The 70,300-nt window shown below is 50.1% G+C and overlaps 3 protein-coding genes across 3 annotated transcripts in view; all 3 read left to right on the plus strand.

Moving 5' to 3' along the window:
* Positions 1-14,454: 14,454 nt before the first annotated feature.
* Positions 14,455-24,964, plus strand: Bpifa3 (BPI fold containing family A member 3). The gene is made up of 6 exons (XM_026402101.2): positions 14,455-14,578; positions 20,517-20,667; positions 22,409-22,516; positions 23,268-23,417; positions 24,348-24,432; positions 24,809-24,964. The coding sequence occupies exons 1-6, from the start codon at positions 14,455-14,457 to the stop codon at positions 24,962-24,964; spliced, it is 774 nt and encodes a 257-aa protein (XP_026257886.2).
* A 5,833-nt stretch (positions 24,965-30,797) lies between these two features.
* Positions 30,798-35,050, plus strand: LOC144255402 (BPI fold-containing family A member 1-like). The gene is made up of 7 exons (XM_077800056.1): positions 30,798-30,957; positions 31,143-31,302; positions 32,430-32,537; positions 32,853-33,002; positions 33,895-33,979; positions 34,569-34,632; positions 35,010-35,050. The coding sequence occupies exons 1-7, from the start codon at positions 30,798-30,800 to the stop codon at positions 35,048-35,050; spliced, it is 768 nt and encodes a 255-aa protein (XP_077656182.1).
* A 34,981-nt stretch (positions 35,051-70,031) lies between these two features.
* Positions 70,032-70,300, plus strand: part of LOC144255461 (BPI fold-containing family A member 1-like) — a 5,240-nt gene continuing 4,971 nt past the window's right edge. Inside the window, exon 1 of the mRNA XM_077800173.1 lies at positions 70,032-70,215. Coding sequence (XP_077656299.1) covers positions 70,032-70,215 — 184 coding nt within the window. The remainder of the gene's footprint in view (positions 70,216-70,300) is intronic.

Genomic DNA, 70,300 nt, shown 5'->3' on the forward strand with positions numbered 1-70,300 from the left:
CCCGCAGGGGGCGCTGAACTTTAAATGAAATAACATGTGAGACAATGGCCGCTCCTGTCCCCGGTGAGTCCCCAGCCAGCGGTGACAGAACAGCAGCCCTGATGACGTGATAGCAGGGGATGAGGCCCGGCAATCCTGGGCTCATGTCGGCCACAGCGACGCAGAGACCTGGGCCCCTGTCCCTGGGGCATTTCAGATTCCACTCGTCAGCGGCCAGTCCCACCCTCCCGGTCCCCACCAGCCTGCCCCTCCGAGCGCCTCTCCCCGGTCAGCTTTGCCCAGGGGACTCTGAAACATCTGATCGTTGTCCCCACCTCCTTTCCTCTCAGGCCACCTCGCGTCCCCATCCTGGGCCTGCCGTCCTGTACAGGAGCTGAGCTCGGACGTCGGCCAGGGCCTGCCTCCCTGTCCCACCCCCTAGTGCTCCTCAAGCAAACCTAAAGTCCCTAGGATTGGCCCAAGGCCTACGCAGTCTGGCCCTGGACACCCCTCTGACCTCTTCTCCTCACTGTCCCCTGAGTCCCTTGCTGTCCCCCGGCTCCAGCCATGTTTTAGGCTCGGCCTGCACCTGCCCCACCTTCCACCTGGCCCTTCCTTCCCTGGCTGTCCACGTGACCTGTACCCCCACTTCATGACTCCACCCAAATGACCCTTCCCTGGCCACCCGTCTAAAGTGCTGCTCTTCCTAATGTCACCCTCCCTCTCCTGACCCCGTGGGCCCTCTGCCCACAGCATCTATGCCTGACAGGGCAGCATGACTCACTGGCCAGTTATTCTCTTCCCTGTCACCCACCCCTCTGCAGCTCGAGGCTCACAGTCACTAGCCCGGGGGTCCCAGCTGAGGGGGCTGGACCAGGGCAGGACACGGTCAGGGAGAAGCTCTCAGGCCAGCGCTTCGTCTCCCTCAGGCCTGGACTCCCTGCGCCAGGAGTGCCTTGCAAAACAGGTCACCTGGTCAAGGGTGAGGGCCACCTTTGCACAAGGGCGGCCGTGGCTCTGTCCAGGACCTGCCTTGGCCCCAGGCGAGGTCCTCCCACACCTGAAGTCCCAGCCTCCCCACGGGGCTGTCTCTTCCCCCAGGACACAGGTCAAAGACACTCGGCTCCTCCAAGTCTCCCTCGAGGTCAGCGCTGCCAGCAACGAGGCCTACCTGAGGGTCCCGCTGTTGTTTACTGTGGTGATCAAGTAAGTGACAGCTGTGGGTCCCCAGCTCCAGTGGCTTGTGCAGGGGGCGTGGGAAGGTGGGAGGCAGGCAGAGCCAGAGGGTGTCCCTGGGAGAGTCTTGGTCCACACCTGCCCTCTCTGGGCCTGGGTCCCCCTCAGACAGCAGACTGGGGACTCCACAGGTCACTTGAGTGCTTGCCACTGGGGACCTTCTGGGGGAGAAGGGCTGGAGAGAGAGATTCAGACTTCACGAGTCCTCTCAGCTCCAATCAAAATCCGCTCTTGACCCCAGCGCCCTTTGGCACCTTTGCCTGGGGTCACCCCGGGGGCCTGTGTGTGGCCCTCAGATATTTAGTCTGCACAGCGTGTTTTCAGAGTCTTCCAGAAGATTCTTTCCAAGCTCAGACGGTCTCTCGGTTTCATAGGATGTCACACCCAGAACTGAGCTTTTCCTTTCTGTCCCCAGAGCCCGAGGCACAGGTGTCAATCATCTGTCCTGCGTGCAGCCCGTCTGACCCAGCTGCACGGCTTGGGAGGAGCTGGGCTTGTTCCCCTTTTAAACGAGAGGATCTCTCCCGGGTGCTCGGGAGGCTCTGAGCAAACCTGGGGCCGCGCGTAGGAACAAAGGGGGGCCTGGTAGGCTCTGGGGTTCTCTCCCCCAGCCTCAGCTCTGCCCTGCCCCCGCCCCCCGCAGCTCGATCACCTTCAACGTGAAGGCGGACATACTGGTCCAGCTCACCCTGGAGAAGGATCTAGAAGACAGATACATACTCGCCTTCCGGGACTGCCGGCTCTTGCCTCAGTTTTTGCAGGTTCAGCCTGAAAACCCGTGAGTCCCACTCTTTCCTTCGGCACCCCAAAACGACGAACCCCAAAGAAGGGGTGGTGACACTGAAAAAATGTCACCAGCCAAGCATCACACTTTAAAATCAGCCTTACATGTATGGGGACATGTGTGTGAGAGACAGAATTTATGACCCTCTGAACTTTTGTTACAAATGTCATTAGTTCATAGATGTGAAAAGAGGTTCATCCAATGGAAATGAAGAAAAAGCAGGTCAACTTGGCTGACCTTGGCTGACCTTGGTTGACCCTTGGTTGACGGTTAAGTTTTCCATCAATTTTTTTTTTTTTTTTTTACTGTTGCTAATAATCCTTGGATATAGGAAGTTTTCCTACCAAACAGAATCATTCCCTATTGTGGGTTGTTGGTGTTATTCAGAAAGCGTAGACAGTTCCACAGTTTTTAAGTAGAAAGGCTTTGCCAAATCACTCGCTGAACCCCTGGCCAGTAACAAGGACCAGAGAGACCCGAGGCCGGCTGGCCCTGGTCGGCTTCACCCCCACAAACACACTCAGTAGAATTATTCTCATCTGCACGGCTTTTCATGGAAAATGACACTGTGGCTCTTGGTTTCCTTCCCTTGACACCACAGAGCAGCTCTCTCACCTTTCCTTCTTAGCCTGTGACAGTTCCTGTACAGAGGAGAAGCTTTCTGAGTCAGCCTCTTCCATCCCGGTGCTGGTTTACTTCTAAATGGATCCTCTCTTTTTGAAACTTTTTTTTTTTTTTTTGCGCCAGGGATTGAACCAGGGGTGCTTACCCCCTGAGCCCCTCTCTGGCCCTTGTTATTATTTTATTTTGAGACAGGGTCTTGCTAAGTTACTGGGGTTGGCCTTCAACTTGCAATCCTCCTGCCTCAGCCACCGGAGCAGCTAGGATTAGAGGCCTGTGTCTCTTAAACCTCTTTAAGGCTGACCTCCACCTCTGAGTCCAGTGGTCATCACCAACCTTTAAGACCTCGTCCTTTACATTCAAGATTCTCTATCTTGATCCGTCTCAGTGGCTCACGATTCAAGAGGAGCCTGGGTGTGAGTGCCCTTGAGAGCCCTGGTGGGGCAGGTGGCCGGCTGCTCTGCCACCTCTGTGGAGAACAAAGATACACCTTGGCCTGAGAATAGGACAGAGTCGTCCCCCGTGAGGACTGGGGACCTGGCTACTGCATCTCCCCCGCTGAGGGAAGATGTCCTGCTCCTTCACACGGGCTGTGGCCATCTGGGCAGCAGAGGAGTCCAGGATGGCCTCAGCTGAGCAGGAGCCGGGGGCAGGGCGAAGGCCAGGGCCGAGGCCAGCTGGGTCCAGGGGCTCAGGAAACCAGGGGCGGCCCCGAGCCACGGGGGGGTCACTGAGTGAAGATGCAGAGAAAGAAGCGCTTGGGCGAAATCCCACCAGCTCCCTCCTCCTCCACGCAGGGTCCCCCAGCTGCCGGAGTTCATCATCAAAGGCATAGAGAGGGGCCTGCGGGTCACAATGACCCACAACCTGGGGGAAGTGGTGAGTGCGCAGAACCCGGAGACCCAGAGGCGGTGGGTGGGTGGGTGGGAAGTGGGACAAGTCCAGGGAAGGAGAGGACAGGGGAGCCTTTAGGAAGCCCCACCCGGCGCTGGCGTGGGCTCCACAGAGGCCTTTAACCCCCACCAAAACTAGCGTCTGCCGGGCCACGTGGCCTACGCCTGTCACCCCAGCAGCTTGGGAGGCTGAGGCAGGAGGATCGAGAGTTCAAAGCCAGCCTCAGTAAAAGTGAGGTGCTAAGCAACTCAGTGAGACCCTGTCTCTAAATAAAATACAAAATAGGGCTGGGGATGGGGCTCAGTGGTCGAGTGCCCCTGAGTTCAATCCCCAGTACCTGATAATAATAATAATAATAATAATAATCAGCATCTGTGTGACCAGAGGTGAGTTGATGAGGTTCCCCAAGACTCAGTGTCCTTATCTGTTCAAAAGCATAAACAATCATCAATGAACACCCGATGCTCATCCACTCACTGTGCTAAGCGTCTTCCATGAATCTTCTTATCTCATACTCTAGGTCATGTTATTATCTCCATTTTTAAATTTAAGGAAAGTTCCAGAAAAGGTCCATGACTTACCCAAGTCATGCAGTTGTCAAATGGCTGAGCTGACATAGGACCCCGTTGCAGTCTGTCCCCCAGCCCTCCTTCCTGTGTGTCCCCTCAGTGGGTTGGCTTAGGAAGCCTTTCCTTGAGGGCCCTGTTCGGGCTGCATTGGCAGAGCCCCCACCGACTCTTGCCCATGACCTTGCCTTTCAGATGTGTCCTGTGATTGACAGAGCTCTGTCTGGCCTGAGTCCGGAGGTGGTGAAGGAAATAATATGTAAGTGCTGAAGGGGGCAAGGGACAGGAGAACTCCAGGAAGGAACTCAGACTTCTTCCTCGCCCTCTTCACTCACCTCATTTGACACCTCTCCCAGACCAAAGATCTCTTCCCTGCTAAGGAAGAATGGTCCCTGACAACAAAGACTCAACCATGGCAGTGCATACCTAGAATCCCAGCAACTGGGGAGGCTGAGGCAGGAGGATGGCAAGCTAGAGACCAGCCTCGGAAACTTAGCAAGACCCTGTGTCAAAATAAAAAGGACTGGAGGTCTTGCTCAGGGGTCAAGTGCCTCTGGGTTCAACCTCCAGTACCAAAAAGCAAACAAACAAAAACCTAAGAAATACAGCTGTCATTTTCTGAGGGAATCCAGTGTACCAAGGCCAGGGTTAAGCACGGCGCCTGCACTCACCATTGATACCCCATTCCTAGCTAAGGGCATGCTTGATTCTACTTTGGTCTCAAAATCCTAGAGAAGCTGAGATATGAATGGAAACTTCTCTGGGGTAGAAGATCTGCCTGATTCCCCCTTGACCCTCCTCCCAAATGCATGCTGTCATATATTTCAGAAAATCAGCCTGGTTTCAGCTCAGACAAAAACTACCTCCTTTCAGTGGTCTCTACCCCAAACACCCAAAATTTCCATGTCTGCCAAAACCCAAAGTGACAAATTTAAGATTGAATCTCAGGAGTCTGAAAACCATTAGAATGAATAGGTTGGAAGAGCTATTCCTGGCTGGGTGCCGTGGGGCACACCTGTAATCCCAGCAGCTCAGGAGGCTGAGGCAGGAGGATTGTGAGCCTCAAAGTTCAAAGCCTCAGCAACTTACCAAGCCCCTAAGTAACTCAGCAAGACTCTGTCTCTTAATAAAATATGCCAAAAGGGCTGAGGGTGTGGTTCAGTGGTTAAGGGCCCCTGGGTTCAATCTCTGGTACCAAAAAAAAAAAAAAAATTTTTTCCCTTGATTCGCTCGATATTCACTAGTCCTGCTGAGTGTTAATGCTGGGGTTTCTGAAGTTCCCTTAAGGGACCCTCCCAGAAAGCAATCTTTCTGGCCTCTGCTCACATGCCTCCATTGACAGGGAGCTCACTACTTCTGATGAAGGAAACCTGGGTGGACTTGGCACTGCCACATCTTGGGTTCCCAGGCTAGCCCAAAGGGAGTGTGAGAGGGCAGCTCAGAAGCTCACCCTCGCTCTTCTGCTGGGCCACCACTTTGGAGAGATGGCCAGGTCAGTGGAGACCCTAGAATGCCAACCTCCTCCACTGTCCCATTCCACGAGATCAGCTTATGAGTGACAGGCTCGTCCGAGATTCATCTGGGAGGAAGTGGTTGTTCCCAACCTGCTGATCAGGAAACCGAAGCCCAGAAAGTTGAAAGCAATTTATCCAAGATGATTCGACTCAGTGAGGAAGCCTGGCCGTGAAAACTAAGTGCTTAGGAAGTGCTTTTCTGTATGCCAGGAACTTGGAGGGTCTTAGATGAGTCCACACAGCTCCGTCAGGTAGGTCTCAGCCCTCTCTGCGGGTGACAGAGGAGGAAACAGAGACAGCGAGAGAGAAAAATATTTGACCCTAGTTTCACGGAAGAAGTTGGCAGAGACAGAGAGAACCCACGTTGTTCAGCCACGGGGCCGGCACTGTTAGCAATTGTGCCTCAAAGCGGGGTTGTCAGTGGGGTCCCCAAAGACGCAGAGACAGAGGCTGAGACAGAGGCTGGGGCGGGAAGCTCTGACTTGTCACTGTCTTGGATGACTCCACCGATGGCCTTTTCCTTTCTGTGTTTTGTGGTGCCCGAGATGGAACTCAGGGCCTCACACATGCTGAGCACCCCTCTACCACGGAGCTACCCCCGAAACCCGGTTAATTGTCTGCTTTGAGGCAGATCTCACAGAGTTGCCCAGGTTGGTGGAGGGGTTGCCCAGCATGGGGAGGCCCCGAGTTCCATCTCCAACACCCCCTGAAAAATCAGAAAGCTGCCTCCATGCCTTTGGCTCATTCCCTACCCTGGCCTGCTCCATTGGACAGAGGAAACGTCTCTGGCCTCTCGGATCCTCTCCCACCTCCACTGGATGAGGTTCTGTTTTTTTATTCTAGATAAAATTGTGCAGCCCAGAGATGATCAAGAGGCCAACGAAATACCCTCGAAGTGAAGGAGCCACATACTACCAATCAGGTGAGAGACCAGAGCATATTTCCATTCCTTAGTGATGACTCTGGGCCTTTTCGTCATTATGTCATTTATTCATTCATAAAATTTTAGTTAAGCATCTACTGTATTCTAGACACTAGAACAGTGTGCTCAGGATACACAGCAAATAGGGTAGACAAGGACTGTGCTCTCCTGGAGTTTGTGTTCTAATCAGGTATACTAACAAGGAGCAAGGAAATAAGTATATAGTCAACTAAATTCCAGAGGGTGGCAGGTATTTTGCAGAAAACAAAGTAGGAAGATATGAGAATGAGTAATGGGGATGGTGGCAGGAAGGGAAGCATCAAAATGATACAGTCATTCTGAAGGCTCTTGGAGGAAAAGGATTTCAGACAAGCCTTGAATGAGAGGCAGGAGTTGTGCCAAGACCCAGGAGAAAAACATCTCAGCAGAAAGTGAAGATGTGCAAAGGCCCTGAGGCAGGAATGAATGAGCTTTCCTTTCCGAAGCAAAGAAAGGAGGCCTAGATGGCTGGACAGTACAGGGAGCTCAGTTATAGGAGGCATGTGTACAAGAGTGGTGCGGGGGACATTCTGTAATGATGCCATTATTCATTTCATTTGTCATGCTTTATTTGCCTTCTGTGCCAAATACCCAGTGCTCAGATGCCACCATCTGAAGTCTCTCAAAAGAAGCACGCCCACCAGTCCCTTCCCTGGGGTATTTTTCTTCACTCGTGGCTGTCGGAGTTTTACAATACTCTTGCTTCTTTTCTCTCTCCTCCATTAGAATGTAGACGTCACGAGGCAGGAATTCTGTCTTGTTCCACATTTGATCTGAGGGGTCAGGATCACATGGCACCTGACCTCAAGAGTCACCAGCCTAAAAGGGGTTAAACCAAGTCAGTGGGGTGCTATGGCTGAGGGTCTAGGTAGGCAGAGAAGCAAGAGCCAGCAGCCATGTCCGGGGACTTCCTGGGGCGTCCCAGACAGAGCAGGATTGGAACTGGGGACTGAAGCATGGTGGAAAGTTTCTTGGTGGCAAGAGGCCTTTGAAGCAGAGGAAACACACAGGAACAGGAAAGGGTCCAGGGCTTCAGAGAGAAGCTGAGGGGCTGGTCTCAGGGGTCATGAGGGATGGAGACCCCGTCCTTTGAGGAGTAAGGATAAGTTCGCAGAGATCTGTACACATGCTCCCTGAGGACAAGGGCACATGTGGCAGACTGAGGCACTAAGAAGGTCCAGTCTATGATGGGCCATAAGAAACTGAATGGTCGGCACCATCATTGAATCCGCATCATTCGGTTGAAGAGCTCAGTTATGGGATTCTCTAAGCCAGGGCTACCAAATTGAAATGTGGCACGAGACACCCGTGTAATTTTGAGTTTTGTAGCCAAGACATTTTTAGGAGGAAAGAAAGAAACAGAAGGTCTGATTTTCAGTCATATTTTAATTTACCCAGTAGATCCACAATATTCTCACGTCCACGTGGAATCGATATAAAATCATTACGAAACAGTTTGCATTCTGCTTTTGTACTAAGCCCAGACGGTGTGCATTTTCTTTGAAGAGCGAGTTTCGGTTTGGACTAGCTGTGCCTGAAGTGCCAGATGCCCCATGTGGCCAGCCACTAGCCAGTGGACAGTCCAGCTCTTATCAAGCCTTCTCACTGCCACTTGCAAAACTTGGAAAGACCTGGAGCACCTCATTTCATCCCCACACTCTCTCGGGCCTCACTTCTCACAGAGGTGGAAATCTGCGACCTCCCTATCACACTCGGCTCACAGGCACATTCGGTTGAGCGTAGAAAGTAGCTTATAAGTGTCAGGGAATTGCCAATATTAAAGTGTCACGAAGAGGGTCAAGGTAGGCAGACCCACCGTAGCTGATGAGCGGCGTGTGGAGTACCCAGGCAGGGCCGCGGGCGGCCGTGTGGCCAATGTGTTTCAGCACCATGGAGAGGGGCGGCCGCACCTGCCGGCGGCCGAGCGCACAGGCTGGGGCGGGGCTCCGGCTGCTGGGCGAGGGTTTGGCGGAGCCTGACGCCGGGACTGTCTCCACCGAACCAGGTCCTGCTTGCTGATCTCCTGGGAATGTCCTCCACCCTCCGCCTGCCACCTGCCTTCGATCACGTCCCCTGAAATTGCGTTACCTCCGCGGGTCCAAAGACCCCCTCCTCAGGGTAGAGAAGCTGCTCCCCCAAATCCCACCAGGGTCACGTGCTGACCCCATGATCTTCCCGCAATAAATGCTTTTGCAGCTCTGACCCGCAGACTGTCCTTCCTGCGCAGTGTGGTGTGGGTGGGGGCCACAGCAGCCGAGGGAGCTGCTCTGATCAGGACCACAAAGTCTGCAAGAGGCCGGTACATCGTCCTGTCTCAGGAGTTGCTGGACATTCTGGGACGCAGTTTCCCAAAAGCTAAGGATCAAGGCTCCCTGCCTCCTCTGGGATGTTTTCTGGACCGATTCTGTGACTTTGGGCAGGTCCATCCTCGGGGCAGTGAGGACTTTGGTGTCACCTCCAAAGTGACCTCCTCAAGAACAATCCACAAAGTAATGCTTTGTGGGAGAAAGCTTATCTCGCTCCTGAACCCCACTAGTCTTCTCCAAAGGTCTCCTTCGTCTGCTGCTCAGGTTTATGTGACCTGGTTTCTTCTCCCAAACTTCTTAAAGCACCTTGCTCTGGGTCAGACACACTTGCTGACGCCCAGGGCCAGGGAGCTGCTCTTCAATGCGCACGCGCCTCAGTTTAGATACCGAGCAGCTTGATGCCCGCTCCACCTGCGGCTCCGCCCCTCACTCTTCACCATCACAGCCTTTTAAAAAGTCCCCAGTTCACACCTGGCACTCACCTATGCACTTCATTATGTCACACCACTCACACCACTTACCCTTTTAGTCTGGTTATGAAGCTTTTGTCTCTTGGTTCCCAAACCCTCTCTGCTGCGGTGCTGGGTCTGGGATTCTGCACACCATTTATCTTTTTCATTCCTCTGAACTTCCAGTCCCCCTGAACACAGCACAGCCATTGATTTGGGAAACCCAGTGGCAGGCGCACATCACCTTGTGGCACTCCTGGTATCCACAAGGACTAGGGTGGCTGCTTCTGGGTGAACTGGAAGTTCTTACAGAACAAGGTGTGAGTCTGAAGTACCAGAGTACTTCTCTAGTGATAATCAAAGAGGCATCTCTTTCTTGAAGTTGCAAGGCTGATCTCCCCGAAAATCAGAACTGAGTTTCATAATCACAACATAAGTTACACCCAAAGCCTCACCAAGTTGCTCTTAAAAAGTTAAGGCATCGATGGGCATAGCACCTCATGCCTGTCATCCCAGCAGCTCGGGAGGCTGAGGCAGGAGGATTGCGAGTTCAAAGCCAGCCTCAACAACTTAGCGAGGCCCTAAGCAACTTAGTGAGACCCTGTCTCAAAATAAAAACTAAAAAGAGGTGGGGTGTAGTTCAGTGGTTAAGTACCCCCGGGTTCAATCCCTGATATCAAATATAAATAAAATAAAAATTAAGGCATTGATGGGGGAGGATATGGGTTCTGAGACTTGGAACAGGAATATCTGGGAGAATTCAAACAAAGCTAAGATCTTGAATCCTCAAGTCACTCTGGGCTTCCATTTGAGATATTAGAAAAGAAAAATGAGGGTCAGAGAGTAGAGGGATGTGCCCAAGCCACACATCAGTAAGAATCAGCAGAATCAATATTCAAACCCGTGTCAGTCCTTGAATAACACTCAGGTCCTCACCGTGGCCCGCGAGGACACATCGGATCTGTCCCCATTCGCAGACCTGAGCCCCCGCCCTGCTGCTCTTCCCCCTTCTCTCTTGCTCTGGGTTCACTGACTTCCGGGTCCTTCCCACCACATTCCAGCCTCAGGCTAGACACCACCTGGGACATCCACAGCCCTTGCCTCCTGTGGCTCTTACAGACCTCCAAGCCTCAGCTTTGAGAGAAGATCCAGGCCAGCCCATCTGGGGGGCCCTGCTCCCACCCTCCAGGCCCCATGTCATTTCTCATTTAGTTCCTCCACCAGACTGGTACTCATCACTCGGCCTCCGTCAAAATCATCTTAGAATTCCTTTGCCCGGCACTGCCCCTGGGCAATGAATGTCCCCCCCTGGTTGGGGAATGTCACTCCCAGAGCCACACAATCCTCCCCCAAGAATAGCCTCTCGATTCCCAGAGGCAGATCCAAATGGAGGAACTTAGCTGCCATGAGAATTTAGGAGCAGGTGAAGCAGGATGAACAATTTTGAGTGACACTTGCCAAAGAAAATTAATAAAAGAAGAGGGACAAGGAGAGAAAGAAAACTCGGTCCCTTGGAGAAAGGAAATGGGCAGCGGAGGAGAAGCCAAGTTGTTTGAAGGAAGAAATTCATAATCGCTCAGGTCGGTGCCATCTTCAGGATGACTGGCGGACATGGACACTTCCTCTCTCCTCCTGGCTGACGCTGAAGGCGGGTGAGGCTCTGAATGGCGGGTCATTGTTAATGACTTGGCCTCCTGTCCTCCCTGAGAGGCTAAGCCAGCGCTCCAGCTCCCACGCTGCTGCTGCCCCCGTGTGGTCGTGGAGGGAGCTGGCGGCTCTGCCAGGTGGATGACTGCAGAGCCCTGGTACCTGCCAGGCTGTCCCAGGGAGTCCTGGGGACCCTCGTAGACCCCACGTAGACTACAAGCGGAAGTGCAGCTGGACAGAGCAGGCTTGCAGGGCCTGAGATGAAGACTAGGAACAATGTGCTCACGCGCCGGGTCTGCTAGTGTCCCCAGCTCCCGTGTCCACAGGAAATGACAACCTGGAGGGTTCTGGGAGGGCAAGAGAAGCTGCCGAGATGCCAGTGGACCTGAGCCTGGCTGCGAGCTTAGGGAGCTGTCCCTGTCCCCTCACTGTGTGGCATGGGGTGAAGTGAGATCCTGCAAAGAGCAGGCTTAGCCCAGGGAATGAGCTCCAGGCAGAAGCGCTGATTCTCCAGCAGCTCAGAAAGGGCCAAGCGGGGCTGAGAATGGAATCAGCACGGCATATAAATAAATGGACAAGATAAGTGTCCACCAAAGTCTAAAAAAAATTTTTTTTAAAGAAAGGGTCAAGCGTCCCCACTCTCCGGGAGTGGTGGCCGGGGCGTCATTCGTCAACATGCTGTCTTTCCCTTGAATCAGCCTGGCCACCCTTCACAGTGACAGCCTGTCATGGGCATGTTGAAGACCACGTGGGTTTGTGAGCCCCGCCCGGGAGGACAGAGGCTCTGCCTGGCCTCTCCCCATGGCCCCAGCATCCGCCGTGCCAGGCATTTAGTGTTGGATGGTCTCAGTGCCTCTTCCTGGTGAGTGAATGAATGACAGCGGGGCCCACCACGGGGGACCATGGCACCTCCACTGCCCATGCCATCTGTGCATTGGAATGTCCTCCTGCCAGGGCCGCTCGCCAGTCATGCTCTCACAGTGACAGTCTTCACAGAGGTGATTTCTTTATTTTTTTTTAATTTTTATTTATTTATTTATTGTTATTGCTACTTTTTTAGGGTGCTAAAGATTGAACCCAGAGGTGCTTAACCACTGAGCCACATCCTCAGCCCTTTTTTGATATCTTATTTAGACCCAGGGTCTCGCTGAGTTGCTTAGGGCCTCGCTAAATTGCTGAGGCTGGCTTTGGACTGGCGATCCTCCTGCCTTAGCCTCCCAGACTGCCAGGCTTACAGCTGTGTGCCACTGTACCCGGCAAGAGGTGCTTCTGTATACATTTTGCAGTTCCTCTGTCCTGGGCACCCTTCACCAGCCACCTTGGGTTCTGGATGAGGAAGCTGAGTTTCAGAGAAGAGGGGACAAAGACAAGGGCAGTCTTAAGAAGGTGACTGGCAGGCACATCCCCCTTCGGCCCCGCCCACCCCCGAGGCCTGCAGGGCCATCCTGTTATCCTGTTATCCTTGGACCCCAAGTCTGCCAAGGGGTGGAGATGGAAGCTGAATTACGTATTTAAGAAGGTTCTTAATGCCATACTCAATACCTGACCCAAGAGTCTAAAGCACATGACTCTCCATGGACCTGGCCCCAAATCCAGGGCTCACCTCCTGAGCGGGACCCTTTTGTCCCCCAACTCTGTCCTCCTTATCATGCACCAAACGCCAAGAGTCCCCACCCTCCAGGTCACTGGGTCATGAGACTCTGTGGCTCCAAGAAGCACAGCCAGCCCTGGGCTAAGGTATGCTAAGGGTCAGGGACAACAGATTTGTCCCTCTGGTGCCCGCCTACTCTGTTCCTATTTTCTTGACAAAAAAATAACAAAATTCTTACCAGTTGCACAAGACCAGGAAGGTTAGGAAAGGACACTTGAAGTAACTGATATTCTACAAACATCCCCAAGCGGAGCATGAACTTCGAGAAAGGGGGGCCTCGCAGAGCAGAAAGCCGACACCCCCAGCTGCGGTTCCCAGCGCATCTCTTACGACACCAGAGCTCACTGCCCAGGAACGCAGCCAAGACCTCTGGGGAACTTTCAAAGGAGACATTGTCATCTGCTACCTGAGTGGGACCCTCCATATCCCCCACAATGTCCCAGGGTTGGGTGGAAAGCAGAGGGTCAGTGACAAAGGCCTTTGTCTCAGCACCTCCGTCATGGGATTGTGGGGCCCTGGTCCCCAGGCCTGCTGTGGAGTGAGCAGATGACAGGAAGGGGGGGGCACAGGGGTCCTGCCGGGGGAGGCCACGCACAGAGGAGACTGCTCAGTGCGTAACAGGAAGCCGGGGACAGAGAAGGGGCAGGGTCCCAGCTGTGTCCTCACATGACGGCTTGGGTGCTGCACAGGGAAGGGGCTGCGGGGGACTGGGGACGGCTACTAGGGAAACAGTCCCTTTGCAGTAATTCAAATGAAGACAGTGATGGCTAAGAAGCGGTCAGACGTGATCAGGTTCTGGAGAGTGGACAGGGTCTCCTGATGTGTGGGTTGTACAAGCTGAGAAGAGAGGACCCAGGAGCAACCTCTAAGGGCTGGAGCTGGACACTGGGTGGGCTGCCATTTCTTATTTTGGAGCGGGGTGCATGCCTGGGATTGAACGCAGGGGCACCCGACCACTGCCCTATTTTGTATTTTATTTAGAGACAGGGTCTCACTGAGCTGCTTAGCGCCTCGATGTTGTTGAGGCTGGCTTTGAACTCTCGATCCTCCTGCCTCAGCCTCCCGAGCTGCTGGGATGACAGGGGAGGGCCACCGTGCCCAGTTTAGACTGGCATTCCCTGAGATAGGACATGGGATTTGAACTGAATTCTCTCTGATGCCCCTCCCCACCCCAGGGCTCTGTGGTTAACCTGATGCTTCAGCTTCGAGCTTCTCTGTCCTCCTATAAATCTTATATGGGAAGGCGAGGTCCACCATCCTCCCGTCCATCCAGTCATCTGTACCAAGCATTCATCAGGACTACCATGTGTCCAGCATGGGAGACGCTGGGGACATCGCCCATGGATAAACCTATCCTTTGGTAAGGATTCCGAGACTGGCCGTGTTTCCTCCTCTGCTCATTAGCTCTTTGTCCTGGTAAACCAACAGGGCCGTGGGGACAGAGGTTGGTTTTTCTTGCCCTTAAGAAAAACCTGGTTCAAACTGGAGAGCCTGGAGTGGGCCGCTCCCACCCACTCGCTCACTCATCCACTGAAGGGTCACCAACCTGCCTCCTGGGTCAGGGTCTGGGAGAGATGACCCAACAGTGGGCCCTGGTGGGCGTCTCCAGGCAACCAAGCCCCCTGGGGCTCCCGGCCTCCCCAGTGTTCCACCTGCTTGCCATGTGAGCAAGCCGCCCGCCGCTGTCGAGTCCACTCTCCACCTCCCCACAGCATGCTGGGGGCCAGCTCTGGGGCCATCTTCCTACAGAAAGCCATGTGCCCATCCATCCACGTGGCCACCCGCACAGCCATCTTCCCGGGCCCCATCTGACCCTTCTTGACACCTGCAGGTCCTAGAACCCAAGATGAGGCCACTCTGGAGGCTCCTCGTCCTCCTGGCGTTGCTGGCCTGGGCCTTGGCGCTGCAGGAGCAGCCTTGGGCTGGCCTGGCCACGGCCCGCATAGACAGCAAGTCCACCCTGGCCAGAAGTAAGCTCAGCCTGGGCCCTGCCTGCCGTCCACGGTGGGGTGGGGGTGGGGTGGGGTGGCGGTGGGGTGGCGGTGGGGTGGGGTGGGGGGCCCCCATGGACTGCTCGGGGACCTCGGGTCACTTAATTTTTTCTTTTATTTCCCTCAATCTCAAGTATAGAAAATTGAGTTTGAATTATTTGTTTGTCAATTCATAGCATGTCACCCCGGTCGTGAAATCACTCACTCCAAGGTCCCTCTTGTTTTATTTTGGCACTTCCTCCTTTGTCCCTTAGCCTCACTGCCATCCCCCGGTGTCCTTGGCAGGCACCCGGTGTGTTGAGCGTCTGTGTTCCAATATGCCCGTCCCCTGCCGGCAGCGTTTTGATTGGGCCACACGTAGCTCCTTCTGGTTTTTGCGGTTCCACTCCGAATGCGGTGGTGACATCTATGTGACCTCATTGGGTGTAGAGAGGTCCATCCATTTCCTCTCTCTCAGTTTACCTGGTGGTCACACCAGGGGGGGACACTCAGGCTTCACTAATTCCTACTGTTGTCAACTGCACCGAGATGAACACCCTTGTCCACGTCCCTGTTAGGCCCCGGGAGAATTTCTCTCTGGGGCCCAGAGGGAAGACGCCTGCACCCTCAAGCAGAAGTAGGCTGGATTCTGACGACCGAATCTTCTAGAACGGCTGTGCCGCTCGCCATCGTTTCGCTCCAGTAATAAACAGCAAACCTGTTCCCCGTTCCCCACTGTTGGGGAACTGTCTGCCAGGTCCACAGACCCGGAGCAGAGGGGCTCGAAAGCAGACATTTATTTCTCAGTTCCAGAGACTGGAAGGCCAAGTTCAAGGTGCTGGCAGGGTTGATTTGGGTGCGCCCTCCCTTGAGGGTGTGCAGATGGTTACCACCTTCATGTCTCCTGGCTCAGCCTTCAGAGCAGGCGTCTCTCCCTCTTCTCATGAGATCCCCAGTCCTAGCCCATCAGGGTCGACCTTAGGACCTCATTGAACTTTATTTACCTCCTGAAAAGTCCCATCTCCAAATATCATCACGCTGCGGGGAGGCCGGGTTTCAGAGCGCAGTGCCCTCTGGCTAACACCTGCGGGTCTGGTGAGTGAGGCAATTGTTTCCACTTGGCTTTATTGACGAGTGGGAGGTTGGCAGCATGATTCTGGCAACTGTCTTGACTTTTTTGAATTTCCTGTTCTTATCTTTTGATCCTTTTTTCTATTTTATTTCCTGCTCTTTTCCTTAATCCTCTTTAATTTTGAGATGTTAATATCCTCTTGCCATTATTCCCTTATCAGACTTAGCCATTGTTGATACAGTAATCCCTCAGTGCCCCAGGTACAGTTTCAGGACCAGACTCTGCAGGTAGCACCATGTGCAGAGACTCCAGTCCTCTACGTAAAGCAGGGTAGTGCTGTCACAGAACCACCCACAGCCCCCTCCTGGGGGCTGCCAATCATCTCTCAATTACTTATAAAAACCTAGTACATTGTCAACTAGATATTATAAATAATCTTGAGTACACAGGCAATTGTAAACAGTTGCAGTTACTATGTAAGTAGCTGTTATTGTTTAGGAAGTAACCACAAGAAAAATTAGTTGAATACAGACACATTTTTTTTCAAATATTTTCATTCCACACTGAGAGTGGATCTGAGAATGTGAAACCCGTGGATAGAGGATTGGCTGTATTTCTCCTTAACAGCCATCAATTAACTTTGTTTCCTGAGCAGGAATATTTCCAAACTCATCAGTGTCTCATCTTATGGTTTGTGTTTGAACAGTCTTAGGACCTTCCACTGTTCCAGTCATATTCTACTCTTGGGTTCTCTTCTCTCTCTCTCTCTCTCTCTCTCTCTCTCTCTCTCTCTCTCTCTCTCTTGATTGGACACTTAACCACTGAGCCACATCCCCAGCCACCCCATTTTGTTTTTTTGAATCAGGGTCTCACTGAGTTTCTTAGGGCCTCAGTAAGTTGCTGAGGCTGGCCTCCAACTTTCAATCCTCCTGCCTCAGCCCCTGGAGCTGCTGAGATTATAGGTTTATGCCACCATGCCCAGCTCTATTGGGTCTTTCTATAGCTTTATAGTCTTACCTTTTGGATTAGGGATGCTAACCTATCCAGACACTCTGTGCATCTGTTGTGAGGTAGACAACCAGCTCCACTTTGTGCCTAGAGTGAGACAGCACTCCCCACCCATCTCTTAAAGACCAAATCCCTAATGTGAGGGTTCCCTTCCAAGTCCTCTATGCTGTTTCTGTGCATTCATTTCTATACCAATAACATAAGTCTTCAAGTACACTGGTTTAGCTGATAGAACTTTATTCTTCCAAATGAGCACATTGAGTTCCTGTAAAACTGTTTATCTGGAAATTTGAGTGGAGTTACATTTAATTTTTTGGTTAACATAGAATTAAATGTTGCCACACAAGGTCCTGTCCACTCAATCAAAATTTAAAATTTTTAATTTTTTAAAATTTTACTTTATATTCCATCCTAGAATTTTAAAGTCCTGTAAATGTCTTGAGCATGAGTTGATCAATTGATTCCTAGAGAATGTGCAGTTTTTCTTGACACATTAAATGCTAATTTTCTATTTTCTAGTTGTTGCTGATAGAGATGAGGGGGGAAACTGATGAGTTTTGAAAATTAACTTGATCTACAAAAGCCTTGTTGACCTTTTATAGTTCTAACAGCTTGTCTTATTTTTTTCGGTTAGATTCTCCAGAAGATTCTGTCATCAGCAGTGACCATTTTATCTGTTTTTACATGGTCCCTTATTCTTCCTATGCCTTTTTCTCATCTTGAGTTGTAGCCAGGGCCCTCTATAGGAAAGGGAATGTATCTAGAATTCTCCACTCCACAAGATATTTTCTGCAGGTTTTTGGAATAAAAATTTGGGGGTGAGGGTACCAGGGATTGAACTCAGGGGCACTCAACCACTGAGCCTCATCCTCAGCCCTGTTTTGTATTTTATTAAGAGACAGGGTCTCACTGAGTTACTTAGCTCCTTGCTATTACTAAGGCTGGCTTTGAACTTGCAATCCTCCTGCCTCAGCCTTCTAAGCCGCTGGGATTACAGGTGGGCACCATCGTGCCCGGCTGGAATAAAATTTTTATTGCATTAAGACAGTTTCTTAAATTCCTAGTTTTTGTTTAAATATTTATTTTTTAGTTGTAGTTAGATACAATACCTTTATTTCACTTATTTATTTTTATGTGGTGCCCAGGATATTGCAGTGCTCACTCTACCATTGAGCCACAACCCCAGCCCTTAAATTCCTAGTTTTATGAATTTTTCTTAATCATGTCAGTCTTGATCTTTAACAAATGTCTTTCTGCATCTGATAGTTAACCAGTTTTCCCTCTAACCTATTAAATGATAAATTGCATTAATCAATTTTCTGCTGCTGAATCATCCCAGCCATTCTGAAATAAATTACCCAGTTAGATTTTATTGCCTAATAGGATTTTTAGGATTTTAGCAAAATTTTCTTTTTTTTCTTTTTCTTTAGAGTAGAAATTCATTTATTAAAATGTTTGACTGACATATGATATTTGTACACAGTTATAGGGAATAGTACAATAATGCAATATATATATAGAAAATGTAATGAAAAAATCGGGGTAATAAACACTTCCCATCTCCTCAATCATTTTTTTTTAAAGAGAGAGAGAGAGAGAGAGAGAGAGAGAGAGAGAGAGAGAGAGAGAGAGGGAATTTTTTTTAATATTTATTTTTTAGTTTTCGGCAGACACAACATCTTTGTTTGTATGTGGTGCTGAGGATCGAACCCAGGCTGCATGCATGCCAGGTGAGCGTGCTACCGCTTGAGCCACATCCCCAGCCCTTCCCAGTCTTTAATTAGGATTTAAGTGCATTTTTCATATGTAAAACTATTTTGCAATTTTTTCTTTGTACTGTCCTTGAGGCTAGACAAGTTATACCAGCCTTGTAGAATGAATTTGGTGTCTTTCTCTTTTTAAATTTTCTGTCTTTATTTCAACGGAAAACAACATTATTTGAACTCTTCCATACAACCATGTGGGCAAGAAGCTTTTGTGAAATGAGAAATTCAATCATTGTTTCTATTCCTTCAGAAATTCCTTGCCAGAAAAAAATAGAAATTCCTTGCTGTGTGTGAAGGCACACGCCTGTAATCCCAGAAGCTCAGGAGGCCGAGGCAGGAGGATGGAGAGTTCAAAGCCAGGCTCCGTAACTTAGTGAGCAACTTAGTGAAACCCTGTCTCAAAATAAAAAAAAATAAAAAACAGATGGGCCGGGGATGTGGCTCAGTGGGTAGGTGCCCCTGGGTTCAATCCCTGATACAAAAAAACTCTTAGGATTTCTTGGATTATGGATGCTCTCCATTTCCCCTCATCAAAACTGGGCATTGTACGACTTGCCATAAAGGTCTCTGTTTCTCTTAGGCCATCAAATATACTGGTGTGTGTTTGTGGGTCCGGGCGTCCTCATGTGTACGATGGGTGTGGTTAGAATGCTGGTGTGCAAGGCTGTTCTTGAGGCCTGAGGAGAGTGTGTGCAACGTGCTTCTCCAGCGTGAATGCGTGGCTCACTGTCCTCACCTTCCAGGGTCCCTGTCAGGGACGTAGCTGGGAACAGCAGAAAATGTAGCTCAACCTGGTGTAAACAGCGAAAAGAAAAAAAAAAAAAAAGAAAGTTATTTCACAAAACTCAAGTTCAGGTGGGACAAGCTCCGGGCTCGGCTGGACCAGCGGCCCAGAGCTTCCATCTGGTTGGATCCTGCCCCTCCTCAGCTCCGACGTGTGGTCTCATCCCCAGGCTGCTTCCCAGCGTGGGAGAAAATGGTGGCCAGTGGCCATGGGAGCCGTGGGCTGCTCCTCCTCTCCAACAGGAGAAGGAGAGCGGACCCCTCCTCCTGAACGGGGCCGTGAGACCTCATGTGAGTCTGGGTCACATGCCAGTTTGAACCTAAGGGTGAGTGTCACATGATGGTGACCCAGATAATCAATATCTGGATCAGAAATTGCAGAGTGTGTCCGAATCGAATCAGGACTGAGATGGAAGGACAGGATGGATGGACGGTCGGATAAGTGGGAGGAGGGGGGATGAACAGGATGCTAGGTAGGTTAGTAGGTGGATGGATGGATCGGGAGGGAAGGAAAGAAGGAAGGGAGGGAGGGAGGGAGGGGAGGGGGAAGGGGAGGGGAGGGGGGAGGGGAGGGGGAGGGGAGGGGGAGGGGAGGGGGAGGGGAGGAGGGAGACTGGGCTGACACCCGCTGGCCGTCAACAGGCACTGCTGAGAGGGCAGGCTTCCCTACAGCCGCACTCTCCTTGAAACTCTTTGTTAGTGTGTCCCTCCGACTGGACAGAAAACTGGTTTGTGTCCCTGGTGCCCAGCTCAGGGCCCCACACCCAGGAGATGCTCATGAATACTTGCTGGGCCAGGGGCGGGTGAGGGTCTCTGTCCTCCTCACCAGGACCCTGGGAGGCCGAGGTTTCTCCTTCATTTATCACACAGACAAGCAAACCAAGACAGGGAAGTGACAGAGCCAGGATTTGAACCCAGATCTCTGACAGAGGGGTCCTGGAAGGACCCCTGGAGCTGGCCCTGGAGGAGGGGGTGGGGACAGCTGCTGCTCTGTGGTGACCCAGGGTTCTCCCCGTGGGACCCGGTGGTGGGTGGAGACTGTGGGTGATGGTCGTGTCCTGCGGTGAGCTCCAGCGTCACCCGGAAAGTCTCCTCTGCACGGCCCACACCCGCTGGACCCCCGCAGCGTCTGACTTTGGGTCTCACCTCAATCTTGAAAAGCGTAACTTCACAGATAGGGAATGTGGGTGGCCTGGACCTGCCACTCAGAGGAAGAGGCCACCCCAGCCTGCGGCCCAGGCCTCCTGACCCCCCGCCCCACTCTCTTCCACAACACTGTGCAATGTCACTGGTCCTTGTCCTTTTCCAGTTATTGCCCAGGGCCTCATGAATCACAAGGCAGAGGACCGAATCCAGAACATCCACCTCTTGGACAGTCTGAACGTCTCGGGGAGGATGGCCCCCGGGATGGTGGGCTGGCTGATCGGTGGCATGAACATCCAGCAGCAGCACGAGATCAGGTGAGGCCCGAGGCCCGAGGCCCACGCGGCCTTGGGACTCATTATGGAGCTCTGGGTCAGGGGGCACATGGGAGGACGTGGCGGCAGGCCTGTGAGAGGGACAGAAGAGAAGGCAGCAGGCCAAAGCCCAGGACAAGGACAGATGGGGACCCAATGCAAGGGACTGTTTGGGGAGGTGGCAGAGCAGCTCGGGGTAAAAGGGTCTGTATTTAAATCCTGGCTCTGTCACCAACCTTGGGGAAGCTGCCTGGCCCTTCTGGACCCATCTATAAAACGGGGACCCAGGGCCAGCCTGGGCGACCACCTGGGCTGTCCAAGGAGGTCAGGTCTAGGTCAGGCCTTTGAGTCCCCCCTCCACTGCTTGACAGCTATGTGGCTCTGGGAAAAGCATTTGCCTGCTCTGAGCTTCAGCTTTGAATCAGTAAAATGGGAATCATAATTGTCCCTGCCCCAGGACACGTTGGGAGCTTCTGCAAAGCCTGCGTTTCACTGCTCTGGTGCACGCGGCTGATACACAGTCCTTAGTCGCTAAAGTTCACCTTGCAGAACTGGAGCCTGTCCACTCACACCCATAGGCAACCCCTCCCCCCCAGCCCAAGAAGCGGGCTCCGCCTTTCCCACATCTCAGGGCTGCTCACCAGCAATACCACTGGGCAGTTGGCTCTGCCCTCCAGCCCCTTCCCTCTGACTTACTCTCTCCATTTTAATGGGCACCAACAGTTACCAGCAGGGCCTCTGTATGGTACAGGTGGCCACGATCCCCTCCCTTCATTCATTCCTTTAACTGATGCTATACTGGCTCACTGGGCAGCTACTACGTCCCGGGACTTGGGCTGAGTTCTGGGAAAGCATCTACAGACCAGATGTGTGGTCACCGCTGTTTGGGGTCTTGCATCCTTGTTAGTGACACAGGCTACTGAATGTAAATCACTAATGTCAGGTAGACAGTCACGTTATGAAGACGCATAGAGCAGGGCGAGAGGCACTCGAGGGGACGGACCCAGGAGACTGTTCTGAAGCCCTTGAGCAGAAACCTGAATGGAGAAGGGGAGCTGGGGACATGGGGACGGATGTGGCAGAGCAGGCAGTAGCCGCAGAGGCCATGAGGTAGAAAGAGACCGGGGTGCTAGAGAGCGTCCCGTGTGGGTGGAGGAGTGGAGGCTGTGGGGCAGGGAGGGCCAGGCCCTGCAGGTCTAGGGGTCCGAGGTGGAGTTCAAACTTTGTTCCAAGAGCAGCGAGAAGCCCTTGGTCAGTGGGGAGCATGAGGCCCCTTCAACTCCTCGTGGAGAACAGTCCTCAGAGGGCCAAGATGGTGGAGGGGAGCCCAGGGAGGAACAGAAGCCTCTTGGAGGAGGTGAACTGGCCTGTGAGAGCAACACGAGTAGCCAAACTCAGGACACAGCCAACGTGATTTGGGTGGGTGGAATGTGGGCGAGGGGTGGAGGGAAGTGAAAGGGAGCCCCCAGGGTTAGGGCTCCCAGGCAGAGTGGTGTGGCCACCTTCCAAGAGAGCAGGTGCCGTCCAAGAACAGAACCGGGGTCTTGCACTGCAGCTGTGCCCGGGGTCGCCCCAACCTAACCCGTACGGGGCTGCTCAGGGCACCCTGGGAACAGGGCCCCCGCACCCGGCTCCGGCCCTCAGAGTGTCCATGACAGGAGCTGACTCCGAACCCCGGCAGACAGGACAGGGCTCTGCCTGTTCGGGGGCCTCACCCTCGGGATCTTGCTCTTGACGGTTGCAGCATCAACATCACCAACGTTCAGCTGGACTGTGGTGGGATCCAGATACATTTCCATAAAGAGTGGTTCTCAGCAAACATCTCGCTTGAATTCGACATCGATTTGAGACTGTGAGTGCTCCAGAATGGCACCTGCCAGGTGCTGGTCCTCCTCACTGGGGACCTGGGAGCTGGGAGGAGAGGGAATGGGCAGCCTAGGAAATCCAGATGGTTCTGATTCGAATTCAATCCAGCTTCTGAACACACTTACTGTGTGACTTTGGGCGAGTCACCCCATCACTCTGAGCCTTAGTTTTTTTCCACTGAAATGATAATCGTTATCAGTGGAGGCAGGTCATCTGCTCATTTAAACCTACGTGAGTTCACCACCGGGTTGGTGAATGAGAGGGGAGGGCCACTTGGTTGCCACCTCTTCCTCCCTCGCCATCCTCCTGTAACACCCACTGCCCCGGGGAAAGGGAGGCCCAAGCTAAGTGGGAAAGGGTTTGAAAATGGAGATGAACTTTTGCAACTTTGAATTGCAAAGGCTCCTACACTGGTCTGCTCAGGGCAGTCACTGGGAACTTAGCTCCCTGGGGAAGCTGTGTCCAGCGTGCTGAGGCCCTGGGTGTGTCCCCAGCACCAACACAAGGGGCAGAAGTCACTGGCTAAGAGCCAATTTCCTCTTGATCGCTGACCCCAGGATTTAACTGGGGTTTGGTGGAAGGACTGGGGGGGGGGGACAGGGGAAGCGCTGGCGGTGGACAGTGCCCATCTTTGCCAACAAAGAGAGCGCCTGCGGGCTGCTTCAGCTCCCCCAACACCCTCGCCCTGTCTCCTGCCCCCTGTCCCCTGCCCCCTACCCCCTCTCTCCTGCCCTCAGGCCCTTCAACAACAACATCATGAAGACTCACGAGCACATGAGCCTCGCTGTGGAATTCTGGCTACAGAAGGACCAGTTCGGCCGGAGGGACCTGGTGATGGGCGAGTGCCTCGTGGAGCCCGGCAGCCTCCACACGACAGTCCTCACCGAGTGAGGCCCAGCTGCAGCCTCCCTTCCCCGCCTCCTCCTGAGTCTCTGTGCAGTGACACCTCAGCCACCCCCTCAGAGCAGGCTCTACCTCCCACTGGTCCAGACTGGTTTCCCGCCTCCTCTGCCCCCTCCACCAGGAGGAACTTTGTAACCCTGAAATCTGATCAGAAGCCCAGCTGGTGCTCCAAAACCTGCCATGGCTCTCCACCACCCTCGGCATGGAGAGCAAACTCCCAGACTCACTCAAGCCCCTGCCTGATTCTGCAGCCCCCTGACCCTCCAGGCTCTCAAAAGGCCCTGCTCCTCCACAACACACCACACATCTTCATACCACCGTGCCTTTGCACATGCCGACCCTGCAGCCTCAAAGGCCTTTCCTGTCTTCTCTAAAGCACCCCCCCCACAATCGCTCATTCATTCAAATATATTGCTCAAGAATCCATAATGTTCCAGGTACCATGCCTATTACCCAGGGGCACAGGGGCAAAGATGCCAAAAATTAGAGCTTCATGAAGCTCATTGCAGAAGTCTTCCATCCTCAACAGACTGTCCCCTGAGGGCAAGATGTGCAATGATTTATCTCTGAAATTCCCGAAAGCTGAACAATTAAGAACTCAATGAATGTCTGCTCCTTTCTTCACTGAATATCTAGATTATGCCAGGCATTCCTAAGAGGACAGTGTGGAGAAAGACCAGGAACTCTGGGTGCTCTTCTGATATGGTTCTAACAGAATTTGCACTTTCCTGCTGTGTGACCTTAGGCAAGTCACATAGCCTCTCTGAGTTCCCCTTGGGCTATTGCTGACAATAATAGCTCTTACATAGGACCAGAGAGGATTGAAAGTCTGTAAAGTGTCCTCACCACATAGCAGCTGGCGTGGGTGCTGCCAGATTGATCTGATCTGTTCTGGTCTCTCCCTCTCTTTCTAGGGCCATCCCACCCAGGATGAAACATTTTCTGCACAGCCTCAAAGAGAACCTGGAAAAAATTATCCCGCACCTGGTAGAAAGTCAGGTGAGTCTGAGAAACATATTTGCCCCTGGGCCTCCCGAGTCTGAGAGTCAGAGAGATACGTGAGCAACTGAGCAGAGCATTCTGAACCTTGGACTCTAAAACTGAAAAATCTCAATGAAATGTTCAGTTTAGCCAGTGCATCCTCTGGCAAGGGACAGGGCCTCCTGGGCCCCAGTGTCCCCGTCCAGCAAGGGGACCAGCATAGTCCTACCTCACAGAGCTGTCATAAGACCTGGGGGTTCAAAGCACCAATGGGCCCCATGGAGCCTCGTTTGCCATGGTTCTGGCTGGAAACCAGTGCAGGTGACATTCCACAGGACCCCCAGTGTTCCTTACCCAGCCCCTGGCCTGACCCTTCTCTCTGCTGGTGGCCCAGGTGTGTCCTCTGACTGGTGAGATCCTCAGGCAGCTGGATGTGAAACTGTTGAAAGCCCTTGTGGTTGACCATTTGGTCCATCCCGGGAGGATCCCTCAGAATTGGCAAGTATTGAAAGAAGGACCCCGGCCCCGGGACCCCGGAGAGGCCTGCTGAGGTTGTCCGCATCTGCTGAGAAAAACCTAATATGATGGCCATTATGGTCCCCAAGAGAACTGGGACTGTAGAGGGGACCCCTACCAAGTAACCCCGCCCAGTCACCCAAACCCAGGACACCACAGATTCTAGATCCTCCCAAGAGCTTCCCTAATCCAGGAAGGAGCACAGGCTCCGCCCCAGGCCTGAGACCACCCCTGTCCTGTGGAAGGTGGCCAGTTTCAGCCCTTGTCTCTTGGAGGCCCAGGCTCCTAAGTAGAGGACGAGAAGTGAATGATCAGGTGTCATTTGGAAAGAGTGACACAAAGTCTCCTGGCCCCAGCCTTTGGTCAGCATTGAGGAAAGAAGTTCCCTGCACTGTGGGCCTGGGGTCACCTGGCAACTGAGTCTGTCCCTGTCCCCTCTCCTTACAGAATTAGCGACTGCTCACCAACTTGGCCAACCTGAGTCCAGGCAAGCTCCAGTCACCAGTCTCCAGGGTCCTCCAGCTGCCTCCATTGACTGCAGAGATTCCACCTTGTGGGACTCCAGTCTCCCTCAGCATGGGGCTTCTGCTGCCCCTAGAAACTTGACCCCAGGCCTTATGCACCTCCTGTCCTCTTCCACAATAAACTAGCTCTGAAGGGTGCACGGGTCCCCTCTGTGTGGCCCTGGGAAACAGACAGACTTGATCACAGGCACAGAAATACCAGAGAAAACACTCTGGCCCTGTCTTTTGTGGTCATCTGTGACTGTGCTCCTCACTGCCAGGAGGGTCTGAGATCTCCCATCTCATTCTCCCACCCCATATTTATTGAGCACCTACTGTGTGGTGTTCACTGGGATCCAAAGAGTCCATTATAGAGAAAGGGTGACAGAGTGGAAATGTAGACACACTGGTGCCAAAGACACCTGACTTCAGATTTGATTCAGCCTCCCTAGGAGTTCCTTGAGGTATAGACCCCTCAGGACACGGTGACCAGTGAGTGCCCAGCACCCCACAATGTGAGCTCAGTCCAGGTTCAGGGTTAAACGAGTGGAAGATCCTGGTCTCAGGACTCACCAGCTCTGTTTGGGAAACCGCATTCTGCCTCTTGGTCCTCATCATCTGCAAAATGGTAATTAAAATCTTGCAGGAGGAGGAGCCAGGGAGCCCTGGCACTGCTGGTGGGAGGGAAAGCAGTCCGCCCACCTCCAGGACCCTGAGATCAGCTACAGCCAGACACACCCCCCACACACCCGCCCTGAGACTCCAGTTCCCCTGGGAGCAATGAATGCGCATGCGCACTGAAGGAAAGGAGGCGCCTGGCCCTGAGCTCCCAGCAGCCCCCAATTACCACTCCCCAAAGCCCACAAAAGAACCAACAAAACGCCTAATGACCTGGTGGGACAGCGACTCCCTGATACCCTCAGTAGCAGTGAAGCCACCTCCAGCTTCCCACAGCCACACGGAGGAGCCTCATAAACGTAAAATCACGTGAACGTCGCCAGACACGGAGATGAGAGGGGACACCTCCCAGGGACACGAAGCTGCAAAACTGCGAAACTGACCCAGGACACCCACGGCCAAGACAGTGGTCACCTGAGGGTGGGGGTCAGCCACCAGGATTGCTTCGGAGCGCTGTCCCAGTCTGACTCTAGACCTGGGTCCTGGGTACGGGAGGGGCCTTCAGTCCTGAAGACTCTGAACTCCTCCTGTGTGCGGCGAGTTTTTCTTGGGTATAAGGGAGATTCATGATTTTTAGGATAAACATTTAGCAAAAGTTCCCTCCGGGAAGAGGACATGGAAACTCATTTATAATCGGCTCAGCGGGGGGTAGGGGGATGGGAAGTTTTTATCCAATGTCATTCATTGCTAATTCCTTGGCTACCATCTATTCAATTATTAAATATTGATTCCCACAGGGTCCACGGTACAGGCCTGTAATCCCAGCAGCCTAGAGGCTGAGGCGAGAGGATTGCGAATTCAAAACCAGCCTCAGCAACTTAGCCAGGCCCTAAGCAACTCAGTGAGACCCTGTCTCTAAGTAAGATATAAAAAAGGGCTGGGGATGTGTGTCAGTGGTTAAGTGCCTGGGTTCGATGCCTGGTACCAAAACAAAACAAAAAATTCCCACCTTCCTCCATCCAAGGGTGGAGAAAACAGAGGAAAATAGTCCCCACACAAAATAATAGTACGTCCATATTAAGCACTTGGTGTGTGGCTGGAGCTCACCTTGAGCATCTCATTACATCTTCACAGCAACCCATGAAATACAACCTGCTGTTCCATTGACGCCTGAGAATGCCAAGGCTCCAAGAATGTCACTTGGCCAAGGTCACACTGAAAATGGCTAGGTGGACAGCCAGATGCTAGAGCTCTCGCTCTTAGCCACTGTGAATTCCCCTCTGTCCCTCCCAACACCCCTCCCACCCCCATCCCCCCACATACACACACACCAAGGGGAAAATGATGAAATACGTGCTCAGCTGAACTGGAAAGTTCAAACAAGGAAGTATCAACAGCTCAGAGATGAGAATAGGGCCAGAGAACTTCTTGTCTCCATCTTTCAATTCAACCTCCCTAATCTGAAACGGTTGGCCTGCGATTTGCAACCTAAACACCATGATTCCCCTGGACAGCTCCAGGGTTCTTCCTGCTCCTGAGTCAAAGAACAAACATGGGAGGGCAGGGCCAGTGAAGGAGGCTGGTCCCTGGCAAAGGTGGCTTTTGTGTTCCTCCTGACTCCTCCTGGGCTGGCTCAGGGCCTTCCTCAGGTCGCCTCTTGGGGGTTCTCGAATTTTCTTCTCATTTTAAGGTTCATGGAGCTGTAAGCTCATCACACTTTCTCCTGGATGTGCTTGTTGAACACGCACCTTGTGATGATGCTGAGGTCCGCAGTGCGGGGGCGGACTGAAGCAGAAATTCAGCCCCAAATGTTTAGAAGGTTGGTCCAGGCCCCGCCCATCGGTGCCTTGAAACTTCCATGCCCTTCTGCTACCCAACACTGGCTCTGTCGGGGCACAAAGTGGGGACTACATTTGTTCCATCAAATTTTAACCCTCCCATAGCCCAGGTGGGAATTGTTAGCTCTGTGTCATGGGTGAGGGAGGGGGAAGTGTGAACAAGTCCTGGAGACCCAGTAACAATGTCCTCTGCACTTTTGTCTGCAAGGAGGACAGAGCCCATGGTCAGGGTCTTTATCACCACTACAATTTTCATAGAAAAAGTAGGAAGAAAAGGAAGAGAGGGGAAGTATCTTGCCCAGACCACAAGCTGTTCCTGGGCTGAGCCGGGTCTGGAACTCAGAGCTGCCTGATGTCCCAGCCCAGGGGAGGGCTCCAGATCAGGGGCAGGTGCTTTCTGGACCAGAGACTGACATGCAAAGCTACCCTTAAAGAGCACAGAGGCTGGACAGCCCCCAATGACAGACTTCACCTCTGCCCAGTTGGGCAGGCCAGTGCCCTCCCCGAGCCTCGGTTTCCCCCCAGGATCATCACAGGTTCCGAAGCTTCAGCACCGCTCTCCGCATCTGCTCCTAAGGTGGCAGGTTTTGCAGGTCAAGAGCTGCTTTCCTAGTTCAAGACTTGAGCCTCTCCTCCCCTCTCTTTCTCCATCTGCAAAGTCTCCAAAGACCCAGGTGGAGGAGACAAGTGCCCGAGTCTTCTTGGGGGAAGAGCAGCAAGAAGAGGCAGGGGATAGACCAGGATGCAGCAGGATTCCTCAGGCCTGGGAACCTGGAGAGAATTTTCCAGAACATAAAAATGGGAAGCATGAGAGAATGGATTTCACCACTGTGGGCAGCCACAATGGTCAGCAGTGTGGGGATAGGACATTCATCACCCAGCCCAGTTAGAAGGAAAAGGACCAACTGTGAACACCATGCCCCATGTCAACTGGGCGACTCTGGACACGTCAGTCTTGCACTCTGAGACCCAGTTCCCCCACGTAAAAGCTCACTTTCAACTTCAACCAGGGCTGTGTGTCCCTGGCATGTGGCAAAAACTCACAAGTGTTAGCCATTGTTGGCATTATTCTTTTTTCGAACATCCCCTCTTTTATTTATTTATTTTTTATTTTTTTAGTTGCAGACAGACAGAATGCCTTTATTTTATTTATTTGTGTTTATGTGGTGCTAAGGATCAAACCCAAGACCTCACACATGCAAGGCAAATGCTTTACCACTTAGCTACAACCCCAGCCCCCTGTTGGCATTTTTAATTGCTGTTATTTTCTGGTGAGTTGAGGTCTAACTGTGCCATGTGCTCTCTGGGTCACGTGTCCCCACTGGGTCTCAGTTTCTTCCTCCCAAAGGGAGGAACAGTCTCCTCCCCCTCCCAGGTTCTGATGAGGATGTGCAGTCACATGACTATCAGGCACCAGGGGCTCAGAAAATGGAAGAACCCCAGGCAGGAACGGAGAGACCCCCAGAGATGAAGTCTGATGCAGTTTACACTTGACATTGAAGGAGTAGGAATAGTTCCCCAATTAGAGAAAAAAGAATCCGACCAGGGAAGGAAAGGGGACAAGAGATGATACTGACGTCCCTTCCTGGGCTCTAACTGGCTGCCCTGTCTGGAGCTCCTAACATGATCTTCCAGGTCACCTGGGAGCGTGGGTCCCCAACCTCAGCTCTGTGCATGAAACCACGAAGTCTTGAGTAACAGCCCATCTCAAGTTTTTCTGTTTAACTTGTGAACCAAATTGCTTAACGGACCCACCTGCTAATGTGATTTGCAATTATTTGTTTTGGAGAGCCCTGAAAGACACAACCACACTGAAGAATTCTAAATTATCTTGAAACCCATCATCCAATCTCCCATTTCCTGATCCCCAAGCTATAAAAGAGGCTGCTCCCTTGGCAGAAGCACCCAGGAGAGGGAAGAGGAGACCAAGACACTGCTGAGACTTTGAGAAACCCAGGTGAGCCCTGTCCCTTCCACTGTCCCCCCACTGCTCTGGGTGACAGGGATGCCAGCTTCCTCACTGTGGGACAGAAACTGGCAGACTGCACTTAGGGTCATTGGGGGGGACCTTGGAAACAGAACTGGCCAAGTTCATGGGCTGGGAATGGCCACTCTGCTTCCCTAAGAGACCAGCAGTGCTGATGGGAAATCAGGCTCCAAAACCCTCAGTCAGGAGCCCCAGGGCAGGCATTTGACTTGGGGTTGTCAGTGTGGTCTGAGATGCTCACTGTGGGCAGGTGACTTCTGATATTAGGTGACTTGCAAGGGTATCCACAACCAGACCAAAGAGCCATCCCCTTAGCAGGGAGGTGACAAAGTAGTTCGGTGCTCCAGTCACTGGCAAATTGAAGTCTTCATTTGCTGGGTCTGAAGAGCAGGACAGGGCTGGGGAGGCTGCGAGGCAGAGCGCTATCCTAGCGTGGACGAGGCCCTGGGTTCCATCCCAGCACTGCAGAAAGGGACGGTGGAATTCCTCAGAGGAGGTGGAACTAGGAACTCCTTAAGTGAGCCCAGCTGCTGAAAAATCTGATGGTCACTTAAATAGAGGCTTCAATGTCAGGCAGAGCTGCTTCAAACCCACTCTCTATTGTAAACCTGTAACCTTGGGGGCCTTGGGGGAAGTTACCTGTGGTCACTAGGTCTGTGTTTCTTCACCTATGCAAGTGATAGGGACCCATGTCTCAGGAGATGCTGAAGATGAAATCGGTCACCCAGGGTACAGCCATCAACCTGTCGCCTGGCACAGAGAAAACGCCCAGCAGTCTAGCCATTAGAGCTGATCACCTCCGGGTGCTCTAGGGAGGAGATGAATGAGAACCCCACCCACTAGGGGAATAGGGCAGGCCGTGGACAGATTCTCCTCATATTTGTGCCACGTTGAAGTCATTCTGTCCACAGATACCAAGAGATGTTTCCCACTGGGGCCCTCGTTGTCTTCTGTGGGCTGCTGGCCCACACCACAGCCCAGCTCGCAGGCCTGCCCGTGCCGCTGGACCCGATGCTGCCTTTGGATCAGTCTCCAGCCCTACCTTCAAATCCCCAGGATCTTGCTGGAAGCTTGACAGGGGGTAAATCTGTGATAGCCTCTATTGGATGTGTGTACGTACATGTGTGTGCGCGTGTGCACAGGTGTGCATAAACAACCCCCCATCTGTTAGGAGAAGGTGCACAGATGAACAGGGGAGAGGGCCTGAGGGCCTGGAGATGACAGATGACAGAGGTGACCCTCAGAGGCCCTTCTACTCATTTCCAGCTCTCAGCAATGGCCTGCTCTCTGGGGGTCTGCTGGGCATTCTGGAAAACCTCCCGCTTCTGGACATCCTGAAGACTGAAGGGGGCACTTCTGGTGGCCTGGTTGGAGGCTTACTTGGGAAACTGACTTCCTCTCTCCCCATCCTGAACAACATCCTCTCGTGAGTTGACTTACAATACTGCCCTGGTCCCCAGAAGCAGCTGAGATCTGCCAGCCCCAGGTGGCAGCACTGAGGGAGGGGGCGGTGGCCTGAGCCTGGAGCTGGGACTCAGTCTGGCAGGGACACTGGCCCTCTTCTCCAGTCCCTGAAGCACGTCCCAGCACCATCTGAGGGTCCTCAGGACAACCCCTCAAGGTCAGCTTAATGATGCCCAGTTCTCAGATGGGGACATGAGCACAGGGTCAGGCCTGAGCTCACTCAACGAGACGCAGAGCAAGGAATGTCACTCTAACCTGAGTCCAGAGCCCAGCCCTTCTCCTCTGCACCACAGCCATCTCCGCCCCCCCCCCCAGAACACAGTGGCCTTTGATGGAGGCAGGAGAACATCAGCTCCCACCTCCATGGTGTCATCAGTGACACTAACAGCCAGGCGGTGTCTGTGGAAAGTTCTGAAGTGGTGCTTTCCAGGGGACTCCCCAGAGCTCACTGAGCCAGAAGCACTAGGGTGTCTGTGAGCGGCCACAGCCTGGGCCTGGATGGGACTGGGTCAAAGCCATTGCCAAGGATCTGGCTCTGGCTCCCTGACTGGCAGAGAGACAGACTTAAGATTGAGTGATTCAGGCCCACAGACGTTGGTGCAGACTTACCACTATTCCCACCATCGCCCATTCATGCACTGAACAAACCATCCATCCATCCGTCCATCCATCCGTCCATCTGTCCAGCCAAGCTTTCCTTCATTTGACCCCTTCCTCTGCCACCCACCCACCCACATATCCATCCACCCACCTTCCCATCCACCCACAAGGGCAGCCCCTTCCTTGGTAAGTCCCTGTGCTGGCACAGAGCAGGCCACCAACCCAGACACAGTCCCCTCCTGGACAACCTCATAGACCTGAGAAGAAGAGGGCATCATACATGTCAGGATCCAATCTTGGCAGAGGCTGGGAGAAGTGCTGTGAGGCTCAGCACCCGGGTGGCTCTGGCTGCAAGACTCCCACATTGTCTCCCGTGGTCCCCGTGGGCAGCTCCTCCTCCCCTTGGATGGTCTCTGGGGTTGAAGGTGGTGTCCAGGTTGGAGGCTCGAGGAGCTGATGTTTCTCCCTCCGATGTTGCACCCTGGACAGCATCAAGGTCACCAATCCCCAGCTGTTGGAACTCGGTCTTGTCCAGACCTCTGATGGCCATCGCCTCTACGTCACCATCCCGCTGGGATTGATACTTAAAGTGAATACGTGAGTAGGTCCCCAGGGTGGAAGGAAAGGTGGCTCAGCCAGGGGGACCCAGAGGTCTCTGGGGAGGCACCAGGGGGTGGGAGTGCAACGACCTGATCCTCCGTCTGCAGCTCATTTGCCACTCTGCCGAGCAACCTTGGGGGCCGTGGGAACTCACTTGACCTCTGTGAGCCTTGGGTCTCCTTGGGGAAGTGAGCTGCGTGCACCTGTGGGCAAGGTGGGGTCAGGTGAGGCTCACGTGCCTGAAGAAGAGCAAAAAGCACCTGCACTGTGGAATGTGGAGGCCAGATGCCATCAGGGTTCCCTCCTCTCCAGGGGCCTGGTGGGAAGTCTGCTGGAGCTGGACGTGAAGCTCAACATCACTGCGGAACTCTTGGTTGAGAGAGACAATGAGGGGAAGAGCCACCTGGTGCTTGGTGACTGCACCCATTCCCCTGGCAGCCTGCGGATCTCCCTGCTTAACGGGTAAGGCTGAGGGCTGATACTCTGTCCCTGAGGAACAGAGCAGAATGGTGGATGGATGCATGGAAAGATGGAATGATGGGAAAATGGAAGAGGAAGAGGATGGAAGGGACGATGCATAACCAGATTGTGGGGAAATGGTGGGTGGGTGGAGGAGAGGGTGGGTGGGTGGGTGATGAATGGATGACTAATAGAGAGATGGATGGTTAGGTGGTTAAACGTGTGGAGGGAAGGATGGATGGATGGGTGGACAGATGCATGGACAGATTAATAAGTAAATGGAAGGGTAAAGTTTTCACTTATCCTTGTAAGGCCACATGACTAATTTGACGTTGGATTTGGCAACAAGATGTCTGATTTAAGCCCCAGCTATGACAGGGCTGAGGGGAGGTCAAGGGCCTATTAGCTTGAATGGTCTTCTCCTGCGTGGCTGTGGCTTGCTTATCTGTAACGTGGAACTACAGGGGTCACTGATAAAGCTCCCAAGACAGCAGGGGTCAAGTGTTGGGTCCCCTAAGGGGCAAACAGACATGAAGCCTCACTAGGTTGCTGGTTTCAGTCCCCTGTCACCTGGGAAGGCTGAGGTCATTCCCAACAGGCAGGAGTCATGGTCCCATGGCCGAGGTCTTCACGAGCCATCTCAGGAGTCCTCCTAGCTCCACACGGAGCACGGGTCATACTTTGATGTCCTGTGGAACACCTGCCCTGTCCTGGGGCTGTGGGCTCCTCTCCCAGGTGCCTGTGTGCGCAGGGCGTGGCTCCCTCTGGTAGGACCCTGGCTGCACATAGGGTGAGGGGACAGGCCTGGTCTGATGCTGACACTGTGTCCCTCTCAAGAGTTTTCCAGGTCCACCCTCAGGGCTCCTGAGTCACACCCACAGCTTTTCTCTTCCAGAATTGCTTCCCTCCCCATTCAAGACCTCGTGGACAACCTCACGGGCATCTTGAATAAAGTCCTTCCTGAGCTGGTGCAGGGCAAGGTAGGTGGGCTGGGGCGGGGGCTCCCCTGATCCTTGTGCCTCAGAGATTCTCAGGCTGAGAGAGTCCTGGGGTGAGCTACCTGAGTCCCACGGTTTGAGAAGTAATTCCACCTGTCCGTCAGTCTGTCTGTTGCTACATCTGTCCATGGTTCTTTCCGTCCCTCCAAATGCCTTGGTGGGCTGCAGCCTGGTCCAGGCCCCGTGCCTGTCCACACCACAGCTGAACTGGGTCGGCCCTGCCTGAGAAGCCCCACCAGCCCTCCATGGCAGCAGACCAGAGGTCTTCCAGGCTAGGCTCAGGTGTCTCCTAGGGCCAGAAACCACCTTCCAGAACCTTCCACAGAGGCAAAGTCACAGAGTGAACGTGCCTAAGTGTGACATTCAGGCCCCTTCCCAACGTCCCTCATGGCTTTAGTTTCTCCTTCTGCCTAATGTGCCTGTGACATTTGTCCCCACACCTGCTCAGAATCAAAAGCTTAGACACAGAGAAGTGATGGAAACCTTCCCCAGAGAACCCCCAATAGAGACGATGCTGCTCCCGGTGTCCCACGGGTGCCCCTTTGCTAACTCCCCTCTCTGCCTGGCTCAGGTGTGCCCTCTGGTCAACGACGTTCTCAAACTCTTGGATGTCACCCTGGTGCATGATATTCTTGGTAAGTGGTGCTTCCAAGCTCTCTCCCTCTGCAAGAGCAGCCATGTCCCCAGGGGTTTTGTCCCTGCACACCACAGGGCAGCTCGGGCCTCTGCTTTCACCTTGCCTTGGTTTTGGTTTCTTTGTTCCCCTGAAGTATCTGGAAAGTTCTGAGGTAGAAAGCCTTCCCTCCTTGGCCCTGACACTGAGACTAGCTGGACTGTCCAGTAGATGGTGGCCTGTCCCTCTTCTTGCTGGCCTAAGCATGGCCTAGAGTCCAGAACTCCCACTTTCTGGCCCTGCAGCTCAAGAGGAATATGGCTCTTCCAGGACTCCTGCACCTCATGACCATGGTTGTAAACTGTTCTTTTGATTGGTTGTTTGTTTTTCATTATCTAGACAAGCTGATCAACGGAGTGGGATTAGTCATCAAGGTCTAGGCCTTGCAGGATGGACCCTGGTCTCTGCTCAGCTGGTTAGTGTGGCTCCCTGCTCCACAGCATCTGGGACAGTCTGTTACTCTGCTGGTAGAAGGCAACATGACATCTACATTAGTCAGCTATCAATCACTGTCATGAAATGTCTGAATTAATTAACTTATAGAGACAAAAGGTTTGTTTGGGCACAGTTTGTTTCCAGTCCATGATTGATTGGCGATCCTTGTCACGGTGAGGCAGTGCCTCATGGTGGGAGCATGTGATGGAGCAGATGCTCACCTCATCAGGCACAAAGCACAAAAAGAAAGAGGCAAGAGCTGAGCACACACATCCAGAATCACCACACGCAAGTCCACTTGAGCTCACGGAAACACGCTCTCAAATGCATGATCCAGCCTGGGCTACCCTTGTGACTGAGGCCAAGCCTCTAGCTCCAGGGTCTCGGCCTCCGCCTATCCCCCTGGAGGGCCATTTGATGTTGGATCAATACCAATAAGACCTTGCTGGGCGAGTGGCACAAGCCTGTAATCCCAGCAGCTTGAGAGGCTGAGGCAGGAGGATCCCAAGCTCAAAGCCAGTCTCAGCAAAACCAAGGCACTCAACAACTCAGTGAGGCCCTATCTCTAAAGAAAATACAAAATAGCATTGGGGATGTTGCTCAGTGGTAGAGTGCCCATGAGTTCAATCCCCCGCACCAACCCCCCAAAAAAGAGTCCATGACCATGAGTCTTCCTGCTGACTGGGCCCGTCTCCCCACAGACCCACTTCTTGCTGCAGTCCACCCGCTCCTGCCCAGGACAGGGAAGGCTGGCCCCACGTCCTAGAAAATGACAAGGTGCCTCGTCCCTGGGAGCCTGCGCCCCAACCTCCCCCCAGGTGTGCGGAACCTCCCCTGCTCCCCACCAAATAAAACCGCTCCTCTTCTGCACCAGGGCGTCTTGTGCTGCTTCAGCATCACGTGAGGGCTCCTGGCTGGGACGGGCCCTGACCTGGGTGGCTGGGGACAGTAGGGTATGGGCCCTGAGGGGTCAACAGGCCAGACCCAGGCAGTGTCTAGTTCTCGGTAATGTCTCTGGTTTTCTTTGGGAACAATTTCTTTTCTTTGAACCATCTGGACCCACTGGCTTGAATCTCCAGATTGAGGCTCATCCTTGACCTCAACAGCTTCGGGGTCCCCCGGGGCAGCCCACTCCTGCAGCTGAGGTGGACTTTCATGTCTCCCATCCCTGTATCCGGCAGGCGATTGCCGCTGCCTGTTGGTGCAGCTGGCGTGATCACAGGAGTTCCACGCTGTTCCACGTTCAAAGACCCTTTGCTCTGAGCATCCACAGGGGGCCAACATCTGCCCCTCCTAGGGAACAAATTGCCACCAAGTCCTCCCCTCCACAGGGACCCTGTGGGAGTCCAGTCATTGGGGTGCCATTCTCCTGAGCAGGTAGCTAAGCTGACCCGATGGCCTGAGTCAGTGACCAGCAACAAGAGTGGGGGGTGGGGGGCGCACAGCCATTGCCCCGCACACAGTGCCGCACATTGGGAAGAACATCCAGGTCCTGCCTTGGTCATGGCCTGATGGCTGCTGTGGACCAGTGGGACCCAGAGACCTTTAGCTCTGCAAAACCATGGATAAGCCAGGTTGCATCGTAGGATCTTGCCCCCTTGTGGCTCAGCCCCTCTGGCAAACCCGCTGTTTGTTCACAGAGCCTCACTAGACCCTGGTCCTGGCTGGGCCCATCTCAGATGCCTCATTTCCATCTGGTGATGGATGGCGTCTGTTGAACGTGTCCAGTATTATTGTGGCATCTGTAAGCACCCAATGCCGGCGACTCTGGTCCTAGCAGTACATGTGGCACCCCAGCCCCAGACTGTCGCCCCACCAGCGCCCAGTGGTAAGCAGGGGTTACCATTCAATAGGGGCGCTCCCGGGGGACACCTTGACAACTCGTGTGTCCCAAAGCCAAGAGGTTGATGCACCCCAGTGGGGATTTCCTGTTGCCACGGAAACCAGAAACCATGCACAGAGGTCACTGACGCCTGTGGTATCACTGGGCCAGCTCCTAAGGTCCCAGAGACAGTGCCTGGGCCGTGACGGGGTGACTGCCTCCCGAGGCCTGTGACGCAAGGCTCCCATCCAAAACTGGCTGCTTTGGGGTCACCTTGACTAAGGGCCTGAGGAACCCCAGGTGGAGCACACGTGCCCCTGCTCCCCATAGGAGCCACCAGCTCATGGGCCTCCTTCATGATCAGTGGGTGTCCCCAAGGCCATAGGTGTCTGCTCCCTGTAGCTGGTGTGCACCTCTGGCTTCCTGTCTGGGGGCCTCCAGGAATCTCCCTGTTGCGGGAGTCTAGAGTTTATTGGGTCTACTGCCCTCCCGAGTGCCTGTCGTTGTGTCAGCGACAAGCCCAGAGTCACCTCCACTGGTTTTTTGAGCTGCCCTACTCTCAGAATGTCATCGATGCAATGGATGACCAGAATGTCCTGCCTCTGGGGCTTGCTGAAGGTCACGCCCCGCCTGCTGGTGGCCTGCTGCAGGGGCACCCAGGCTCCCTCAGACCCATTCAGTGCCCTGTGAGCGCACACCGGCCTCCATCTCCAGCCCTCCAAGGGATGGAGGAAAAGGTATCAGCCAATTCAGGGACAGCATCCCCATCTCTGGGTGGAGAGCCACTGCCTGAGGGACAGGGAGGACACTTGGCACCCCAGGGGCCAAGGGCAGGACCTCACCATTCAGTCTGCAGAGCCCACTGGCAGCTCTGGGTCCTGGAGGCCTGTGGGGCTGGCCGGGCCCGACTGTCCCTGGGACAAGGTGGTGTGTAACAGCCCTGCTGCAGCCAGTGCCCAGTTGACAAAGTGACACCCCCTGGACCACCTGGTCTGCAGGACTGCTTTCTGTTGACAGCCCACTGGTGTTTGGGCACCTCGGGTGTCAGGCCAAAGAGCACCTGTCCCACTGTGTGGCTCACATTCTTAGCTCTGCAGGGACATACCTCCTCAGGAGGTGGTGACATTCTGTGCCACAAGCAGCCAATGGGAACCATGGTCTCCAGCACCCAAAATGGCACAGGGGCCCTCACACAAGCACAATCACCACTAGCAGAAAAACACTTTGGGTCACTGCATTTGTCCCCAAATGCCCCCAATATCATCAGTTTAGTTTTTCCCCTAATATTTTCCCCAAAATATTGTCGTGTAAACACCAGCATCCAAAAGCCCCAGGAAGTCTGAATTCCCTGGATTCCCTTTTCATCCCAACAGGGGCACAGGGCCACTGGTCTCTGTGGACCCTAAGGCCTGGGTCCTGTTGTAGGACAGATGGAGGTGGACAGTAAGGAATTAGCAGGAAGCGGGTTCACTGGCTGCAGCGAGGCTCAGAGGCAGGGCTTTCACCACCATCAGCCAATCCCCTGAACCCCGAGTTCAGAAGGTTTCAGAACTTTATACCCAGTGAGTGGAGGAGGGGCTCAGAGGCTCACAACCTGCAGACATCTGCATGAAAGCAGTTTTTTTCTATTATTCTGGGCAGTCAACCAGGCCTGGATACAAAATCAAAGACACTCTGAAAACCAGTGCCTGGGAAAGAGAGTTCTCCCCTTCCTTCTCACCAGCTGGCCTCCAAGGACCTGAGAGTGTCCTTTGAAATGCAGACCCCTCTGTGTAGAAGGCCTTGGGTTAGTTGTACTTTGTTTCTGCAAACATACCCCCCCACCCCCCCCACCCAACCCCCACCTCCACTTGAAAATTCTTCTGCAGAAATTTTTCCTGAGTATCTAAGAACAATTATGGTGAGGGTTTCTGGAGAAGCTTAATTAAGATTTTCTGTGGAGGAGGGGTGACACTACCATTCCCCCTTTCAGGATGCTCCCCATAATTTGATCTTTTAAATTAAAGAGCATTATAATCATCCTTTAGGCTTAAAGGCTAATATCATGCCAGTGCATTAGTTGCTGTCCTATTTTACCCACTGTTTCTCTACTGGATCTAACAGTTTTAATGCACAAACATGGAGCAACAAACAGGTTAACAGCAGAATGAATACCCATTACACCAATTAAGCTTTTGAATTCACCAAAAGTTGAAAACCATCCTGCAAATAGAGTTTGGATCCCAAGCTTTAATGCCTTCCGGGTTTGAACCGGCATATGGGCTGGGTTTCTTATGTGGTTGGCTTTAAGAGCTTGTCCATAATCATCTATTTGCATGCAACAGTCTGAGCTCTTGAATTTTCATATATATTTCCCTCCTTAGCCAGAAGGTAATCTAATGCCAAGCGGTTTTGATAGATAGCTGCTCACATCTGGGTCTGTTGCGAGGCTCGGAGGTCACTGCTGGTATTTTCAGTCCAGCTTGTAAGTGAATAATCCTGTTTAGCAGGCACAGAGGCATTCTATAGCCCCAACTGTCATCTTGTGCCCAGGTAGCAGGACCATAAGTGGCAATAATCCTCTGGGGTGGCCAGTCATCTTCACCCCAACACTGTGGTTCTCCTAGATCAAGTTCTTTTCCAATGGACCTCTTTTTCCTCTTTAGAGATGAATAGTCATCCACCTGTAGCATCTTCCTGGTAGGACAGGTCCTAAATATCTGTTTGTTATCATCTCTTGGTTATAATAGATTGGCTTGACATATAGTTAACATGATTTTCATCAATGAGACAGAAGTGGGGGAGAGTCCCCTTAAGACAGTCAAAGGCAACCACCTTATATAATAGACCCACATATAGGTTAAACAGTGCACTTTAACAATTTCAAACTGAAAACACCAAACCAACCCTAGAAAAGGTCAAAAAAGTTTAAATGAAAGTTTGTAACCAAGAGTCAGTCAGTGGGAGTTCCTGTTACCAAACCAGAAGCAACAGATCTACCTGTATGGCTGGAAGTGCGGTGGCAATGCCTTACAGCATGAGCACTATCTGAGAGGCGGAAGGGGTCCATTTGCCTGTGGTAGGTCTGTCTTCTGCTGTGCATTGACCAGCCAGCCCCCGAGTGGCTTGGCTGTGTGCAGGCTTGTCAGCCCTGGGAGTGACTAGAGCAGGGTTGTTGTCTCCTGATCCTTGAGCTTCTCTTGTGCTTGCTCCCCCTGGATGGTCTCCACAGGAGTGTAGCAGCATCTGGAGAGCACTCCCAGTCCACAGCTGCGGGCTCTGAGCCTGCTGTCATGAATCTGGGGACCTGGCTCTGTAACCTTTCTTGCAGCTGGGGTGGAGAGAATAACAGTGGAAGGGCCCTTCCAAAGAGGCCCCAGGGGCTGAGTATTCCATTCTTTGACCCAGTCTGCATCTCCAGCCTTGGAGGAGCTGCCCCTGTGGTCCAACTACTGGCAACCTTTCTCTAACCCACTGGAGGAGAACCTTAAAGGGTTCCCTAAGGCCTCAAGCTGTCCCCTCAGGGTTAACTCTCTGTTTTTCTTAAGCCTCCCTGTAGCCCCTTGATAAGTGGGGGGAGGTCTCCCCTACACTAGCTCATAGGGAGAGAGTCCTGTCCCCTTTACGGCAGTGACCTAATCCTTAACGGTGCAATAGGGAGCTTGTCATCCCAATGCCAGTGAATGACCTGCCCAGGGTACCTAACTGAGCCTTTGAAGTTCCCGCTCTCCTTTTAACTGTACCAGAATGCTGTGGCCCACGGGCAGGATGGCATTTCCATCGCATATTGGAACTCCGGGCCAATAACTGTATCACCTCTGCCACAAAAGCTGGCCCATTGTTTAAGACATCAGTTATTGGGTTTTCCAATCTGGGGAGTTTCCCAGGGGAGCATCCTGGCACCACCCTGGCCTTTTCAGTGCGGGTTGGAAAGGCTTCCACCCAGCCAGCGCATGAGCTCACAAAGACCAAAAGGTATGCAGCCCTGTGAGCCTGGTGGTCAGTGAAGTCCACCTCCAAGTCCTCAGGGTACTCGTCTTCTACTTTGGCTTCCTGTGGAAGCCTTGGCCCTTGGCGAGGACTGTCATGGGCACAAACCTCACATGTTTACAGATCACCCGGGAGACACCTTTCCTTCTCAGTTTTAAACCAATTACCTCATGTTGGGAATAGCTGGGCTCCATCCTGGTAGAGGGTCGGGCACAAGGACCACATTTAAGCCCAGGACTGGATTTCCCTCCTGTTACCTGGGCACCTATTCTGGCCTCTGTCAGCTCTCCGGTTGCCCCGAGTGACCATGGTGTTTTCTCTTTGGTGGCCGTGGCAATGTATGAACACAACTTTCCTGGGAGCCCATATTGTAGCCCATATTGATTAAGAATATCCTGCCCAAATTTATGTCTTTTCCTCCTGGGTTAATTACCCCCTTTTTAAAAAAATATATTAGTCCCCATGAACCTGAAGGATGGTGAAAGCATATTTTGAGACTATGTATTTACATAGTTTTTGCTGCCAACTCAAGTGCTCAGGTCAGAGCAATAAATTTTGCCTTTTGAGCTGAAGTTTTCTGAGACAGAGGTTCTGTCTCAACAGAGGAGTCCGGAGTGACCACTGCCTATCCAGCCAAATGTACCTCATCTTTTATGAAATTGCCTTCATCTGTGAAGTGCTCTCATCAGCTTCCCTGAGGGCTGGTCTGCCAGGTGTGGTCCCCTGGAGAACACTCATCCATGACTCAATGCGATTGGGATCAGCTTTTCCAGGTCCGATGGCAAGCAAAGTTGCTGGATTTAAAGTCCCGACAACTTCAACATGGACATGTGGATTTTCACACAATGTGTCCTAGTAGCTGATCATCCCTCATCTTCAACTAATACTGTCCTTTGTGTTTTTACCATGTCAAAACTGAATGAGAGGTGCTAGAGCCTGGGCTCAGTGGCAGAGCACTTGCCTGGCATGTGTGAGGCCCTGGGTTGGATCCTCAGCACCACATAAAAATAAACAAATGAAGGCATTTTGTCCATCTACAACTACAAATAAGAAAACTGAATGAGGAGCCGGGTGCAGTGGCACACACCTGTAATCCCAGTGGCTAGGAAGGCTGAGACAGGAGGATCACAAGTTCAAAGCCAGCCTCAGCAAAAGTGAGGCACTGGCAGGAATCACAGCCACCATGTCACACAGGTCTTCAGACCCCTTATCCACACACGCCCTCGGGTCCCTGAGTAGGACCCCGGCATCAGCACCTGCGCAGGAATCCCAGACACTGCTCCCACACAGGACACCTGGTCGCTACCAACCTGCAAGAATCCTGGCCACCACTCCTATGTGGACCCCCATCTACCAAAGTGGGGATCCCCCAGTCACCTCCATGTTGGAGACTCCAACCACAGTCCCCTACACGTGGTAGCCTCCACCTGGGGACACTGCACTGGGTCCAGGGACAGCTACAAGCCACAACACTGCACGCCACAGAGCTGCATCTCTGAACTCACTGCTCAACGCCACCTCCCAGTTCCCCACCCCATCATTGAAAGCAGCCACTCCATCTTGGGACACCTTCCTCACCATCTTTAGTTGGGGCAGCTCCCACCTTGGAAATCCAGCTGGGGCTTAGAAGCAAATCAAGGTACCCTAAGTCCCCAGCTGCCCCCTCTCCCCAGCAGCCGCTAACCTAGCACAGTGCCTGTGGCTCCGCAGCAGGTCTGTAGCTCGCAAAATCGGGTCCTGAACTGCCCACATAAAACAGCTCTCCGTGGTGGGTGTGCAGCCCCCAAGACCTCCCGAGAGAGGCTCCTGATTGGGGAGTAGAAAGGGAGGGAGGGAGGGAGAGCTTAGAGACTCCATTAAAGACCAGGAATTGCAAGGTCTACAGGACACAAGGAGATAAGACCAGGGGGCTGGGGCTGGGCTCAGTGTAGAGTGATAGTTTAGCATGTGCGAGGCCTTGGGCTCAATCCCAGGCACCACATAAAAATAAATAAATAAAATAAAGGTATTGTGTCCATCTGCAACTAAGAAAAAATCGAAAAAAAGAAGAAGAAGAAGAAGGAGTTGGAGGAGTAGAAGAAGAAAAGACCAGGCACCCACATCATACAAGCGGGCCCCAAAGGAGATCCTTGGGGTTCAGTTTCTCTTCTGGGATGGGCAAGGGCCACACCCCCAAGACCAACCCTCTCACCCTAATAACCTTCCCCATCCTGAGGGTGGAGACACCAGCAAACAGCAGACAACGCCACCTACTGGATGAGAAGGGAAGCTGGAAAGATCCTGATCTCCAACCAAAACAATCCTTGGATCTTCCTTAAGATTTCTCTCTCTCTCTCTCTCTCTCTCTCTCTCTCTCTCTCTCTCTCTCTCTCTCTCTTTATCTCTATCTCTCTATCTCTTCTCCCGCCCTCACATCCCCAACATCTGTGAAACCAAGTACTTTTCATGAGTAGGCTACTGAGGACTGGGATGTCTGAATAGTATTTTTCAGTGGTGTTGTACATTTTATCTCCTATTTTTATATTTTTTAATTTTTCTTAACATTTATGTTTGTTTTTTGTTCTCTGCTGTCTTCCCACTTACTTGTCTCCCCCAAATCACTTTCTCTCTCTTCTCCTGCTACTAACAAACTTCTTTAGATTCCTCTTTTACACTTTCTAAGATCTAATAACTCTATATCCTCACTTCCTACCCCCCAATATCTCATCCTACACCACACCCCTGATTCTTTGTCCACCTCAGAAACTGTAGACCCTTTTGCAAGCCTACTGTTTATATTGTAGATGATAATTGACCTCACCATTTCTGTATATTGTGATGAAACCATAAATGTCTTAATAGCAAGTATTTGGCTTAAGGTTATATATTGCTTGTATTTGCATCTGTTCACATTGTTCTCCTTCGTAAAGGAGAGATATTGGAAACCTGCAGGGACACTATAAGTGTATAGGGTAAAAACTGTTACACCTCAGAACCGCAGTGCTAGAAGGAAAGACACACAAACAACACACACACAAAAAAAAAAAAAACAAGAGAAGAAAGTGTCCCAAACAAACCAAGATACTACATCATTAGAATCCATGGCCAGCACAACAGAAGAAATGACAGAGAAGGGGTTCAGGGTGTACATAATTAAAATGTTCTGTGAATTAAAGGATGATAAAAGAGAGCAAATACAGACAGAAAATGATCATTTTGATAAAGAGCTACATAAGCAAATACAGGGAGAAAAGATTACTTCAATAAATAGGGAGACAGAGATTCTAAAAACAAAACAAACAGAAATCCTTAAAATGAATCCAAATTAAAAGTTCAATAGAAACCATCACCAACAGATTAGATCACTTAGAAGACAGGACCTCAGACCATGAAGACAAAATATACAATCTTCAAAAGAATGTTGACCACACAGTGAAGATGATCAGAAACCATGAGCAGAACATTCAAGCATTGTGGGACAACATAAAAAGACCAAATTTCAGAATTATTGGGATAGAAGAAGGCACAGAGTTCCAAACCAAAGGAATAAACAATCTATTCAATGAAATAATATCAGAAAATTTTCCAAACATGAAGAATGAATTGGAAAATCAAATACATGAGGCTTACAAGACACCAAATGTACAAAATTACAACAGATCCACACCAAGACACATTATAATGAAAATGCCTAGCATACAGAATAAGGATAGAATTTTTAAAAGCCATGACAGAAAGGAATCAGATTATATACAGGAGGAAACCAATTAGGACATCTGCAGGTTTTTCAACCCAGACTCTAAAAGCTAGAAAATCCTAGAACATAGACCAAGCTCTGAAAGAAAATGGATGCCAACCAACAATCTTATATCTAGAAAAATTAAGCTTTAGGTTGGATGACGAAATAAAAACCTTTCATGATTAAACAAAATTTAAAAGAATTTACAACTAGAAAGCCTACACTATAGAACATCTTTGGCAAAATACTCCATGAAGAGTAAATGAAAAACAAAAATGAAAATCAGCAAAGGGAGGTATTACACTAAAGGAAAAACCAATCAAAGGAGAAACCAAATCAAGTTAAATACCAAAAATAAACAAATGTGACCGAAAATACAAATCATGTCTCAATAATAACCCTGAATGTTAATGGCCTAAACTCACGAATCAAAAGACATAGACTGGCAGAGTGGATTAAAAAAGAAGACCCAACACTATGCTGCCTCCAAGAGATTCATTTCATAGTAAAAGTCATCCACAGACTGAAGGTGAAAGGTTGGGAAAAATTATACCACTCACATGGACTGTAGAAGCAAGCAGGATTTCCATCCTCATATCAAATAAAGTAGACTTCAAGCCAAAGTTCATCAAAAGGGATAAAGAAGGACATTTCATACTGCTCATTAGCAAGACACTGCAGAAATACAGAAGATAATTTGAAATTATTTTGAAAATTTGTACGTAATAAAATAGAAAATATCAAAGGCATCAACAAATTTCTAGAGTCACATGATTTGCCCAAACTGAATCAGGATGATATACACAAGTTAAACAGATCAGAAGCCTACCACCAAGAAGAGCCCAAAACCGGATTAATACACAGCTGAGTTCTAGAAGACCTTCAAAGAAGAACCAATACCAATACTCCTCAAATTATCTCATGAAATAGAAAAAGAGGGAGCACTTCCAAACTCATTCTATGAGGCCAATATCACCCTGATTCCTAAACCAGACAAAGACACATCAAATAAGAAAACTTCAGACCAATATCTCTAATGAACATAGATGCAAAAATTCTCAGTGAAATTCTGGCAGATTGAATACAAAAAATATCAAAAAGATAGTGCACCATGATCAGGTGGGGTTCATCCCAGTGATGCAATGTTGGTTCAACTTACAGAAATCAATAAATGAATTCATCTCATCAATAGTGAAAGAACGATCAAGGCTTGCCGTCAGAGAAAATGCCCTTTTATTGAGGAACAGCTCTGCATATTTATAGAGAGAGGGGGAGGTTTTGACAGTTATGACAGTTTAATGGTTGAACAGTTGACAGTTGGCTGGGGTGCTTTCTGATTGGTGGGTAAGGATCATGTGAGCCAGCAGGGCTAGTCTAATTGGTGGGTAAGGATCATGTGAGCCAGCAGGGCTAGTCTGATTGGTGGGTAAGGATCATGTGAGCCAGCAGGGCTCACCATTGGACAGCTCTTCTTGGGGGATGGGGAAGTTAATCTTTGGAGCCAGGGTGACTGCCAACATTCCCCCCTCTTGTTATTAAATGAAAGTGGGTGTCGACTCATTCTGGCTGCTTCCTGCTGAGATGGGGTAGTGTGGAGAAAGAGAGGAGGGAAGTAAGGAGCCCCCTCAGGTGGGCAGAGGAGACCGGTATCAATGAAGGTTCCTTGCCACCACAGATCCATGATGATGTCAGTCCATTCGTCATAGGTCTCGACTGGAGGTATCATCCATAGCCAGGAGTTGGGAATTCCTGAGGAGAAGCTGGTTCAAAGCTTGGTTAGACATTTTACCCACTTGAGTCTGAATGAGCTTTATGATAAAGGGAAGGAACAGGCACAGGGAGTTTTTATAGCCCAAATCTAATGGGGTCTCTGGGTCTGCAAGCTGCCTTGTTGGCACAAGGGGGGTTAAGTGTTCAGCCTTGTGGGGGCATGGGCATTTGGGCTTGAAGCAAACAGGTGATAAAGAACCAGTCAGAGGGTTTGAGAAGCCAGGTCATCCTGCAGCTAACTTTGTTTGGCATGACCTGCAGACCAGCCTGTCCTGCACCTAACACCCTCAATTCCACTCTACATTCCTAGTCCAATCTAGCTGCCTCCCCTCTCTATTAAGGCTGCTCTTCAAACTTTCTCCTAATTGGGTGTACCAGCTTGCTTCTCTCTTTGCTTTTCTTGAAGGCGGCCAAAGGAGGATGGTGGCCTATTGTTACCAAATTTCTCTTTGAGAGCAGTCAGCTCTCTCCAGGTTTTATGTGAAACACCTCAACTTTAAATACTAATACTTGAAATTCTTACGAAACTGGGAGGGTAAACAAAACACACATGTTCCTCCTTAGGCCCCAAAGGCAACTGGTAAAGTGCACACTTATTCAGGGGTCACCATGCTCTGGACACCTAAGTGGTTTGTCAGAAGGACAACACACAACGGTCCCACTACCGGCCAGATCCAAGCAAGTGGGGGGATCTGTAAGGAAGAGAAGAGGGTCTGGCTGGAGGGGACCCTTAGGGTCACTTGCCTTGAATATAGGGCAAAGAGAGGACCCAAGAGGGGCCAGAAATGAGGGGAAGCATTAGAAGAACCCATTTATGGAACATTGGGCTAAGAACAGAGCACGGGAGAGACAGAGCTTGAGGAGATCTTGTGGGGAGGGATGACAAGAGTACTTAATGACAGGTGACGATCGTTGGGGCTCTTCTGATGTAGGTGTAGGAGCTCTGGGCTTAAGCCTGGAAATGTGAATCCACGGCGTAAGTTGGTTATTAGGTAGTTTGAGTTTGGCCGCCAAGGGAATGCACATAGTCACCTGAGCAGGACCCTCCCATTTTGGTTTTAGAGGGGGCTTTTCCCTTTGTGGGCAATAGTAAGCAAGTTGGCCAGGTGTTGAGGAGGTAGGGTTTTGAGGGAGACTGGGGTCAGGAAGGAGCCAGTCTTGAGAGTGCCAGAGTTCAGAGCGTAGATGGAAGAGGAGGGGCAGGGCATAGTTTTCGGAGATGGGTAGGGGTTCTGTAGGCAGTCCGGGAGGAACGAGGGGACAGCCATACATGACTTCGTAAGGTGAGAGATTAGAAGGCTTCTTTGGCAAGGCTCTAATGCGCAATAAAGCAAGGGGAGCACCTTGACCCAGTGAGCTTGGTGAGCTTGGTGAGGATCTCTTTAAGGGACCGATTGGTCCTTTCAACCTTTCCAGAAGCCTGGGGGCAGTAAGGGCAATGGAAATGCCAAGGGAGTGATAGTGAGCCAGTCCCTGAGTTATCTGCGAGGTGAATTCTGGGCCATCGTCTGATGGCATAGAAGTGGGCCTCCCGAAACGGGGGATTATGTGAGTCAACTGCCGTGGAGGCCTGCTTGTTAGAAGTGGGAAAGGCTTGTTTTTTACTCGGGGCATGTTGGTGAAATCAATCTGCCAGTCTACAGCCAGGGTATGACCGTGGGCCTGATGAGAAGGGAAAGGTTTAGGTTTGAATGGAGTATTGGTGTTGGTTCTCTGGCAGATCTGACAAGCGGAAGTCATCTGTTGAAGGAGGGTCTTATCGAATGGGGAAAGGGTGAAAAAGGAGTGAAGGAAAGTAGTGAGACTCTGTGGACTGCAATGGAATAGAGAGTGAAGAAACTGGAAGTGTTGTTGGGGATCTTTGGGCCGATCCCCGGTGGTAAAGCTCTGTAGGGTGGCTGATGGAGCAGCTTGATCGGCCTTGGAATTCCCCCTGGTAGTAAGGGAGGAGTCAGTTTGGGGCCTTGCAATGGATTATTCCCTGTTGGGAAGGCAGCCTGGAGGCTCCTAGTAGGCCAGAAGTAAGTGTGGAATTAATGACTGCTGCCCTCTGGTGGTAGCCCCCTTTCTTTCCAAATGGCTGCGTGGGAGATCAGGATATGGAAGACGTATTTGGAATCTGTATATAGGGAGAGGGTTTTCCCCCGCGAGCTCGCATGCCCTGTGGCAGGTCTGAGTTCAGCTTGTTGGTTGGTGGTACTGGGTGGGAGAGGTTTTGTCTATGATGGATGAGAGGGAGACAACAGCTACCCACCACTCTAACCCCTTCGTGTATAAAGGAGCTACCATCTGAGAACCAGACGAGGTCCAAGAGGGCAGGGGTCCCTCAGAAATGGTGGTAGGGCAGGGTAAAATCGTCTCTAGTACCTCCAGGCATTTGTGGACCGATCTTGTGAGGGAGAAGATGGGAGGAGGGAGGCAGGGTTTAATGGAGAGCAGGGCTGAAAAGAGATGGAGGGATTTTCAAGGAGAGACAAGGAGGGATAGAACCCTGGAAGGAGGAAGTGACTGCAGCCTCTTGTCAGTGAGGAAATCCTTTAGATGGTGAGGAGATGAGGTGGTTAGCGGGGAGCCAAAGCTAAGCTTGTTGCTTCTTTCTGGAGGTCATGGGCCGCTGCTAGGGCTCTGAGGCATGGGGGCCAGCCCCTGACGGTGGGGTCGAGCTGTTTGGATAGGTAGGCCACTGGTGCAAATGTGGGGCCATATTCCTGACCAGAACGCCCAGACTTTGTCCCTGTTTTTCATGTACATAGAGGGTGAAGGGTCGGAGAGGTCGGGGAGATGCAGGGCCGGTGCCCAGAGGAGGGCCTTTTTGTAAAGGGCTTCCCTACTGCTGAGGGTAGGGGTTCATCTTGGGGGCCCTTGGCCAGATTTTATAGCAGCCTGGCGAGGAGGGAGAAATTCAAAAGTAATCCAGGCCCTGAAGTACCCAGCCAAACCCAAGAAGGAGAGTCATCCTTGGTCTTTGGTGTAGGGATAGACACAATAAGCTGTTTTCTGTCTACTGTAATGGCCTTTTCCCCTTGAGAGATGGAGAACCCTAGATATGTGACCTCTTTACATGCTATTTGGGCCTTTTGTGGAGAGGCCCGATATCCCTTTAAGGCCAAGAAATTAAGTAGGAGAACTGTGTCATCTGTTGAGCGCCCTTTGGACCAGCTAGAAGAATTTGTAGGTTTGCAAGGGGTGCAGAGAGCAGGACTGGATCGGAGCAAGAAGAAAGTCTGGAAGAGATCCCTTAGAGTGGAGGGATCCAGGGACCCAAAAAGGGGCCATCTGCTTTGGTTGTCTAAGGGATAAGGGGCCAGGCCTGGGTGCTATATATGATCTGCCGATGTCTTGGGGGGCACCAGAATCAGGAGGCACCACAGCTTTGTAGGTTCAAACAGCAATTCTTTATTCCCGATCTCACACCAGCCTCCACACATGTTCAGGGGCAATTCCCAATATGTCCGATCCCAAATCCTACTCCACGAGGCTTTTTCCAAATCCCATTTTCATCTCACGAGAACTCAGCAAGCCGCAGGAACACCCTAATCCCAGCAGCAATAATCTTCAACCTCAACTTCCCTAAAACCCATATTCTTAAACCGGGAAACGCCTTAAACCCAAGGACCGGGATACTTCCTCAAACCTGCAGGATACTTACTCAAACCTGGATCCACCCTCGATCACCTTGAGCAGGTTCATCTTACTAAAGCACACAAGCAAGGTCGCAGCAAATTTCCAAGGCAAGTCCATTTAACATGGGGTACACTGGCAAGGATTACAATGCGTCATACCTACTTGGTAATGGCCCTCAGCATCTCCCCCCTTCTGATTAATTAAACAACAAGCAATGTGGCTTAGGACCGTGCCTGGTAGGTTGTCCAATTCAACATGTGGTTCTTACCCGTCATGGAAGAGCTGACCTTTGGGCGTCAACTTTCTGTCTTAGGTTGAATCCACTGCAACCAGATCAACCCGTCACTGACTACCGGTCCAGCATTCAGCCATGCTTGTGGATAGGCCTAAGCACCAGTGGGGGGGTGAGGTTCTTGCCTCACCTCTGTTGGCCCCAAAATTTAACCTAGGTGCCAGTGGGGGGGTGAGGTTCTTTGCCTCACCTCTGTTGGCCCCCAAATTTTAGACCATCACTAGTAGAAGGAAGGAAGACACAGAAATGCCAAGACACCAAGCCAATTGACGGCTCCTTTGGAAAAATTGCGTCACTGGTGACACCATCAGCAAAGATGCCAGCATTACCACAATTAACATGGGGTGCGCTGGCAAGGAAATTGCATCACTGGTGACACCATCAGCAAAAATATGCCAGCAGTACCACAATTCGCTGCACCAGACGATAGTTCACAATGCATGCAACTGATATATAGTCCAGGCAAGTTCTGCAGGCAGTTCAAAATGGAAGAGTCTATCAATATGTCCATTTCTTCCCAAAGTAAATCAAGTCCTTGATTGAGCATTACTTGTTGAGTTATATTCATTGATGCATCAGTTTATACAGTTTACTGTGATCATAGAAGCTGTAGTTTGGTTTTCTTAGTCTTCACAGGCACTGGGATGGAGATGGGAATTCTGGCAATGATGTTAAAGAGACATTATCCTGAACAGAATTATTAAATATAATGAAAAGGAAAAGTAAAAGTAAACAAACAGATCTGTTAATCACTTTTAAAAACAATAGTAAGCAAACAGATCTGTTAACCACCTTTGAAAACAATCATTAACAGCTGTTTACCTAATTTAGATTAAACCACTTAAATCACGTGAATAAAAAAAAAATTCGGATCCATTTTTTCATGAGCGCTCCTCAAATAAAAATATGGACATACACACATACAGACATACAACACAAAACAGTGCACACATAACATACAACATATAAGACAATAATAAGTAAAGGCTTTGTAGCTATACCTAGGTGAAATCTCCATTGCAATGTTTAAAAACTCCACAGTCAAAAAATAAAACACAGTCAAAAAACAAAACTGATCAGAAAAACATTAACCTAGGTTTCTATGAGCTCAAAAAATTTTAATTTTCCAAATTCTGGCAAGTGTGTGACGTCCATCTGCCAAATATGGTTAGGTATCAGTCCTCTAGGATTGACTCCAAGATTAACTTGTGGTAAAAAGGTCACACAATTTTGACATTGTTTTATTATATGCCTGGCTTGTTCCTTAGTTATTTTAAAACGCTTTTGTAAAGTATTAGCATTAACATGAAACCTTTTATGAAAATTTGTAGCTTCTTCTACAGTAGAAAAAATATGTATATCATGTGTAGTTTTATCTGCTAAATCATTGCCCAAACTAAGGGCTCCAGGCAATCCTGTATGTGCCCTGATATGTCCTATAAAGAATGGATCTTTTCTATCCCAGATTAGACTTTGTATAGTGGAAAACAAAGAGAAAACAGTAGAGGAAGGGGAAATCCTACCAGCATCTTCAAGGGATATTATAGCATTAACTATATACTGACTATCAGAAAATAAATTAAATACAGAATCTTTGAACATCACAAACGCTTGTAAAACTGCATTAAGCTCTACCTTTTGAGCTGATTGTTTGGGAACTAAAAATGTAAAAGTTTGATCAGGGGTAACTACTGCAGCTGTACCATTATTAGACCCATCAGTGAATATATTTGGAGCATTCACGATAGGTGTTTTTCTTGTTATTTTAGGAAAAACTACAGGATGCTTAGACCAAAAAGACAACAAAGGATTAGATGGTAAATGATTATCAAATGAAACATTTGATTTACACATGATTATTGCCCATGTATTTAACTCATTAGCTAACTCATCAATTTGCTCCATAGTATATGGAGTAATAATTTTATTGGGAGAAATTCCAAACCCTCCCTTTGCTGCTTTTATTCCTTTCAGTATTAATTGTCCTACAGCCTCAGGATACCTAGTAAGAATAGTGTTAGGAGAGTAAGATAAATGTATCCACAATAATGGACCTTCCTGCCAAAATACTCCTGTAGGAATATTTTTTGTTGGTAATACAATAAATAATAAAGGCAAACTTATATCAATTCTATCTAAATGCATATTTTCCATATATGTTTCAATAATTTTTAATGCCTTTCTAGCTTTAGGAGTTAACATGTGGGGTGAATTTGGATCTGATGGACCTTTTAGAATATCAAATAAAGGTCCCAACTCTCCTGTTGGTATGCCTAGATAAGGCCTTATCCAATTTATATCTCCCAACAACTTTTGAAAGTCATTAAGTGATTTGAGTTGATCTACTCGTATTTGAATTTTAGGTGGACGGACCATGGTTGAGGATAATAGAACTCCTAAATAATTAATTGGAAAATTTAATTGTACCTTATCTATTCCTATCTCTAGATTATAATTTTTTAACAAGTTTGTAAGTGTGGCATAACATTCCAGCAATGTGTTTTTATCTTTATGTGCTAATAATACATCATCCATATAGTGAAATATTTTTAGTTCAGGATTTTGATTTCTAAGTGGCTGGATTGCTTTATTAACATATATTTGACACATAGTTGGACTGTTAGCCATACCTTGAGGGAGTACTTTCCACTCATATCTCTCATCAGGACCTTCATGATTTAATGCAGGGATAGTAAATGCAAAACGTGGACTATCCTCGGGATGAATTGGAATCGAAAAAAAGCAATCTTTAATGTCTATAGCTAAAACATGCCACGTTTTTGGTAAAGCAGACAATTGAGGAATCCCTGATTGAGCAGGTCCCATAATAACCATCTCATTATTAATTGCTCTTAAATCTTGTAATAATCTCCATTTACCCGATTTCTTTTTGATAACAAAAATGGGAGTATTATGGGGAGATACGGAAGGTTGTAAATGTCCTTCCGCTAATTGTTGTTTGACCAGATCATGGGCTACTTGTATCTTTTCTTTAGTCAGGGGCCACTGAGGAACCCACACTGGTCTTTCTGATTTCCAAGTAATTTTAATTGTCTCAGTGGCCCTTTCTGAAAATCCAACCCATGTCTGTCTGTTCCTTGATCTATTTGAATTGGTGCTGCTATACCTTGTTCTTGTTTTCCTAATCTTTTTTCTTTCCTGATACCTTGTCTAGCCCTAGTAGTGGGCGCATTAGGATTGATGTTATTTGTTAACATCAAACCTAGTTGATCTAGGACATCTCGTCCCCATAAATTAATAGGAAGGTGATCCAAAACATATGGCTGTATAGTTCCTTCACATCCTTCAGGATCCTTCCAATCTAATACCATAGCACTTCTATGGGGATTAGTCGCCACTCCTAGGCCTCGAAGCGTTTGAGTGGCTTGTTGTAATGGCCAATGTTTTGGCCATTCTTGAAGAGATATGATGCTAAGGTCAGCACCTGTGTCCAGCAGGCCATTAAACTCACGACCCTGAATATTTAGTTTTAGCATTGGGCGAGAATCTAAATTTAAAGACAACATAGCCCAATCTACACCTGTGGAGCCTAATCCCCTGGAACCTCTTTCTACATTAAGACTAGAGAACTTATTATATAGGCTGGGTAATATTAACAACTGTGCTATTCTATCTCCAGGTGAAATTACTGATATACCTCCTGGAGAACTAGCTATAATTTTTATTTCACCTACATAATCGGGATCAATTACCCCAGGACTTATCAGAAGTCCTTTTAATGTAGATGAACTACGTCCCAATAATAAGCCTACTGTTCCTTGGGGAAGAGGTCCTTTTATTCCTGTAGGAATGATTTGAACTCCCATCTCTGGAGTTAATACTGCTCTGGCAGAGGCGCAGATGTCCAACCCTGCGCTCCCTCGGGTTTGTCTGATGAGGGATTTAATGGACAATGTGTCCTGGGCACCACCCTGATGGTGTTGCTGGATTCCTCCACTGCCCCGTATAATTGTGGATGTGGGCCCCGGAGCATTGGGCCCCCCAGTTCGTTTTTTGGCAATGAAGCCTGATGCCTTTCTCCACGATATCTTGGGTAAATACCTGATCCTTGTCCGTTTTTTGATAAGGGAGTACCTTCTATGGTGGTTTGAGAACAGCATTCATTAGCCCAATGTTTCCCTCTACGGCATCGTGGGCAAATACCTGGTATTCTATTCCTTTGATTTCTAGTTTTGTTAAACCCTCCTCCTATGGGGCAACTCCTTTTAAAATGTCCTGTTTGTTCACAATTGTAGCATGTTTTTGGCCTGGCATCTAAAGCCTGTTGTACTGCAGCCGCCAAGACTTGCCCTTGTTCATTAACATCTCTACATAATTTAATATATGTGTTTAAATCTTCATGTCTCCATGGTCTAATAACCTCTCTGCAGCAACAATTTGCTTGGTCATAAGCCAGTTGTTTTATTAATGGCATTGCTTGTTCTGTGTCACCAAAAATTTTGGCGGCCGTTTGAATAAGCCTATCTACAAAGTCAGCGTAAGGTTCATTAGGTCTCTGTATTACCTTAGATAGCTGACCTTGTAAATCTCCATGTCCTTGTAAAGTCTTCCATGCCCTAACTGCGTCTGCAGCAATCTGTGCATATACAGCAGGATCATATTCAATTTGTTGCCGCTGACCCTCATAAGGTCCTTTTCCTAGCAGCATCTCTAGATTTCTTTGAGGGTAACCGGCTGCTGCATTTCGCCTAGCTGTCTCCGTGCAAAATTCCTCATTGGCAACCTTCCATAACAAATATTGTCCTCCATTTAGCACAGATTTACACATGCTAGCCCAATCTGCTGGCGTCATGTCCAAGTTAGTAATGGACTCCACCATGCTTACCGTGAAGGGGGCTTGAGGACCATAGGTTGTTACAGCCTCCTTTAACTGCTTCACTGTTTTAAATTCTAAAGCACGGTGAATTCGCTGCCCTCCTACCTGTTCAAATACAGGGCATGCTAATCTTTGAGGTCCTGTCTCAGGATCCCATCTATCAACTACGGGGTTTGAGGGCCACTCAGCTGTCTCCATCGGCGGGGCTGTTGGTTGAATTACGCCCTCTGGTAATAAAACGGAGTTAGTAACAGCCTTTTGTTGTGGCCTTTTTCCTAATAACCCCTTTTCCTTTAAATTTTCTTCCTCTCTCTGACTAGCTTGAGAGACCTTCTCTTTTCCTTGATCTAAAATGTCTTTCTCCATGGTCTGAATCTCTAACAATTTACTTAACAACTTTTCGGTTTCTTTTTTACTAATTTCTAATCTTCTATAAAGGTAACGCAACCCAATAAGATAACACAAAACAAAACCGCAAGTGAATGAAACGAAAACTGAATAAAAATTCGCTGTATCAATTTTCTCTTTCTCGGGGCTAACAAACTTCAAACCTTGAGCCAACCATTTTTCCCAGTTTGCCTGAGAAATTTCTAGGGACAGGCAACTTGAAACAAAAATGAAATAAATCAAAACATTGCCAAGACATTGGCACTTGGCTTCGGCATTATCCAAGAGGGATTGTAGGGGAGAGTCGACCAGCAGAGAGGACACATTACCCATGTAAGGAGGTGGGAAGAGGATGCAGAGAAGGAGAAAACTGATTTGTTGGCAAAAGGGGCGTCCCTGCTAGAGCCAAGAAATCAGGAGTGCCTAAGTGGCAGGTTCGAGCTGCAGAGATTGGTCGTCACCAAATCCTGACAGTCAAAGCTCTCATCCTGGAGGGAGCCAGAGCCATGGGAGACCTTGGCCAAGGCTTTTTGGGACCCCTCCTGGAGAGGCCGGATACTCCCAGGGCCGGAAAGAGGGGAGAGGAAGGGGAGGGTAAGTGTATCTCTAGTGGCTGATTCTTAAGGTGAGAGGAGTAGGACTTTTGAATCTGCCCAAAAGAGTCTGTGAGGGCCACCGTAGCCTTAAAGGCTGTGGTGGGGTGCTTTCCTCCCCGCAGGTGGGCAAAGAGATTTGCTAGACGATAATCAACATATTGCAAGAGAGTGGATTCGGGGCACTGGGGGTGAAAAGTTTGGAGGTCGGAGGCCAAGGTTTGTCCAAAGAGGTGTGGACTATCTCAAAATCCCTGAGGAAGGACAGTCCAGGTTAAAGGCAAAAGATATCCTTTAACTCTATGCCAAGAAATGGTTGGCATTGTGGGGGATCTGAGACAGCAGAGTGTATGGGTTGGGAACCAAAGGATGTATGGGCCTAACAGAGGTGTTGATGAATAGTAGGTAGGACCCGTTGGGCTTTTTTACCGCTAGTATGGGAGTATTGTAAGGGGAATGAGCAGGGTGGAGGTACCCCTTGCTAAGAAGGTCCTGAATAATAGGTTGTAGGCCCAGAAGAGCTTTTGTGGACAGGGGGCATTGAACCTGATTGGGGAATGTGTTGGGATCTTTGAGATGAATGTTAACTGGTGGGCAGGTAATCATGGAGGGGGTGTGGGTATCCCATACAATTGGGTCAACCAGGTTCGTAGGTAAGAGGTCCTTTTTAGTGTGGTATTTCATGTCAGCCTCACAAGTGGAGCAGAATGGCCGATTTTCTGCCAAAAGGGCCAGAAAAGATGAACAGGCCGATTCTGGGGCCTGACTGATGCCAGGAGCCCGGATGTTGATTGTTGTATTGAATTTAGAGAGAATATCTCGGCCGAGCAAAGGAACTGGACATTGGGGCATAACTAGGAACGTCTGAGAGAATGGGAAGTTGTCTATGGAACAGAGTAATAGGGGAGTCTTTCTTGGATAGATGGTCTTTCCTCCTCCAACAATAGGAGAGGTGGACGGCACTGTTTGCCCTTAGAATTCTGTCAGGACTGAGAAGGTAGCCCCAGTGTCAAGGAGAAAGTCAACCTTGCATCCATCCACCTGAATCCACACCCTGGGTTCCTATCTATTGATCATTACAGTCGGGGACAAGGACCCAAGTCACCGTCAATCGATTGCCATGCCCAAAGGTTGGAGGGTTCCCTGGCCATAGGCCTTCTACGGGATCTAGGATAGTCAGAGCCCCAATGACCTTGTTGTTGACATTTAGGGCATGGGGTACGCGGAGTGCGTGGTGTGAGGCATGCCCTGGCCCAATGTCCCTCCTTGTTACACTTGAAGCAGGCACCCAGGGTGGTTTTCAGTGATGGGCGGTGGTGACCGGAGGAAGCACCCTGCAGGGCCTGGGTGAGCATCTGAAATTTCTCAGTCTGGGGGGTGGCAGGGCCATGTTCGAGCTTTTTTTAGTTTGGCCCAGATGTTGGGGTAGCTCTGCGAGAGGAAATATGTCATAAGGACATGACGGCCATCTGGGGTTTCGGGATCTAAGTTAGAGCTGAAAGGTTTTTGTAAGCTGATCCAGAAATTCCAATGGGGTCTCTTGTAAATTTTGGAAATTGACGGCCTTACGTGCCGCGTTTTTGAGCCCAGCAATAATACATGCGGAGAATCGGTCCCTACTCTGTCTGCCAGCTTGTGTGTTATAATCCCAGTCGGGAGTCTGATCTGGGGCAGCAAGTGGCCCTGGAGGGTGACTGGGATTAACTCGGTGAGTTTCGTCAGCATGGGCTCTGGCAAGTTCCCAGACTCTGGTACGTTCCTCAGGAAGGAGAGTATTAGCCAATAACATGCATATATCATGGTGAGTGCGGCTATAAGCCTGGAGGACCCACTGAAACTCTCTTCTGTGGTGAATGAGCCCAACATTTGCTTGAGTTGCATGAGGTCATTCATAAAGAATGGGACATGTACCCAGATAATGCCCTCAGGTCCAGCAACCTCTTTTAAGGGGACCATGGTTTGTGGGACTAGGAGCAGGACCTAGTTTGAGGGGAACTAAAGGTGTCAGCCGAGTCAGGGGAAGCACCTGAGGGGCTGGACGGAGCTGTCGGGGGAGGTCTGTAGGGAGGGGGTTCATCTGCCAGATAGGTCGGGGTGTGCCGCAGTCTGGCTGGGCACAAATCACCAGCCACTCAAGCAGGAACAAACTTTATTTCTGAACTCTACCCACTCAGCAGCTCTCAGGGACACCACACACCAAACGGAACTCCCTCCACCTGAACTTCACCAACCAATGCAAACTCCCCAGGAATCCCTGCGAGAACTCCAATGTAGCCGGTGCCCGAGGCAGACAGCAGAGGTCTGTATACAATTGAATACACAGCTTAACTTAACCATCATCATCTCAATGGCTCGCTGGCATCACGTCTCAACCACTCCCTTCTGGCAAAATGCCATGCAGTCATCCCGACCTGGCTGTGGCCCTCAACAGGGGTGAGAACAAAGAATAGAAAAAGCCTCAACATAGGAATCTCCTTCTACTTTTTCAAGCGCTTGCAGGAGTTAAACAGATCTCTGAGAATTGCGGGGTCTAGGGATCCTGACTTTGATTGTCCAATTGATAGTAAGGCCAATCTTGTGTGCAGAATTTAATAAGGGGGAGTCTGCAGGGAGGGAAGAAGAGGCCCCCATAGGTCAGGAGAGGGACAAGGGTGGTTGAGAGAGAGAGAGAGGAGTGCCTGTTCTTCCACCACTCAGGACCTCCTGCTCATGAACTGGGTTCCAGAGAGTCCACCTTGATCTTGAAGGTCATGATGGGGTGCGTTCTCTCCTCCAGATTGGGTGTCAGAGGTTTTCCAGATGATCACCTTCAAAGCCCCTGCTTAGCCTGTCTGAAGTTGGAGACCCAATGGGGAACTCACCTACTGAAGAGCCAGTGTTGTGCGAGTAGCAGCGCTCGAAAGAGTGGACGAGGATGGCAAGCCTTGAGAGAGGGGGCCCTCGAGCAGCGAGGCATTCCCCCTCCTGGGTTTTGGCACCAATGAAAGAATGATCAAGGCTTGTCATCGGAGAAAATGCCCATTTATTGAGGAACAGCTCTGCATATTTATAGAGCCGGGGGTGGTTTGACAGTGGGCTGGGGTGCTTTCTGATTGGTGGGTAAGGATCATATGAGCCAGCAGGGCTAGTCTGATTGGTGGGTAAGGATCATGTGAGCCAGCAGGGCTCACCATTGGATGGCAGAATCATGTGAGCCAGCAGGGCTCTCCATTGGACGGCTCTTCTTGGGGGTTGGGGAAGTTAGTCTTTTTTTTTTTTTTAAGAGAGAATTTTTTTTAATATTTATTTTTTAGTTTTCGGTGGACACAACATCTTTGTATGTGGTGCTGAGGATCGAACCCGGGCCGCACGCATGCCAGATGAGCACGCTACCGCTTGAGCCACATCCCCAGCCCAGGGAAGTTAGTCTTTGGAGCCTGGGCGACTCCCAACAAATAGACTTAAAGTTAATAATCATATGATCATCTCAATAGATGCAGAAAAAGCATTTAACAAAATATAGCACCCTTTCATGTTCAAAACACTAGAAAAACTAGGGATAATAGGACCATATCTCAACATTGTAAAAGCTATCTATGCTAAACTCCAGGCCAACATCATTTTAAATGGAGAAAAATTGAAAGCATTCCCTCTAAAAACTGGAAAAAGACAGTGATGCCTGAAAGAACGATCAAGGCTCGTCATCGGAGAAAATGCCTGTTTATTGAGGAATAGCTCTACCTATTTATAGAGCCAGGGGTGGTTTGACAGATATGACAGTTTAATGGTTGATGGGTTTGACAGTTGGCATGGAGTGCTTTCTGATTGGTGGGTAAGGATCATGTGAGCCAGCATGGCTAGTCTGATTGGTGGGTAAGGATCATGTGAGCCAGCAGGGTTCATCATTGGATGGCTCTTCTTGGGGGATGGAGAAGTTAGTCTTTGGAGCCAGTCGACTCCCAATAATGATCCCTTTCACCACTCCTATTTAACAGTTATTGAAACTCTAGCCAGAGCAATTAGACAGGTGAAAGAAATTAAAGGGATATGGATAGGAAAAGAAGAACTCAAATTATCATTATTTGATGATGATATGATTCTACACCTAGAAGACCCAAAACATTACACCAGAAAACTTCTAGAACTAATAAATGAATTCAGCCACATAGCAAAATCAAGAGCCATAAATCAAAGGAATTTCTGTACATCAGTGAAAATACTCTGAAAGAGAAACTACGAAAACTACCCCATTTACAATAGCCACAGAAAAATAAAATATTTGGGAATCAACTTAATGAAAGAGGTGAAAGACTTCTACAATGAAAATTACAGAATGCTAAAGAAAGAAATCAAAGAAGACCTTAAAACATGGAAAGTTCTCCCTTGTTCTTGGATAGGCAGAATTAATATTGTGAAAATGGCCAAGCTACCAAAAGCACTATACAGAGTTAATGCAATTCCAATCAAAATCCCAGTGGCATTCCTCATAGAAATAGAAAAGGCAGTCATGAAATTCATCTGGAAAAATAAGAGACCCAGAATAGCCAAAGCAATCATTAGCAGGAAGAGTAAAGCAGGTGGCATCACTATACCAGAACTTAAACTATACTACAGAGCAATAGTAACCAAAACAGCATGTTATTGGTACCAAATGGTACAGAATAAAGGACACAGAGCCAACCCCACATAGAGTTATCTCATATTAGACAAAGATGCCAAAAACATATGTTAGAGAAAAGATAGCCTCTTCAACAAATGGGAAAAATGGAAATCCATATGCAACAAAATGAAATTAATTCCCTGTCTCTCACCATGCACAAACTCAACTCCAAGTGGATCAAGGACCTAGGAATTAAAATAGAGACCCTGCAATTACCAGAAGAAAAAGTAGGTCCAAATTAGGCCCTGACTTCCTTAATAAGACTCCTATAGCACAAGAAATAAAATCAAAAATCGATAAATGGGATGGATTTAAACTAAAAAGCTTCTTCTCAGTAAAAGAAACAGTGGGGTGAATAGAGAGCCTACAGCTTGGGAGCAAATCTTTACCAACGCACATCAGATAGAGCACTAATCTCTAGGATATATAAAGAACTCAAAAATCTTAACAAAAAATAAAAATAACCCAATCAATAAATGGGCTAAGAAACTGAACAGACACTTCTCAGAAGATATACAAACAACAAATTTATGAAAAAATCTTCAACATCTCTAGAAATTAGACAAATACAAATTAAAACTACTCTAAGATTTCATCTCACTCCAGTCAGAATGGCAGCTATTAAGAATACAAACAGGGGACGGGGTTGTGGCTCAGCAGTAGAGCACTCATCTTGCATGCCTGAGACCCTGAGTTCAATCCTCAGCACCACATAAAAAAATAAATGAGTGAAATAAAGGTATTGTGTCTAACTACAACTAAAAAATAAATATAAAAAAAGAATACAAACAACAATAAGTGCTGGTGAGGATGTAGGGAAAAGACACACTCATATATTGCTGGGGGGACTGCAAATTGGTGCAGCCAATATGGAAAGCAGTATGGAGAATACTTGGAAAACTTGGAATGGAACCACCATTTGACCCAGCTATCCCACGTCTCAGTTTATAGCCAAAGGACTTAAAAAAATAGCACACTATAGTGACGCAGCCACATTATAGCAGCATAATTCACAATAGCAAAATTGTAGAACCAACTTATATGCCCTTCAGTAGATGAATGGATAAAGAAACCGTGGCATACATATACAATTGAATATTATTCAGGATTAAAAGAGAATAAAGTCATGGCATTTGCAGGTAAAGGATGGAGTTGGAGAATATTATGGTAAGTGATGTAAGCCAATTCCAAAAAAACAAATGCTGAACGTTTTCTCTGACATGAGGACACTGATCCATAATGGGAATGCGGTGGGGGGAGCATGGGAGGGATGGAGGAACCTTACGGCAAAGGTGAGGGGGCATGGGGGAAGGAAAGACGATGGAATGAGATGGACATCATCACCCCAGGTACATGTAAGAAGACACGAATGGTGTGACTCTACTTTGTGTACAACCAGAGACATGAAAAAATGTGCTCTGTGTGTGTACTATGAGTTAAATTCATTCTGCTGTCATGTATAACAAATTATCCTAGATAGATAGATAGATAGAGAGGCACTAAGCACTCAGTGAGACCCTGTCTCTAAATAAAATACAAAACAAGGCTGAGGATGTGGCTCAGTGGTCAAGTGCTCCTAGGTTCTATCCCTGGTACAAAAAAAAAAAAAAATGAATGAGGAACTCTGATAACCAAATCTTATCCCATAGAGAGTTTATCAGCTTCCAGCATCAGAAGGGCCTTGGCTGCAAGGACCACAAACAAGGTGGCTACAGAGTCTAGCTATTTTGACATGTAGGCCACTGGACAGTACCATGTCCCCAGCATTTGAGTTAAGACTCCTACGGCTATTCCAGACCGCTCATGGACATACAGAAAGAAAGGCTGGGTGAGGTCAGGGAGCCCTGGCCAGGTGCCCTGGTGAGTGCTTTTTAATGTCCTCAAAGGCCTTTTGTTGTGTTGGCCCCATGTTAGAAGAACCCTCTTCCCCCCTTTGTGGTTTCATAGAGGGGTTTTGCCATAACTGAAAAGTCGGGGATCAATATACGGAAGTATCCAGCAGCCCCCTAAAACTCTGTCATCTGATGTCAGGTTGAAGGGACTGGGATTGAGCAGATCACCTGTTTCCCCGCAGGGCCCAACTGCCATTGTCCCTGAGTCAGATAGAAACACAGGTACTTGACTTTATTTTATTTGAAACTTTGTAACCAGCCTGACACAGGAGAGTGAGAAGCAGCTGTGTCCCTTCCCTGCTGTCCTCTCTGGTTGTCTGGCCTACAACAGTCCATCTGTATATTGGAGCAGTGTGCACCCACATTGTTTCGTAGGAAAGGCCTTTAGTCAGAGGCCAGCGCTGTCCCAAAGACAGTTGGTGATTTCCGAAACCCTGTGGTAGCCTAGTCCAGGTCAACTGGCCTTTATTCCCCTTAGAATCTTCCCTTCGGAAGGCAGAGTGGCAAATGAAGGCATCTTTAGTCCAAGCATGTGAACAAGGCTGCTTCAGCTGGGAGCAGACTTGGCAGAGTATATGGATGGGGACCACAGGATGTAAGGCGACCCTGGCTTGATTTACCTCATGCAAATCTTGGACTGGCCAGTAATCATCAGTTCCAAAGGGGTGTGTGTATTCCACGGTGACTGGCGAGGCCCAAGACTGCCATGTTGTAGAAATCTGTCCAAATGTTTTTGAATTTCAAGTTGTACATTATGAGAAATATGATATCCCGCCCCCCTCCCCACTCCCCCAGCTGGTTTCCAAGGAACCTAATTTCTATCATTCACTCTTATCTTTTGGATCATAAAGAACTTTCCCCAGGATCTAATTGCTGTTCTTTGAAATGTAAACCCCTGTGAGGGCTGCAGGCCCAGTCAGAGCCCTGACTGAGTCTCCCTTACCTGCTTCTGTGGATACACTTCCTGCCTGAAAACTCTTGCAGAAATTCCTGCTGATAGTCTAAGAACAATTATGGTGAGGGTCTCTGGAGAAGCTTAATTAAGATTTTCTGTGGAAGAGGGGGTGCCATACACCTGGGCAATGCTTGCCACAGTTCCTGCTGAAACCCAGTGGAGGTGACATTCCACAGGACCCCCAGTGTTCCTTCCCCAGCCCCTGGCCTGACCCTTCTCTCTGCTGGTGGCCCAGGTGTGTCCTCTGACTGGTGAGATCCTCAGGCAGCTGGATGTGAACTGCTCAAAGGCCTCGTGGTTGACCATTTGGTCCATCCTGGGTGTATTGCTCAGAATTGGCAAGTATTTAAAGAAGGACCCCAGCCCCGGGACCCCCAAGAGGCCTGCTGAGGGTGTCCCCATGTGCTGTGAGAACACAGTGGAGGAAAACCTAATATGATGGCCATTATGGTCCCCAAGAGAACTGAGATTGTATAGGGGACCCCTACCAAGTAACCCCGCCCAGTCACCCAAACCCAGGACACCACAGATTCTAGCTCCTCCCAAGAGCTCCCCCCAATCCAGGAGGGAGCACAGGCTCCGCCCCAGGCCTGAGACCACCCCTGTCCTGTGGAAGGTGACCAGTTTCAGCCCTTGTCTCTTGGAGGCCCAGGCTCCTAAGTAGAGGACGAGAAGTGAATGATCAGGTGTCATTTGGAAAGAGTGACACAAAGTCTCCTGGCCCCAGCCTTTGGTCAGCATTGAGGAAAGAAGTTCCCTGCACTGTGGGCCTGGGGTCACCTGGCGACTGAGTCTGTCCCTGTCCCCTCTCCTTACAGAATTAGCGACTGCTCACCAACTTGTCCAACCTGAGTCCAGGCAAGCTCCAGTCACCAGTCTCCAGGGTCCTCCAGCTGCCTCCATTGACTGCAGAGATTCCACCTTGTGGGACTCCAGTCTCCCTCAGCATGGGGCTTCTGCTGCCCCTAGAAACTTGACCCCAGGCCTTATGCACCTCCTGTCCTCTTCCACAATAAACTAGCTCTGTAGGGTGCACGGGTCCCCTCTGTGTGGCCCTGGGAAACAGACAGACTTGATCACAGGCACAGAAATACCAGAGAAAACACTCTGGCCCTGTCTTTTGTGGTCATCTGTGACTGTGCTCCTCACTGCCAGGAGGGTCTGAGATCTCCCATCTCATTCTCCCACCCCATATTTATTGAGCACCTACTATGTGGTGGTCACTGGGATCCAAAGAGTCCATTATAGAGAAAGGGTGAGAGAGGGGAAATGTAGACACACTGGTGCCAAAGACACCTGACTTCAGATTTAATTCAGCTCCCGAGGAGTTCCTTGAGGTATAGACCCCTCAGGACACGGTGACCAGTGAGTCCCCAGCACCCTACGATGTGAGCTCAGTCCAGGTTCAGGGTTAAACGAGTGGAAGATCCTGGTCTCAGGACTCACCAGCTCTGTTTGGGAAACCGCATTCTGCCTCTTGGTCCTCATCATCTGCAAAATGGTAATTAAAATCTTGCAGGAGGAGGAGCCAGGGAGCCCTGGCACTGCTGGTGGGAGGGAAAGCAGTCCGCCCACCTCCAGGACCCTGAGATCAGCTACAGCCAGACACACCCCCCACACACCCGCCCTGAGACTCCAGTTCCCCTGGGAGGAATGAATGCGCATGCGCACTGAAGGAAAGGAGGCCCCTGGCCCTGAGCTCCCAGCAGCCCCCAATTAACCACTCCCCAAAGCCCACAAAAGAACCAACAAAACGCCTAATGACCTGGTGGGACAGCGACTCCCTGATACCCTCAGTAGCAAGGAAGCCGCCTCCAGCTTCCCACAGCCACACGGAGGAGCCTCATAAACGTAAAATCACGTGAACGTCGCCAGACACGGAGATGAGAGGGGACACCTCCCAGGGACACGAAGCTGCAAAACTGCGAAACTGACCCAGGACACCCACGGCCAAGACAGTGGTCACCTGAGGGTGGGGGTCAGCCACCAGGATTGCTTCGGAGCGCTGTCCCAGTCTGACTCTAGACCTGGGTCCTGGGTACGGGAGGGGCCTTCAGTCCTGAAGACTCTTTGAACTCCTCCTGTGTGCGGTTGTTTAGTGATTTTTAGGAAAAAAAATATTTGGCCTGCAGAATGCCCAGGAAAAACCATTTGCAGCAGGTTGAGCATGTGCTAAGTGGATGGGGAGTGGTCACTCAATGTCATTCATACATTCTTAATTATTTGGCTATCGTCTATTCAATTTTTAAATATTCATTCCCACTCTCCTTCACCCAAAGATGGAGAAATAACCCACACACATTGATAATAGTAGCACATATCTAAGCACTTAGTGTGTGCCTGGAGCTCACAGCAACCCCTGAAATACAACACTGCTGAGAAGGCAGAGGCTCAGAGGACATCACTAGCCCAAGGTCACACAGGAAATAGCCTGTGGACAGCCAGATTCTAGAGCTCGGGCTCTTAGCTGCTGCGCATCTCCCTCCGGCTCCCCTCCCTCCTTTCCATCACCCATCCCACCCCATCCCCCCACAGACACACACACCAAGGGGAAAATGATGAACTGAACTGGAAAGTTCAAACAAGGAAGTATCAAGGGCTCAGAGATGAGAATAGGGCCAGAGAACTTCTTGTCTCCATCTTTCAATTCAAACTCCTAATCTACAAGCTTGGCCAGCGATTTGCAACCTAAACACCATGATTCCCCTGGACAGCTCCAGGGTTCTTCCTGCTCCTGAGTCAAAGAACAAACACGGGAGGGCAGGGCCAGTGAGGGAGGCTGGTCCCTGGCAAAGGCGGCTTTTGTGTTCCTCCTGACCCCTCCTGGGCTGGCTCAGGGCCTTCCTCAGGTCACCTCTTGGGGGTTCTCGAATTTTCTTCTCATTTTAAGGTTCATGGAGCTGTAAGCTCATCACACTTTCTCCTGGATGTGCTTGTTGAACACGCACCTTGTGATGATGCTGAGGTCCGCAGTGCGGGGGGGGGGGGGGGGGGACTGAAGCAGAAATTCAGCCCCAAATGTTTAGAAGGTTGGTCCAGGCCCCACCCATCGGTGCCTTGAGCCTTCCATGCCCTTCTGCTACCCAACACTGGCTCTGTCGGGGCACGAAGTGGGGACTACATTTGTTCCATCAGATTATAACCTCCCATAGCACAGGTGGGCATTGTTAGCTCTGTGTCATGGGTGAGGGAGGGGGAAGTGTGAACAAGTCCTGGAGACCTGGTAACAATGTCCTCTGCACTTTTGTCTGCAAGGATTACAGAGCCCATGGTCAGGGTCTTTACCACCACTACAATTTTCATAGAAAAAGTAGGAAGAAAAGGAAGAGTGGGGAAGTATCTCATGCAGACCCACAAGCTGGCCCTGGGCTGAACCGGGTCTGGAACTCAGAGCTGCCTGATGTCCCAGCCCAGGGGAGGGCTCCAGATCAGGGGCAGGTGCTTTCTGGACCAGAGACTGACATGCAAACTTGCCCTTGAGGAGCACAAAGGCTCTATGGCCCCAAATGACAGTCGGACTTCACCTCTGCCCAGCTGGGCAGGCCAGTGCCCTCCCCGAGCCTCGGTTTCCCCCCAGGATCATCACAGGTTCCGAAGCTTCAGCACCGCTCTCCGAGTCTGCTCCTAAGGTGGCAGGTTTTGCAGGTCAAGAGCTGCTTTCCTAGTTCAAGACTTGAGCCTCTCCTCCCCTCTCTTTCTCCATCTGCAAAGTCTCCAAAGGCCCAGGTGGAGGAGACAAGTGCCTGAGGCTTCTTTTGGGGAAGAGCAGATTTCCTGGGCTGGGTTTGTGCCTCAGTGTTAAGGCAGTTGCCCAGGATCTGTGAGGCACTGGGTTTGATTCTCAGCACCACATATAAATAAATGAATGAAATAAAGCCCATCTAAAAACACATATTTAAAAAAAAAAACTCACGGGGCTGGGATTGTGGCTCAGTGGTAGAGTGCTCACCTACACGGGCGGGACCCGGGTTTGATCCTCAGCACCACATAAAAATAAAGGCATTGTGTTGTGTCCATCTACACCTAAAAAATAAATATTAAAAAAAAACCTCACTTCCCACTTCAACCGAGGTTGTAAGTCCCTGGCACATGGCAAAATCTCAGCAGGTGTTAGCTGTTGGCATTTTTAATTGCTGTTATTTTCTGGTGAGTTGAGGTCTAACTGTGCCATGTGCTCTCTGGGTCACGTGTCCCCACTGGGTCTCAGTTTCTCCCTCCCAAAAGGAGGAACAATCACCTTCCCCTCCCAGATTCTGATAAGGATGTGCAGTCACATGACTATCAGGCATGTGACTATCAGGGGCTCAGAACCCCAGGCAGGAACAGAGAGACCTCCAGAGATGGAGAAGTCTGATGCAATTTGACACTTGACATTGCAGGAGTAGAAGGAGCTCTCCAATTAGAGAAAAAGAGTCAGAGCAGTAAAGGAGAGGGGACAAGAGATGACACAGAGGTCCCTTCCTGGGCTCTAACTGGCTGCCCTATCTGGAGCTCCTAACATGATCTTCCAGGTCACCTGGAAGCATGGGTCCCCAACCTCAGCTCTGTGCATGAAACCATGAAAATCTTGAGTAACAGCCCATCTCAAGTTTTTCTGTGTAACTTGAAAACCAAATGGCTCAACTGACCCACCTGCTAATGTGATTGGCAATTATTTGTTTTGGAGAGCCCTGAAAGATACCTCCTGATTGAAGAATTCTCAATTAACTTCTGAAGAAATCTCCCATTTCCTGGTCCCCAAACTATAAAAGAGGCTGCCTCCCAGGCAGAAGCACTCAGGAGGAGGAAAGGAGACCAAGACACTGCTGAGACCTCAAGAAGCCCAGGTGAGACCTGTCCCTTCCACTGTCCCCCCACTGCTCTGGGTGACAGGGATGCCAGCTTCCTCACTGTGGGACAGAAACTGGCAGACTGCACTTAGGGTCATTGGGGGGGACCTTGGAAACAGAACTGGCCAAGTTCATGGGCTGGGAATGGCCACTCTGCTTCCCTAAGAGACCAGCAGTGCTGATGGGAAATCAGGCTCCAACACCCTCAGTCAGGAGCCCCAGGGCAGGAATTTGACTTGGGGTCGTCAGTGTGGTCTGAGATGCTCACTGTGGGCAGGTGACGTCCGATATTAGGTGACTTGCAAGGGTGTCCACAAACAGACCAAAGAGCCATCCGCTTAGCAGGGAGGTGACAAAGTAGTTCGGTGCTCCAGTCACTGGCAAATTGAAGTCTTCATTTGCTGGGTCTGAAGAGCAGGACAGGGCTGGGGAGGCTGCGAGGCAGAGTGCTCTCCTAGCGTGGACGAGGCCCTGGGTTCCATCCCAGCACTGCAGAAAGGGACGGTGGAATTCCTCAGAGGAGGTGGAACTAGGGACAGTGATTCAAGCCACTGTAAGTGAGCCAGCTGCTGAGTAAATTCTTTTTTTTTTTTTATAATTTATGTACGACAGCAGAATGCATTACTATTCTTATGACATGTGTATTTTTTCATATCTCTGGTTGTACACAAAGTATATTCACACCAGTTCATGTCTTCATACATGTACTTTGGATAAAAATGACCATCACATTCCACCATCATTTCTAACCCCATGCCCCTCCCTTCCCCTCCCACCCCTCTGCCCTATCTAGAGTTCCTCTATTCCTCCCATGCTCCCTCTCCCTACCCAACTATGACTCAGCCTCCTTATATCAAACATTCGGCATTTGGTTTTTTGGAATTTGCTAACTTCACTTAGCATTCTCTATTCTAACTGTCCATTTGCCTGCAAAAGCCATGATTTTATTCTCTTTTATTGCTGAGTAATATTCCATTGTGTATATATGCCACATTTTTTTAACCATTCATCTACTGAGGGGCATCTAGGTTGGTTCCACAGTTTAGCTACTGTGAATTGTACTGCTATAAACAATGCTGTGGCTGTGTCCCTGTAGTATGCTGTTTTTAAGTCCTTTGGGTATAGGCCAAGGAGAGGGATAGCTGGGACAAATGGTGGATCCATTCCCAGTTTTCCAAGAAATCTCCATACTGCTTTCCAGATTGGCTGCACCAATTTGCAGTCCCCCAGCAGTGTGTGAGTGTGCCTGAGTAAACCTGATGGTCACTTAAATAGAGGCCTGGAGGTCAGGCAGAGCAGCTTCAAACCCTGTCTCTACTTCAAGCCCGAGAGCTCACTGTATCTGTAACCTTGGGGACATTGGGGGAAGTTACCTGTGGTCACTAGGTTTGTGTGTCCTCACCTGTGCAAGTGATAGGGGCTCGTGTCTCAGGAGATACTGAAGATGGAATCAGTCACCCAGGGTACAGCCATCAACCTGTCGCCTGGCACAGAGAAAACGCCCAGCAGTCTAGCCATTACTGCTGATCACCTCCCGGTGCTCTGGGAGGAGACCACTTTGTGCCACATTAAACTCATTCTGTCCACAGACACCAAGAGATGTTTCACACTGGGGGCGTCGTTGTCTTCTGTGGGCTGCTGGCCCAGGTCACAGCCCAGCTCGCAGGCCTGCCCTTGCCACTGGACCCAGGCCTGCCTGAGCCCCTGGACCCGACACTGTCCTTGAATCCGACCCCAGCCCTGGATTCAAATCCCATAGATCTTGCTGGAACCTTGAGGGATGGTAAGTCTGTGATGGCCTCTGTCACAGGTGGGCATAAACAACACCCCATCTGGTAGGAGAAGGGGCACGATGAGTAGGGGAGGGG

This window comes from Urocitellus parryii, chromosome 6, assembly GCF_045843805.1.
Source record: "Urocitellus parryii isolate mUroPar1 chromosome 6, mUroPar1.hap1, whole genome shotgun sequence".
In the NCBI taxonomy this organism is placed as follows: domain Eukaryota; kingdom Metazoa; phylum Chordata; class Mammalia; order Rodentia; family Sciuridae; genus Urocitellus; species Urocitellus parryii.

What these genes read in the sequence shown, in the direction of transcription:
- Bpifa3 (XM_026402101.2), top strand. Translation starts at nt 14,455, where the DNA reads ATGAGGCCACTCTGGAGGCTCCTCGTCCTCCTGGCGTTGCTGGCCTGG. An exon ending in CACACGACAGTCCTCACCGA is followed by an intron (nt 23,418 to 24,347) that starts GTGAGGCCCAGC and finishes CTCTCTTTCTAG; the next exon opens with GGCCATCCCACCCAGGATGA. An exon ending in CGCACCTGGTAGAAAGTCAG is followed by an intron (nt 24,433 to 24,808) that starts GTGAGTCTGAGA and finishes CTGGTGGCCCAG; the next exon opens with GTGTGTCCTCTGACTGGTGA.
- LOC144255402 (XM_077800056.1), top strand. Translation starts at nt 30,798, where the DNA reads ATGTTTCCCACTGGGGCCCTCGTTGTCTTCTGTGGGCTGCTGGCCCAC. An exon ending in TGCTGGAAGCTTGACAGGGG is followed by an intron (nt 30,958 to 31,142) that starts GTAAATCTGTGA and finishes ACTCATTTCCAG; the next exon opens with CTCTCAGCAATGGCCTGCTC. An exon ending in ATCCTGAACAACATCCTCTC is followed by an intron (nt 31,303 to 32,429) that starts GTGAGTTGACTT and finishes CACCCTGGACAG; the next exon opens with CATCAAGGTCACCAATCCCC.